At 34.3% G+C, this 67,626-nt stretch overlaps 4 protein-coding genes across 6 annotated transcripts; 1 reads left to right on the plus strand and 3 right to left on the minus strand.

Moving 5' to 3' along the window:
• Positions 1 to 17,301: 17,301 nt before the first annotated feature.
• LOC140806847 (uncharacterized) lies at positions 17,302 to 17,928 on the minus strand. The gene has a single exon (XM_073163367.1). The coding sequence runs from the start codon at positions 17,926 to 17,928 to the stop codon at positions 17,302 to 17,304; it is 627 nt and encodes a 208-aa protein (XP_073019468.1).
• A 3,687-nt stretch (positions 17,929 to 21,615) lies between these two features.
• Positions 21,616 to 25,921, minus strand: LOC140807955 (G-type lectin S-receptor-like serine/threonine-protein kinase At1g11330). 2 transcript variants are annotated; one of them, XM_073164917.1, is made up of 7 exons: positions 25,193 to 25,921; positions 24,436 to 24,543; positions 24,166 to 24,350; positions 23,798 to 24,008; positions 23,432 to 23,666; positions 23,136 to 23,286; positions 21,616 to 22,112 (listed from the first exon to the last, which is right to left on the minus strand). In XM_073164917.1, the coding sequence occupies exons 1-7, from the start codon at positions 25,719 to 25,721 to the stop codon at positions 21,789 to 21,791; spliced, it is 1,743 nt and encodes a 580-aa protein (XP_073021018.1). In that variant the 5' UTR covers positions 25,722 to 25,921; the 3' UTR covers positions 21,616 to 21,788. The 2 variants fall into 2 exon arrangements, with proteins under 2 accessions (XP_073021018.1, XP_073021017.1); XM_073164916.1 differs by having other exon boundaries at positions 21,618 to 22,112; positions 24,166 to 24,356; positions 25,193 to 25,918.
• Positions 25,922 to 30,033: 4,112 nt separating this feature from the next.
• On the minus strand, positions 30,034 to 52,718 carry LOC140807255 (uncharacterized protein At3g06530). Its single transcript, XM_073164033.1, is given in 40 exon segments — positions 30,034 to 30,632; positions 31,143 to 31,307; positions 33,095 to 33,341; positions 33,968 to 34,377; positions 34,474 to 35,145; positions 35,456 to 35,671; positions 36,339 to 36,690; positions 36,762 to 36,829; positions 36,936 to 37,031; positions 37,248 to 37,427; positions 37,518 to 37,728; positions 37,858 to 38,066; positions 39,609 to 39,698; positions 41,060 to 41,158; positions 41,246 to 41,311; positions 41,395 to 41,565; positions 41,724 to 41,799; positions 42,574 to 42,736; positions 42,822 to 42,891; positions 43,040 to 43,173; positions 43,569 to 43,722; positions 43,805 to 43,957; positions 44,062 to 44,124; positions 44,126 to 44,157; positions 45,155 to 45,332; positions 46,192 to 46,284; positions 46,612 to 46,751; positions 47,769 to 47,937; positions 48,685 to 48,759; positions 49,688 to 49,801; positions 49,880 to 49,962; positions 50,121 to 50,266; positions 50,451 to 50,540; positions 50,653 to 50,708; positions 50,998 to 51,168; positions 51,247 to 51,417; positions 51,500 to 51,617; positions 51,812 to 51,907; positions 52,064 to 52,277; positions 52,367 to 52,718. Coding segments are annotated over 40 exon segments (6,414 nt in total). The 5' UTR covers positions 52,539 to 52,718; the 3' UTR covers positions 30,034 to 30,401.
• A 747-nt stretch (positions 52,719 to 53,465) lies between these two features.
• LOC140807040 (ATP-dependent 6-phosphofructokinase 4, chloroplastic) lies at positions 53,466 to 59,958 on the plus strand. Of its 2 annotated transcripts, none has more exons than XR_012112616.1 (14): positions 53,466 to 53,923; positions 54,019 to 54,062; positions 54,192 to 54,231; positions 54,323 to 54,385; positions 54,495 to 54,632; positions 55,088 to 55,246; positions 55,322 to 55,375; positions 55,454 to 55,522; positions 56,197 to 56,326; positions 56,431 to 56,471; positions 56,837 to 57,061; positions 57,625 to 57,673; positions 58,963 to 59,235; positions 59,396 to 59,531. XR_012112616.1 is itself a non-coding variant. In XM_073163695.1 (14 exons), exons 1-14 carry the CDS (start codon positions 53,639 to 53,641, stop codon positions 59,561 to 59,563), a joined length of 1,620 nt encoding a protein of 539 aa, XP_073019796.1. In that variant the 5' UTR covers positions 53,467 to 53,638; the 3' UTR covers positions 59,564 to 59,958. The 2 variants fall into 2 exon arrangements, 1 of the variants encoding a protein (XP_073019796.1); XM_073163695.1 differs by having other exon boundaries at positions 53,467 to 53,923; positions 58,963 to 59,117; positions 59,396 to 59,958.
• The last annotated feature ends 7,668 nt before the right edge of the window (positions 59,959 to 67,626 follow it).

A 67,626-nucleotide genomic window follows, 5' to 3' on the forward strand; every position in this document is an offset into this window, starting at 1 on the left:
TTTGATTTAGCTAATTATAATTTAGTATACAAGAAAATAAGTCTCTATACATAATAAATTTAATATCTAATTTGATTCTTGAAACCCGATATATAACTTGAGTAGATAACTTAATTGGATTTCACCTTCTAAGATAGCAATTCATAAAATTATTTAAATAAATATATTAACCCACACAATTATGTTCCAACAAATATCTATATCTATATACATACATAAAAATTGAGTTTTTGTCTAAAATAGTAAGTCCCGCTAAAATGATAATTTTATACGATTTTTATTGTGAATATCGGTAGGTTGACCCGTCTCACAGATGAAGATTCATGAGACTGTCTCACAAAAGACTTACTCATAAATTAGATATAAGCCAACCTACAAGATCAATTTGTTTTCTCTAGATCTTGATTAGGAGTGTAAACGAACCGAATCAAGCTAAATATGACGAAAATTTGAAGGCTCAAACTAAGCACGAATTAGTTCTATTCAATTTCGAGCTCGATTCAAAGATCGAAAATTTTAAAACTTTTTGCTCGAATCTGTTTCGAAAGATTCGAAAATGTTCGTGAACTATTTTTTAATTATTGTTCGAAAATAAAAGCTGGAAAGGCTCAAATTTATTTACTTAATATATAATTATATTACATTAATAAAATACTAAAGATCGCCAGCGGCTCGTGAACTATCGAACAAAATAATTTGTGCTCGAGTTCGGCTCGAAAAGAGCTCGAACATGTTCAAATTTGACTCGAATTCGACAAACTCAAATACGAATCAAATATTTTTTCTGAGTCGCTTCGAAAAACTCGAAAACCAACTCGATTCATTTACACCTCTCATCTTGATCTACACATGGGATGAACTCCCATACAAATATAAATACCCCTCATTATCCAATCTTATGTGGAGATGAGGATGAAGATCTATCCACATTATGGCATTCGTAGTATCTGCCTATTGTCGTTGTATTATCAAGAAATTCAGCATCCCTATCCTAAACAACTCCATACAACACAGAAATGTCGATTGGATTTATCATCGACAACGTGACTAATAATAATTACGCGAAATTTCATGTTTTTTATAAAAAAAAACTTGGTATAATGCTTTTTATTTTAATGATAATCGAAAGAAAATTGAAAAGATTTTAAATATATTTATAAAAATTTACTGTCACCTAATTATGTAATTGTACGCAATGTTTTGTTTGCATTCAAGATTCATTTACTTTGTTTCAGTCGTTACAATGATTTAAAATAATAGTTTCATATTATTAATTATGCACATACATTAATTTTTATTATATATAAGTCTGTACCTTTAAAATAATATTTACTTTTATATTATTAATTATGCACATAAATGAATGATTCTTATATATAGGCAAAAACTTGTGTGAGACGGTCTCACGGATCGTATTTTGCGAGAGGAATATCTTATTTGAGTTATCCATGAAAAAATATTAATTCTTATGCTAAAAAAATTAATTTTTACTGTGAATATCGCTAGAGTTGATCCGTATCATAGATAAGGATTCGTAAGACTTTATCACAAGAGACCTATTCTTATATATAAGTCAATCTAGTATTTTTTTTGCGATTGAATCGAAATTCAAATTCTGGCACCTCAACCAATAGATCTGCTCAATTTTTATTTTTTTTTTCCATTAATGAGATTTTTTTTTTCTAAATTTTGACTCTATATATACAAATATAAAAGATAATAATATATGTTCAAAATATTTATTTTATAATATAAAATACTCCGAATAATAACTTAAAATAGCAGTTGTTTTTGCGCCAAGAACATTACATAACCGAGATGTCAACTATTTTTCTTTTCAAATCAAATGATAAGATTGACAACTCATTTTATCTTTCTTGTGAAATAATTGACGGAGACAATTTTTCATAAAATTCAACTCAATATTTTTTTTTATATTTATTTGAAATCAATTGAATCTAAAATAATATTTTAATGAAATATTTAATCCTCATACCATAGATATTTCAATATATATGAAAACCATATAAATATGTTCATTCTTACATTGGATTAGGTGTGTAGACGAACATAATCGATCTAAACATAACAAAAAAAAATTAGAGTTTGAATTTGGCTCAAGTTAGATCTATTTGAGCTCGAGAATCGATTCGAAACTCGAATAATTTAAAATATTTTATTCGAATTCGATTCGAGCCAGAGCTCAATCCCTCTATTCTTCCCATCCTATCTTTTTCTGCGCTGGCTAAGCATTTTTTCAAGATACAGGAGAAAAAGACACGTCACCAAAATCATCAATTATCTATTAGTGAAACATTCAAGCTACCGAACTTTGACAAAATAATTTGAGATATAGTTTGGTTAAAAAAAATTCAAACATGATCAAATTTGAATAAAATTCGATACTTTCGAATATAAATTAAATATTTTTAATTCGACCCAATTTATAAAATATTTTCCGTATCCTTAGTGCAAGTAAAACAATAAATAAGGGAAAAAAAAGTAAGAAATACACATGGGAATATGATATTATAACTAGATTTCTTGCAACGTGATTACAAATAATAGATTATTTTTTTCCAATAAAAAAAAATTATATCCCTTTGGATCTCAAGCACATTTTTTCCGACCATAATGGATGAGGCCTGATTGAAATGTGAGTTGGCGTGGGGTCTAGGTCTATTTTAGCCACAATAAACAAATATTTTTCCCTTCTGCTCACAAAAATAACGTGTCATTATATATTTTTTTATTATGAAAATTCTGAAGATAATTGTTAGATATGAATTTTATTGTGGCGATATTAACTAAAACCAGTAGACCAGCAGACCAGAACAACAAGATAGCTTATCAGTAGCTGCTGCTCTAGTAAAACTAAACCAGTAGAAAAAAGGATAACTATACAAACCAGTAGAGAACACTTTCTAACGTTGCTATCTTAATTGTTACCGTTAAAGTGTTCCTAGTACCAGTATTAATTGCAGCATTAAATACTATACGGAGTCATTTAATGCATATTACCAAATTGAGTATAAAATAAGACTGATTGTTTTATAGTTTTTCTGCAGGAACCTATTTCGATAATAAAGCTGATTGTATCAGTTATCTGAAGACTTCTCTGATTATGAACGTTGAACTCAGTCGATTATATATACTTGGATCAAATCCTTGTTCGATACGACACTTCGCACAATATCATTTTCGAGGAACAAAGCTACTCTCTTATCAGAAAAATATCAGTCGTCCTTGAGCGTTGTTAAAAAATTCAACACAAAGAAAAGTAGCACACGCTTCATAGCTTATATCTGATCTTTTTAAAGATCATCTTGTGCTACTAATTCTTACACTCTTCACAATCTTTACTGCACCAATATTTTATCAGAAGAGTCTGTAATCTGAAAAGAGTCTTTTCAGAACTTTGTGTTTCGCATTTTTGTAAGTTGAGAAACTAAGAGTTTCAGTAGGCTGAGGTCTAAGTCCTTCTGAAGTGGGTGTGTACAAGTATTGTACTGTAATATCCAAAGTCTTTTAGTTATACCTTCTGGAAACAGAAGAAGGGGAGACGTAGAAGAGTTTATCTTCGAACTTCCATAAACAACTGCTGTCTACTGCTTTATTGTTTTTCAACTACTTCATCAGATTGTTTCCGCACGTTCTACTGTAATCAGGTGAAAGTATTCTCACAAGATCGACTACTATCCTTAACAGGATTCTAGTACCTCATCCATACGAAAAACGAGTAGAGTTTATTCACCCCCCCTCTAAACTCAACTTCGATCCTCAACAATTGGTATCAGAGCCAAGGTCACAGGTTCGATTCCCATTGATTGCAAGGAGTGCAATTATTGGGAGGGAGATTGTTGGGTGCAATAATTGTCCCTGCTTGGTAGAGCGATCGAACCGTGGTGCTTGAGTTGTTGTGCGGTTTAAAAGATTTGAGTTGCACCATTACCACTAGTTATAGCTATTGGTAAAGCGGTAAGCACTCGGTCCTACAATTGGTATCAGAGCAGGTTATTCTTGTTTGTGAAAAACTACAACAAATGGCACACTTCAGCAAGATCCCTATGTTCTCTAAGGAAGATTTTGACGACTGGAAGATAAGAATGCAATCTCATCTTGCAGCACAAGATGATGACATGTGGTACGTCATCACAGATGGTCCACTGAAAATCTTAAAGCCTAACACAGCTGTTGCTGTTACTGACGGTGCACCACAGATGGTCGAAAAATCAAGAAGTGAATGGACCAGTGAAGATAAAAAAAAAGCCAATCTTGATAATGTGGCGAAGGATATACTGTATAAAACTCTTGACAAGAACACTTTCAGCAAGATAAAAATGTGTTCTACTGCAAAGGATATTTGGGAAAAGCTCATCCAGATATGTGAAGGAAATGAGCAAACAAAAGAAAATAAACTGTCTGTAGCAATGCAGAAGTTTGAAAATCTGAAAATGAGATCTGGTGAAACTCTAAATGAGTTTGATGAAAGATTCAGTAGCTTGGTCAATGAGCTAGCTGCTCTGGGTAAAGAGCATAGCAACAGAGAAATAGCCCTCAAGGTGATGAGAGCCTTACCCAGAAAATGGGATGTTAAAACAATGGCTATGAGAGTATCCAAAGATTTGAACAAATTGGAACTGCACGACTTATTTGCAGATCTAAAGGCCTACGAATTCGAATTGGAAGTAAGAAGTGGAGAAGAGCCTTCAAACTTACCCACCAAGGCCCTTGCTGCTACTGCTTTTACTACTACTGCCTCTACCTCTTCTACTGCTGCTGCAGTTGTACCTCAGGCTTTACCTGCTGTGATCATTGATAATGCTATGGAGAAGACTGCTGAACAAATCAGTAGTGATGCTATGTCCTTATTTGTAAAGAAATTCTCCAGGTTCATGAAGAAGAACCATCGAACCTATCAGGGTCCCAATCGCAATTTCAAGAAAGATTCACCATCCGGTGATATGGGATGCTTCAACTGTGGAAAGATAGGTCACTTCATTGCTGATTGTCCTAAACCAAAGAAGGATGATCAAAAGAGAAAGGATTACAAGAGGAATGACAAAAAGTCTAGAAGAGATCGAAAAGCGATGATTGCCGAAGAAAGCAAATCTAAATGGGCGGACTCTAGTTCTGAGTCATCTGACTCAGAAAGTCATTCCAGTGACAGTGATGCAGAAGAAGTCAAATGTCTAATGGCAGACAATGACTCAACCTCGACATCTGAAGAGGTATTTGATTTTGACTCTAGTGAATTTACACGAAATGACTTGATTGATGCACTGCATGAAATGGTAAAAGAATATTCTAGACTTTCTCAATCGTTTGAAGAAGTTAAGATTGAAAATCAGAACTTAAAGAATAAGAACAGTAAGTTAACTTGCTTGCAAGTAGACAGCTGCAATGATTTACAAGTTAAGATGAGTAAATTAATAACTGAGAATGAAAGAGTCAAAGCAGATTACCAGAAGGTGCTTTCTGAAAACCAGAAGTTGTCGCTACTGGTAAATGCTTGGAACAAGTCTTCTGTTTCATTGGAAAGGATGCAAGAGTTACAAAAACAGTCAGGAGATAGGAGTGGTCTCGGTTTTTGTAATAATGAAAGCACTTCTGAAACGAATACTAAGCCAACACTGGATATGTGCAAAGCGAAATACATTCACTTTGTGAAATCCAGTGTGGTACAAGAACCAGAAGTACCTACTGCTTCAGTGGAAAGGAATGTAAATCTGACGAACAGAAGAATACACTACGGTCTGGGTTATGTTAAACCTAAGGAAAAAGTTGACCAGAGTTCTAGATTCAGAAAAGAATTCGACTCTGGAAGACAACATCCCATGAAGGTTAAGAACTACCAGTACTACAACTCTAAACCTGTTCAGAAGAGATACAGACTGGAAAACAGAAACAGAAGGGAAGAACAACATTTTGGTATGCATACTGTTAGAAATAACAGACCTTCTGTTGCACACACATCTTTGGATACCCGAAGTACAAAGTCACCAAGAATTGTACAAATGTGGGTTCCCAAAGGACTGATAAGGCTTGGACCCAAATAGATTTGGGTACCAGTTACTAAAATTTGTGTTTGCAGGAACAGCAGAAGGAAACAGAAATCAGTAACTCTACATGGTATCTGGACAGTGGTTGTTCCAGACACATGACTGGACAAAGAAACTTACTTTCCGAAATAGTGAGCTGTACTGGACCAAAGATAACTTTTGGAGATAACTCAAAAGGTAAAACCATGGGTAAGGGTAAGATTATCCATGGTAATATAATTATTAATGATGTGTTATTAGTTGACAATCTTTATTACAATCTTATCTGCATTAGCCAACTATGCGATAATGGGTAATCTGTGGCTTTTCAAAAGCATTCTTGCATAGTTAGAGATTCTGCCGGAACTACTGTGTTAACAGGAAAGAGAGAAGGCAATACTTACAGAGTCTCTTGGAACTCAAATCATGTCAATACTCCTACATGCTTAGTTGCTTCTCTTAGCAATAAACACTGGCTATGGCACAAGAAACTGAATCATCTGAATTTCAAGTCAATCAATTATCTCAAGAAGCAGAATATAGTCGATGGATTACCTGACATTAATTTTGTTAAAAATCACGTTTTTTCTGCTTGTCAGCTTGGGAAACAGATAAGATCCAGCTTCAAGACTAAAGATAGCAAATCAACTTCAAGATGTCTGGAACTACTGCATATGGATCTATTTGGTCCTATCCCCATTATGAGCTTAGGGGGAATGAAATATACTCTTGTTGTTATTGATGATTTTTCCAGATTCACTTGAGTAATATTTCTCGCAGGAAAAGATCAAACCGGTTGTCTCTTGATCAAGCTTCTGAAAAGGATTCAAAATGAAAAATCTACTACCATTATTAAAATCAAAAGTGATCGGGGCACTGAATTCACTAACAAGTATCTTGAGTTATATTTGAATGAGCAGGGGATTCATCATGAATATTCAGCTGCCAGAACTCCTCAACAAAACGGAGTAGCTGAGAGGAGAAATAGAACTCTAAAAGAAGCAGCTAGAACAATGCTAGCAGATGCAGATATTTCTCAGCGCTTCTGGGCTGAAGCTATCAATACTGCTTGTTACACGCAAAACAGATCTATGGTCAACAAAAGACACAACCAGACTCCATATGAAATATGGAAAGGGAAGAAGCCCAATGTATCTTATTTTCATGTGTTTGGTTGCAGATGTTTTGTGCTAAATAATGGGAAAAATCATTTGACTGCATTTGATTCTAAATCAGATGCTGGAATATTTCTTGGTTACTCTGCTGTAAGCAGAGCCTTTAGAATCTTCAACAATAGAACTCTTAATGTTGAAGAATCGATTCATGTTGTCTTCGATGAAGACAGCAATGCTGAAATTTCTAACACATCTGATTTAAGTAACAGGTTAGACAGGATTCACTTGGAAATTGACAGTGAAGATGATGTAGAAGCTAATGCCAAGGATCTTCAAAATCCAGAAGCAGATATTCCAATAGTGGAACCAGAACTTCAGACGTTGGATCTACCAATACCAGCAGAAGATGTTCAAGAACCTACTACTGGTTCTGTGGAAGACAATCTTAACATACCAAATCAGGAAGATGCTCTTTCCAATCCGTTTATCTGGAGAAAATCTCATCCTCCATCATTGGTTATTGGTAATCCAGCAGCGCCGTTGAGAACCAGAAGGCAAATGCTTAATGAATATATGCATGCTGCTTTTATATCTCAGGATGAACCAAAGAAGATTGAAGAAGCTCTTCTGGATCCCAGTTGGATTGAAGCCATGCAAGAAGAGCTGAATCAATTCAAACGTAATGATGTTTGGTTTCTAGTACCTAGACCATCTCATCAAGCTGTCATTGGAACTCGATGTGTATTTAGAAACAAACTCAATGAAGAAGGCACAGTGGTGAGAAATAAAGCTAGATTGGTAGCTCAAGGCTTCAGACAAGAAGAAGGAATAGACTTTGATGAGACTTACGCACCAGTAGCAAGGCTCGAAGCAATCAGAATATTCTCAGCCTTTGCTGCTTTCAAGAACTTTAAAGTATATCAGATGGATGTGAAAAGTGCTTTTCTAAATGGTCTCTTACAAGAAGAAGTTTATGTCGAACAACCTCCAGGTTTTATCGATCATTTCTCTCCGCATCATGTATTTAAATTGCACAAAGCATTATATGGTCTAAAACAGGCACCTAGAGCTTGGTATGACATTTTATCACAATTTCTTATTGATCATGGTTTTACCATCGGAGCAGTAGATAAAACTTTATTTACGTTAGTCAAGAATAAGCACACTCTCTTAGTACAGATCTATGTTGATGACATTATTTTTGGGTCAACTAACCCCAAATTATGTGCAAAGTTTGGAAAATTGATGCAGGATAAATTCGAAATGAGCATGATGGGAGAATTAACATTCTTCCTAGGATTGCAAATTAAGCAATCAGAAACAGGAATCTTTATAAATCAAGCCAAGTACACCAAGGAGCTTCTGAAAAAGTTTGGAATGGAAGCATGCTCTGCTGCTTCTACTCCAATTAGCTCATCTATTAAGCTTGATAAAGATGAAAGTGGTATTCCAGTAGAGGTAACTCAGTATCGAGGTCTTATTGGCTCTTTATTATATTTAACTGCCAGTAGACCAGATATCATGTTTGTTGTTTGCATTTGTGCTCGATTTCAATCTAACCCCAAACAATCTCATTATATTGCTGCTAAGCGTATTTTGAAGTACTTGAAAGGAACTCAAAACGTCGGCTTATGGTATCCCAATGATTCATCGTTAAATCTTATTGGATATTCAGATGCTGATTATGCAGGTTGCAAACTAGACCGAAAAAGCACAAGTGGTTTTTGTCAATTTCTTGGAGATAGGCTGATATCCTGGTTTAGCAAGAAACAGACGTCCATAGCCACATTTACTGCAGAAGCAGAATATCTGGCTGCTGGAAGCTGCTGCTCTCAGATACTGTGGATTCAACAACAGTTAAGAGATTATGGGATTCAAGCCTCCGAATCACCTATATTCTGTGACAATACCAGTGCAATTGCAATCACACAAAATCCAGTACTTCATTCCAGAACGAAGCACATAGACATCAGACATCACTTTATTAGAGATCATGTGCAGAAGAAGTACATTCGTCTGGAATATGTTTCTACTGATCAACAGACAGCAGATATCTTCACGAAACCCTTACCAGAAAATAAGTTTTCTTACTTTCGTAATTCTCTTGGTTTAATAGATTTAACTTAGTCATCCTCTGTTATTCTAGTTTAACTTCTTTTCGTACTTAATTGATTATTGCATTAAACTAACAGTAAGTTTTTGCAGAAAAGCAGAAGAGAAAAAGTCAGATAAGCAAAACTGGAATTTTATTAGAAACCATCTCAGTACTTTACACATTGCGTAATGAAAAACAGTAGATGTTCCTTGCTATTTAACCAGTAGCGTTACATGTAGTGCTTGTCTTCTGATAGAGGAACTTTCAGACATTTGCTTGCAAAGTACTTCAACAGGAAAAAGATGGTCTTCTTCGAAAGAGAAAGGCCTAGAAAGAATCTAGCAAGCTTAGGTCTTGCCAGCACTAATGTAATTTTTAGATGCCCTACAAGGCATCAGAGAGGATTTCAGCATCATCAATCCTCCAGCACTCTCTTATCGCATTAGCATGCTTCTGGAAGAAATCGATGCAATATTTCAAACTCAAACAAAGCAAAAGATCTGCATAACTGTGGAAACTACAACTCAAGGAGTGTATTTCAATGATCTTTACGACATTTTTGAAACCCTCAAACCTCTCTCTGAACACTTTTGTAATCTAGCTCTAACTCTCTTTTTACTTGAATTTTCATTGTTCTTGCTTACCTTCGTTCAAGATTTGCAGGTATTTATAGGGGGAACAAAGACTCTTGTGAATCACACGATTGCGACTGTTCATCTTCAACGGCTCAGATTGAGAGATGGCCAAGAGTCACTTGTCACAATTATGACTACTTATTAATTGCATTTACCGAGGGGGAACAGTATCTTAGTCACACTGAGAGTTTGACGCCTTTTCAGAAAACAGATAGGATATTTGTCTTCTCGATAAAACTACATGTCTGCTGGTTTTGACAAAGTGCTCGCTTACTTCAGCACTCTGAAACTTCCAGTAGACGTTATCATAAAATGACAAATCCTTTTCTGATTTCCTTTAGTAACCGCCAGGACAGCCCGCTCTTTTTCAAAATTTTCAAAATCATTCGTCTTTCTGACAATTTCTGCAAAACTTTTCAAACACTCAACCAAGAACATACTGACACGTGTCTTTGTGTTCATTTGACGGCTGCATATCTTTTTCATACTTCACATTTTCACCTTTACTGTTTCATAACTATCGTTATTCAGCTACTGCTTTCTCTATATCATAACTAACTACTGCAAAGTTTTCTGCTCTCGTCTGCATACAGAAATGGCTGGCGCATATACTCTCAATGCTTATCAAGTTAACTTTGCCTCTGTTCTCACCATTAAGGATGAAAATATTCTAAGAATGTTTCAGGACATTGAGAAATCAGGACTCCGAAAATTCCTGGAAGCACCAGCAATTATCTACAAAAATGCTCTCCTGGAATTTTACGCCAAAGCAACAGTCCATGAAGGAAGGATTGTTCATACCCAAGGAGATGCTTCTATCTCCATTGATGCCGCCCATCTAGGAGCAACCTTCCTCCTTCCACTTTCGGGTATTTCTGAACTCTCTGATATTTCAAAAACCGATATGTCTGTTGCTCTCACCTCTTTCTCCGCATCTGGAGAAGAAGTGTCTCCTTCCTGCCATAAGAAATTACTGAAGATAGAGTATCAGATTCTGGCCGATATTGTGGCCAAAGCTATTCTGATCAAGGCTGGCACATTCGATAAACTGACGAAGGAGAAAGTTCAGGTCATGACTGCCATCACCAAAGGGATTAAGGTGGATTGGAGTCACTTTATTTTTCGAGTTATGAAGGATATGGTCACTCGGAAGAGCTCTGGTTTCGCGGTTCAGATCAGTGTGTTGCTCAAGGATGCTGGTTTCCCATCTACCAGTGATCTCGATGCTACTTCTGTCACAATGATTGATGCAGCAAATGTTTTGGCTCTAAGGCCTAAGCCAACAGTGACGGAATTTGTTGCGATGAAAAAGGAAATTGGGGAAACTGCCTCTGAGGCTCCCAAACCTCACAAACAGATTTCAAAGAAACGATTGCTTATTTCGACAGATTCCGATAAAACAGCTTCAGAAGAATCTGCTGCTACTGCTCGACCAACAATACCGACCCCAGCAAAGAAGAAACAGCGCACCATCCTCAAGTTGAAAAAGACAGCAGCACTGTCTGAGATTGAGAAAGTACCTATTTGACAGGTCTTTCCAGAAGCGGTTCCTTCTGTTCGCTCGACTGTTTCTTCCACTGCACTCGCTACTGCGTCCATATCAGCACCCTCTTCTGTTTCTGCTTTTAAGCCATCATCTGGAGTTGTCATTCGGGAACCAGCAAGCGGGTCTTCTGCTTTCCGACCTATTGCGCCCATTCCATCTACTGACAAAGGAAAAGGGAAAATGGTTGCAGAACCACCTACTTTTGGTCACAAGACCACTGTTACTACAGGCGTTGACCTTCATCTAGCAGAGATTGAGACCTCTGCAAACGAGGAGATAAAATTTTTTGATGAATGACATGCTGTCCGATTGTTCCATTCTTTTGACTACTTCAAAACAAAAGGAAATTACAGCAAGATGATGACTGCCGAAAGGAGGACTTTTCAGCTGGCAAAAACGAAGAATGTTATCGAGGCCTTGGGCAGAAGGAACTTCATCCTCGATCAACTCAAGTGTCAGAAATTAGAATCAGTTTTGCAAGTTATTCAATCGAACTTTGATCCTGCCGCTCCTACTGCTGCTCAGGATCAACATGTTATTTTGATTCTTTCTGATAGACTTCAGCAAATGAATGAGCAACTTCTTGCTCAAGAACAAGGCTTTGGAGAGCCTACAGTTTATCACATTGGTCTTGTCCCGAGCTTTCAGCAAAATCAGACAGTTGAGGAAAGGACTACCGCCTCCCCAAAGGCTGCTGTTCTTAGTACTCCTACATCTCCGACTCGGCCCATTCAGTCCTCATCGCTTCTATCTGTGCATGAACTAGCTTCAGTTGAGGAAGTCATTGAATCTATTGTCCCTGCTGTCTCTACCACCTTGGAATTGCCGGCTTCTGGATCTCCTACCCCAGGACAACAAGTCGCAGAACCAGACACTACTTCTCTACTGCCGAACTTAGAATTGTTTTCTGCTGAACATCAAGCAGAAATGACCGTTCTTCTGGAACCACCCTCTGCACCCTCTATTGAAGCATCTTCAGTTACACAGACTGCAATTGTACCTATGGAAGAAGTTTTAGCTTCTGATTTGGCTATCCCTACTGAAGATGCTACTCCGCCTCTGGTTGCTGTTGAGTCTACTGTTTCTGCATTTCCAGCAGAAAGCACTATAGACCCTGTTCCTTCTACTGCTTTGTTAGATGCTCCTTTTGTTTCTACTGCGCTGACTGTCTCCCTCCCTGTTGTGACTGCGACGACTTCTCGTCTTTCTGAGATCAAACAACGCATTCTTGACCGAACTCCTTCCCCGGAATCAGATGTTTTCAATCTCGAAAAACAGATTCACTGCCTACAAAACGACCTCCTCAACATCTCTGAATTGGTGAAGCGTATGTCTTGTGAAAACCTTGTGGAATTCAGTGGTGCTCAATCTTTCCGAGAGCGCATGGGTAAACACATCTATCTCACTAAGGAGACAACGGACAAGATGTATGTTGAAGCCTCCATCTTCAGACAAGCTGTATCAAGAACTCACAACGCCCTCCTACTTGCTCAAACTGATATACTTACTCGAATCACTGAGCATGACGATCTTTTTCGATCGCTCTCTACTTCTGTGGAACTTTTGGATGACAAGATTGACTCTCAAAATCAATCTATTATTGCCTTAGATAATCGCATCTCCTCTCAGACTCCTTATCTGGAGATGCTAACCGATGGCATTCAAAATATTTCCGGCAGACTGAATGATCTCTTTACCCATGTGGTAGCCGCTGATGCCAAAAAGATGGAAGATAGAAGAGATCAAGAAGGAGTTAGGCAAATAGAAGATGAGGCTGAACCTTCCAACAGAAGAGATCAAGAACCTCAAAATGAAGAAATCATTTACAGGGACATTGGAACCGATTAATTTGTTTACCTTGATACGTTATTATCAATATCCGTTTATTTAAATGATAATCTGTTTATCTTCCTACTGTTTAGGTTTTGGCATCACCACAAAGGGGGAAATTGTTAGATATGAATTTTATTGTGGCGATGTTAACTAAAACCAGTAGACCAGCAGACCAGAACAACAAGATAGCTTATCAGTAGCTGCTGCTCTAGTAAAACTAAACCAGTAGAAAAAGGGATAACTATACAAACCAGTAGAGAACGCTTTCTAACGTTGCTATCTTAATTGTTACCGTTAAAGTGTTCCTAGTACCAGTATTAATTGCAGCATTAAATACTATACGGAGTCATTTAATGCATATTACCAAAATGAGTATAAAACAAGACTGATTGTTTTATAGCTTTTCTGCAGGAATCTATTTCGGTAATAAAGCTGATTGTATCAGTTATATGAAGACTTCTCTGATTATGAACGTTGAACTCAGTCGATTATATATACTTGGATCAAATCCTTGTTCGATACGACACTTCGCACAATATCATTTTCGAGGAACAAAGCTACTCTCTTATCAGAAAAATATCAGTCGTCCTTGAGCGTTGTTAAAAATTTCAACACAAAGAAAAGTAGCACACGCTTCATAGCTTATATCTGATCTTTTTAAAGATCATCTTGTGCTACTAATTCTTACACTCTTCACAATCTTTACTGCACCAATATTTTATCAGAAGAGTCTGTAATCTGAAAAGAATCTTTTCAGAACTTTGTGTTTCGCATTTTTGTAAGTTGAGAAACTAAGAGTTTCAGTAGGCTGAGGTGTAAGTCCTTCTGAAGTGGGTGTGTACAAGTGTTGTACTGTAATATCCAAAGTCTTTTAGTTATACCTTCTGGAAACAGAAGAAGGGGAGACGTAGAAGAGTTTATCTTCGAACTTCCATAAACAACTGCTGTCTACTGCTTTATTGTTTTTCAACTACTTCATCAGATTGTTTCCGCACGTTCTACTGTAATCAGGTGAAAGTATTCTCACAAGATCGACTTCTATCCTTAACAGGATTCTAGTACCTCATCCATACGAAAAACGAGTAGAGTTTATTCACCCCCCCTCTAAACTGAACTTCGATCCTCAACAATAATTATTATATATTAAATCAATCTCACTTTTGTATATTCACTTCTGTCGGGTATGCCGACATTAAATCAGAAATTCAAAATTATAGTTTTAAAATTCATTTTTAAAGGAAAAAAAAAGGTATTGAAAATTGTAAATTATTATATGATTAAAAAGTTACACAGTAAATCGAACTGTACGACCACAAAGCACAAAGGATATTATACACAAGAGAGGTATTACATTACATACATATGAACAATATAGACAAAAATTTGTGTGAGACGATCTCACGGGTCGTATTTGTGAGACGAATATCTTATTTGGGTCATCAATGAAAAAATATTACTTTTTATGCTAACAGTATTACTTTTTATTGTGAATATGAGTAGGGTTGACCCGTCTCACAGATTAAGATCCGTGAGACAGTCTCGCACAGGGGCGGAGCCAGGATTCAAAATTACCTGGGGCTGACTCCGTCCCATACTGTATTTAATAAATTAAATAATTAACTAAAAAATTTAAATTAAAAATATGTAAACATTGATTTCATGAAAACATAGAACAAAAATATTTAATATCTTCAAAACATGGAACTAAAACATTGTTCTTCGATTCTTTTTAGAATAAAAGTCATTAATTATTAATTCAGCTCGATAAGTTATTTGGGTTAAAATCGATATTTTGTTCAACCATAGACTGAATTGATGTATTGCCTTATCTTAATTCCAACAAAGATTTTTCAAATATTTTACTTTTAAGAATTATTGCGGTCAAAAGCCAAAGTTATTTCACATCATTTTTTGAAGCCCATGGTGAAAAAAAAAATGACATTGACAAACATCAAAGAATAATATAGACATTAATAGAAAATAAAAAGTTTGATACATCATTTAAGTCATTATGCACAAAATTTAAATCATTGATAAATCATATAATATCACATACTATGATTCACATGGAAATATACGTAATTTCTCAAAATCATTACTTTATTTTTCTCAAAATCAATTATTATAAACATATACTAGTTCATATTAAAAAATTAAAATTTTATAAAACTTTTAGTATTAATAAAAATTAAATAAAGATATAATAAAATATGTAGCAACTGCATAATTCTATTACCATATTAGCTAAATTTAATATATTTTTGTGTTATTGTAAATATAATCTAAAATTATATTTGAAATTTAAAGCTAATTTTAAAAATCAACTGACATCAAGTTCTTCAACCTTTTGAGCAAAATGCGAGAAAAAGTCAAATTTGATTATATATATTTGCATAAAATCATTTTAAAAAAGTACTCATGGTTAATTTTTTTCAAATTTGCATCAATAAAATAAAGAAAAAAACACTAAAACAAGATAAAAATAAAAAAATGTAGAAAAACTAAAAAAAAAATTATAAAATTTAGGTGGGGCTGGAGCCCACCCTAGCGCATGGGTGGCTCCGCCCCTGATCTCACGTGAGACTCACTCATGAACATATTGTTCTTCTATCTAATTCTTGGATTAATTGAATTTAAATTGATGTGAAATTCATTATCTACCAAGTATGTACTTATTATCATCGTTAATAATTATGACAGATTTCAAATACGAAATGATGTATATATCAAATCAAATATTTTCACGTAAACAAAGTACATCGACTGATGTTCTTTTTATGCAACACGTCCCCAACCTCGTCCCTATACTAACACCAGATTGATATGTTTACTCAAAGCTTAGGAGGCTTGAAAAGACCAAGTTCAGATTTTATTATACAATAGATGATCGACTCGACTCGACTCGACTCGAGAATATATTTTTTTTTTATTGTACTCGTTTACTGTGAGGATCATGCCTAGCGATTGTGTTGTTTGGACAAGTTGATCGGATATAGCTGTAAAGTTAGGAACGATTTTGCAATTAAGCAAATTGAAAATTGTATCATGTGGATGAGTCCAAATCCATCAGTCCTTTTCTGTAGGTAGCTATAAAATAATTTTTACAACTTTAATCTCAATAATGGGAGAAATATGATACTAAAAAAAATTAGAAGTACAATTAGCTTAAAATATGGAAAATATTAACTAAAAAAAATGACCAAATAGAGTAGATTTGAAAACAATAAACGAAGGGACGTGTCCTTTCCAAAACAAAAGAAAAAAGACAAAAACTTATGTGAGACGATATCACGAATCGTAGACAGATTTTTTATTTGGGTCATCCATAAAAAAATATTACTTTTTATGCTAATAGTATTACTTTTTATTATGACTATTAGTAAAATTAACTCGTCTCACAGATAAAGATTAATGAAATCGTCTCATAAAAAACTAAAAAAAAAAAAATGAAAGGAAGTGCATGGAAGGGTTGATCAAATTGGAGGGGTCGGCTTAAAAATATTAAATAAAATACGGTTCCCTAATCAATTGCTTGGCGGTTGACACCAACCGAGCTGGTTGAGATCGTTTTGTGATTTGAAATAAATATATTTAAATGAAAGTTATATTATAATTTGAATTGATGAAAAAAGAAAGACAAAAACTAAATCATGACACTAGTTTTTGTCTTTCTTGTAGATATTTTAAATAATAATATAATAAGATATATATAAAGTTTTTTATTTTTATATTTATAGGTTTTTATAATATGATAGAGATATGGGTAGCTATTGTCGAGTTATAAATTTTAAAAAATATATTTTTTGATCGATATCGAATAAAAATGAATTAATTTTTTAATTTGAGAGGAAAACTTTGGTACTTTAAAATATTTAATTTTATTGATATTGTTTTTATAAAGATTTCTCTGTTTTCTTTAAAAAAAAATTCAAATGTCAATTGAAGATATCTGAAAATTTAAATTTAAATTATTTTTTTTGAAGGTCACTGCTTGTACTTTATTGAAAATCTAAAATGTCATTTGTTACAAGACGAATCAACCAAATAAGAAAATTTCCAATCTCCCACACAAAATGAGAGGAGGAAGAAATAGAAAAAAATCGATCGAGTGTGCAACTACATTCGCCGATCGTCGAATATGGCTAAGTGAAGTGTTACTTAAGGAGTCCAGGAAAATTCTGATATCTGTAGTAATTGATCTTACGTAATTGAGATTCTCTTCCAACCTTGTGACTGCTTGCACGGCTAGTAGAGAATCTGAGGTAACTTGATGAAGCGATAGGTTTCGCATTTGATAGATCTTTAAGCCGCTTTCAATAGCCATAAGTTCAGCATATGTGATAGATCGAGGTTTGCTAATTTTCTTTCCAAATGCAAGAACTGGTTGCCCCTCATGGTTTCTGACCACCCCTCCAATTGCAAAACAATTTGATTCTTCATTATAGGCTGCATCAACATCCAATCTGAGTTTGTCTTTTGGTGGAGCAACCCATTTCCCAGATGAAGTACACTGGCGAGTTCCCAACAGAGGAGAGAGAGCTAGTCTCGAATGTTGGAAATCATGTAATAGAATCTCACTCCAATCAGTACTAATACCGCCAGAAAATTCTTTTTTCTTGTGAATTAAACTCAGTCGTTCCGTCCAGGTTGCCCAAGCTCGCATTGCAAACACTTCAAATTCTATTTTACTAATATTCTCTATCATCCACAGAAAAATATCAAACAAATTCAAATGCCTAACTTGTTTCAGGAACGACCAAAAGTAAGTCCTTTTCCGGCAAGATTTTATTACAGGACATGCGATTAAGGCATGGCTTGTCGAATCACACACGGATTGGCACAACGGGCACATACCAGAGACTGGGACATGGTGAGTTAATAAATATTTTTCTGTAGGTATTATGTCAAGCACTGCTCTCCAACAAAATATCCGGACTTTTGGAGGGACTGAGAGAGCCCAAAGGTATTGCCACCAACTTTTCAAGCGAGAACTCGAGGTAGAACCGGAGAGTCATAAAAGCCCATAGCTACCTTGTACCCATCTCGAACCGAGTATTTTCCTTTCGGATCAAAGATCCAATACCGGTAGTCCTCATGATGTGTCGAAGAGATAGGAATGGCTAGGATCTTTGCAACCAGGTAGTCCGGGAAGTGCTGGCGAACCACCGATTCATTCCATTTTCGATTCTCAATAAGATCTTTAACCAACATATTATTATTTTGCATCTCTGTAGGAATAGCACAACCCCAAGAGCTCGGTATCCATCTATCTCTATTCAATGCAATTCTGGCTCCATCTCCCACATGCCAACAAACTCCCTGTTCTAGTAAGGGTCTGCTCCACAGTATGGAGCGCCAGAGGTACGAAGGGTTATTACCAATGCCATCAGCCATGATGTCTTGGTGCTTGAAATAACGTGCTTTAAGAACACGAACTACCAGAGAGTTTGGATCCACAATGATATGCCATATCTGCTTAGCCAAAAGAGCCTTATTAAAGGTTTCCAGATGGCGGAAACCCAGTCCTCCCATGCATTTAGGCAGACAAAGAGCTTTCCAAGTTTTCCAATGCATCCGATTCTTCCTCGCATCAACACCCCACCGGAAATTTGAGCATCCACGCTCAATCTCTTCACAAACCGATTTAGGGATACGAAAACAAGACATAGCATATGTAGGGATAGCTTGTACCACCGATTTTATCAGAGTCTCTTTTCCACCTGCTGAGATTACTTTGTTGCCCCAACCTTGTATTCTCTGTACATCTTTTTCCACTAAATATCTAAATTGTAGCTTCTTGTTTTTGGTGGAGAACATTGGGAGTCCGAGATAGATATCATGACCTTGCACCATTGAAATAGCCAGCGTGCTTTAAAGTTCTCTACTAGTTGAGCGTCAGTGTTCGAGCTAAAAGACAGTGAGGACTTCTCAAAGTTAATAAGCTGCCCCAAGGCCCTTTCATAGGATAATAGACAATTTCTTATAGCCTCGCAATCTGCCATTGTTGCTCTGAAGAAAAGGAGGCTATCATCTGCAAAGAATAGGTGAGTAATAGCGGGGCATGAAGATGCAATACGAACTCCAGTTAATAAGCGATGCTCTTCCAGAGATAAAAGAGCACAAGAGAGTCCATGTGCACATAAAACAAATAAATAGGGAGAAAGAGGATCTCCCTGTCTTAAGCCTCTGCTCGGAATGACATTACCAATTATATCACCATTTAAAGAGAAAGAGTATCTGACAGTACAAACGCACCTCATGATCTTTTCCACCCATATTGGTGAAAAGCCCAGTCTTAACATCATACCTTCATGAAAGCTCCACTCCACTCTATCATAGGCTTTACTTATATCGAGTTTTAATGCTCCATATCCCTTCTGGCCTTGATTTTGGCTTCGGATCCAATGTAAAGCTTCGAACCCCAGGATAATATTATCAGATATAAGTCGACTCGGGATGAGGGCACTTTGGAACTCATTCACTGTTCTATTTAAAATAGGACTCAACCTGTTAGTCAAACAACAGGCGACTATTTTGTAGCAGACGTTGCAGACACTGATCGGGCGGAAATCCTTCATAGCCATATGATGCTGGATTTTCGGCACTAGTGTAACAATTGTGTCATTCCAGTCATCAATAGTCTCTCCCTAATTAAGTATTTTCAATATGGCCACTCTTACCTCATTTAAACTTCAATTATTGATTACATTAATTATATCAATTTTTTATTAGTTCAAATTTGAATTTAATTCAATTTCATATCAATTCAAATGTAATTCATAAATTATATGTTTTTTATTTTCTTTATTCAAATTGAAACTGAACTCCAATGAAAACATAATGTACTTATAAATGTTTGCATTGATTATATAATTCATTTAATTTGGGATATAAAAGAAAAAATTTATCATTATTAATATATTCACCTATGTATTAAATATTTAAAATAAATACGCAACTAAATGTGATTTTTTTCAATTTATTTTTTAAAATTCAAAATTAAAATTTGATGTTTCTTGAAAATATAAACTGTATTTATGCATCTGCATTGATTATATCGTTATATTTAATTTAGATTATAGTTTTGAGTTGTGTGTTACTGTTATATTTTGTTTTTCCTACTCTATAATATACTAAATAAAATATAAAATTTAATATAATATTAGGTTTTTCAAATTTTTTAGACGAGAGTCGTAAATTTTTGGTATATTAACTGCCCGTAAAATGTTGTTATTATTATATGTATCTTAATATAAATTTAATATAAATATTTTTAAAATGTCCATAAAATAATTTAATTTAAATCAAAATTTATTTATCTAATAAATGATTAAAAAAATTAAGTTTTTAAAAATGTTTATTTATTGTTTAAAATTTTGAAAACAAAATAAGATATGATTTTTTAAATTTTGTTCTATTTTTTTATTAATAACAATTTCACTTAAACAAGATAAATAAGTCAATTTAATGACAGAATATTATTATCATCATTTGAATGTTATCTCAAATAACATAAATATTTTGATATAATAATTTTTTATAATAATATTTATATTTAAATATATTTATTATATTATATCAATAATTATCAAAAATTATTCAAACACTAATACTTATTAATTTTAGTGATTAATTACATAAAATAACATTTCATGCATCACACAAGTGAAATACTAGTTGATATTATAATAATATAGTACGTTAGAGATTATTATTTTGGTGGAAAAATATGATATTGATTGATTACATATTTTTTTTCTTGAATATTTAACTCAGCTTCTACAAAATATTAGAGTTGTAAATTGTTCGGTTATCCATATTTTTGAGAAGTAGTAATTGTCCTTAGTAAGATACCGGAAGACACATGATGTTGGGGTTGTTGCACAGTTTTAAGTTACATAATTTTCAACAGTTATAATTTTAAAATGGAGTGACAAGAACTTGATCATATAATCAATATCATAGTCAATGTCACGTGTTCGATTATTGAAGCAAATTTCCCCAACTGAGAGTGCAATCGATAATTGGTGTTTGAGTTGTTGTACGCTCAGTTGCAAGGTTACCATCAACTATAATTTTTTATAAAGCTTCAAATACTTGATTCTACCCGTTGGATTAGCAACCGAAGTCGATTGTCAACCAGTTGGATGAAGCAGACAACTTCTGAAAATGTCTTCAAAGCACTGAAAAATTATTATAAAAAAATAAAATCTCAAACTAACAAAATATATTAAACTACACATTTTATAAAATTTTCTCCATTTAATTGTGTTTTTCCTTCACAAATTGAGAGACCTATTTATAAAATATCTTTGAAAAGAAACCAAATTACATTATTACATACATCATCAAATACTAATATTCAATATTTACGGCTCTTATTTTCAACAAAGATTTGTTTTTAAAAGAAGTTCGAAGGTCAATTCATTATGTCTTTCTTTCTTCTAACATTAAAAAAAATGTCTAACTACGTCCCTATTTGATTACATTTCATTTGTCACATGCTAAATAGATCATTACATATCAACGACCATGGACCATAGTCATGGTGACATTATTCAAAGAGCCAGTGCTCTTTTGGCTCTGCTGAGACGAACCCGTACCCATACCCGTGTCCGAGCTAGTCAATCTAATAGTAAATGCTGCCTGTTTAGGCTCGGAAAGCTCCACAATTTCACTACTCAGCATGGATAACACAGCTGAGATAGAAGGCCTGTCTTTAGGAAGTTCTTGGACACACAATAACCCGATTTGTATGCATCTCACTACTTCGGCCCGGTAACCTGGATCCGATATGGTCGGATCTATCAAAGCTACGACGTTGTGTTCCTTCCACAGTCTCCATACCTAGAGAGTTTCATGCCAAGTTCATCCAAAGAATCAAATAATCAAAATCAGCTAGGGGAATGTCAATTAACGTTGTCAGCGATTTTAAGGAAAAATTGCAATTTTAATAGTTTATGTTGTCGAATTTCAGTATTCAGTCCTATGTTTGCATGTGTATATGTCATACAAGCACTACAATGAAAAATGACTAAAATTACACAAAAAAATACCGAATTTGCCAAAAGATGATACTCGATTTTGACAATGCAACGAACCCAAATTGCGTATAAGTAAATATAGAGGGCGAAAAACACATTTTCATCAATTTTAATTATTCATTTATGTTAGTGTTACCATTATTCCAACAAAAATTTATTTAAGAATGAAGTTTTAAATTTTGTGAATTAATTAAAATATTCTAGAGTCTAATATGGACCAGAGTTGAGAGAATTTTAGAAAATTGTAATGGGAAAATCTTCAAATGAGTAACGAGAAAGGCCCAAATGGTCCAAATTTGGTTGGCAAAAACTTGTGTGAGACGGTCTCACGGGTCGTTTTTGTGAGACATATCTCTTATTTGGATCATCCATGAAAATATATTATTTTTTATGATAATAGTATTACTTTTTATTGTGAATTTCGATAGGGTTGACTCGTCTCACAAATTAAGATCCGTGAGACGGTCTCACATAAGACTCGCTCAATTTGGTTTTAGTCTTTTTATATAAATGTCATGAGATCAGATTTTAAATAAATTATATTAACAATACAAATTAGGTGACCGACTAATTAGGTGACAAATTAATTAAGAGAGAGTTGGGATTTTTTTTATTCCGTTGATTTTTTAAAATAATGAAAAAGAAATCAACCTATGTTTATTGATTCAAATGAAATCTTCTTTGATAACTCTTACCACCTATTTATATATTAATTAAAAAACAAAAACTAATCTAAATTTATGACTAATTTTATTAGAAAAACAAATCCTTCAAGAAAATACAGCATCACAAATTGTAAGTGAAAAAGGGATTTTAGTAGACTTACATGTCCCAAAAGGTTCAAAGATGTTTCATGATTGTAGAAGCTAGTGTTCCTTCTCCCACTGGTAATCTCTAGGATCATAACCCCAAAGCTAAACACATCGGATTTTTCCGAAAAACGTCCTTCGATCGCATACTCCGGCGCCATATATCCGCTGCAAAAATATATCATGAACCTATCAAATGTCTTTAGCATGATCAATTAACAGATAGAGGCGAAACACGAAAATTAATCAGAAGTTGTTCATATAAAATTTGATTTTTTTGGAGAGCAATAACAACTTTGTCTTATGTACTTACTATGTTCCTACTACTCTTACAGTTCTGACTTGATCTTGGCTACTTCCAAATATTCTTGCCATGCCAAAGTCTGAGATCTTTGGATTCCAATCATTATCCAGCAGTATGTTACTAGGCTTGAGGTCCCTGTGAATTATCTTGAATCTTGAATCCCTGTGGAGATAAAGGAGGCCTCTACAAATACCTTTGATGATGTCGAAACGCCTTCTCCAATCGAGGATTTCTAGCGATGAATCTATGCACGAGAAATATTCAGAGTGATTTAAACAGTTTGATTGAATATCAGTAATCAACGACAGACCCAAAAATTTAATTAAAACGACGATTTAATGAATATATTTGAAAATATAAGATTTTGAAACTGACCAAAAAGGAAGAAATCCAAGCTTTTATTCGACAAGTATTCATATACAAGCATTGTCTCTTTGTTCTCTAGACAACATCCCAATAGCTTTACTAGATTTCTATGTTGCAATTTAGAAATCAACACCACTTCATTGATACATTCTTGCACCCCTTGTCCAGAAGCTCTTGACAGCCTCTTAACCGCAACTTCTCTTCCATTCGCCAACTCGCCCTAGTGAATTTAAGGACGTTAAATTCAATGAAACATGGTAATGCCATGAGCCCATTGAACATGACTACATGAGGGTTGTCTCAGAACCAACGTCAAAGTCGTCGGATTCAGATATCGTGCTATGTAACATAAACTAGCTAGTGCCAAAATATTGTACCTTGTAAACAATGCCGAAGCCACCCTTCCCTAGCTTGTTAGCATCAGAGAAGTTATTTGTGGCGTCTGCAAGTGTATCGAACCGAAACAATGGTAGGTCTTGGAGATTAACTTGATTCAATGCATCTTGATGCGAGGAATCAACTGAATCTGATGTGCTTGGTTTTCCAAGTTCAGTTGTTCTTTCTTTGTCTGATTGACAAGGAAAAACACATTGTGAGTTTTAACTGCCTCATTCAGGGATTAAATAGTGAAAAGACATTTAATTTACCTCTTCGCTTGGCAATCCATTTCCATGAAAAATACATAAAAATGGAGATAAATATAAATCCCATGATAACCAAGAGGATCATGATTTTCTTGAAGTGTTTCTTGTGACCTGTGATGTCCAAACAACCAGCAAATCATTTCAAGATAAACGTAAATCTAAAGCATATGTTATTATGAGAAATTCATCAAAATTAACAATCCATTAACTTGAAATCGAACTAGACATCAGTGTGTTTAAGCTAGCTCTCACGTCGAATAAGGCCTCATTATAGAGGCCTAAAACTGGTATCGAAAGCAAGTCTCTGCCCGACTTACTATCAGCAACCAGAGTCATATGCGACCTGTTTTTCCCTGCCCAATTTATTGTAGAAATTTTCGAATCCCAGGCCGAATCAACTTTGAATTTGATGAATATCAATTATTCGCTTCATTTTCAATTAGGCCTGGAGATCCTTGATACTGTGTCCAATCCCGTTTTTATTCAGTGGACGTGGTTATTGGCGAGGAATCCTCTTTTCGACTCCGACTCTCCCACTCCGATCGTTGCTTTTCTTTCTATTAACAGCGTTGTTGTGCCTGGGCTGGGTACTCAGAGTAGGTTGATAACCGACTGCGGAAAGTATTCTACCCAATAAGATCCATTTTTTGGGGTCTTAATAACTCATTTTCTCATAGAGTTTTTTTAAGGGATATCGAGATTTCAAGGATTATTGTATGCAATTAACAAAAAAGAAAAAGAAATTCAAAAATAAATTCACCTAGTTCAGTGTATGCAACACGATAATGAAGATCAGAGGCACCCGAGCCGGTCGGAAAATGCTGAATCCCAAACAAAGAACTGTTCCAAAACATGCAACCAAGATCAGAATCATGCGCATATGCGGTACAAGAGCAATTCCTCAAGCACAGCGCCGCACACTCGCGAAACGGCTGAAGCGAACGTTGTGAATATCCCGGAATCTTGATATTATGCAGCACCAAGAATCCGTCGTCTGTGTTCCTATTACCATCAGTGCTGTCATTTCTTTCGCACTTCATCTTCATTCGTCGCACGCAACCATTAGTCCAGTTTCCTAAACCCCATTCCTGCTTGTTCTCCGGCTCGAATCCTTGCAGACATGCACAGACTGCCAAGTGCTGCGAGTTGCAGCTCCCGAATGCTCCACAATTGCATGTCTCGCCGCTTGTCGTTGCGTTGTTCTGTGCTGTGGAGAGTTTTGGTGAAATGAAACATAGTGTGATTGTGGTTAAACAAAGAAGACAAGTTAGAGCCTTGGAAAAGTTCATGATTATGGTGAGAATTGGATGATATTGCGAATGAAGAAAACCATTTTTGGTGAAATGATATTGGTATTCAAAGATGTTTATCGCTAATGGTTCATTACATTTGAAAAGATTTTACCCCAATTCTTTTCTTATATTTCGAATGGCAGAGTGTATCTGAATTATGGAACATAATCGGATTTGAAAGATGGGAATTTTTTTGTTGCGATACATCAGTTTCAGCTGCAAGCCCATCGAATTAGACTAATTGGTGTCTTTTTTTGGTGGACTCCTCCAGTCATGGGTACATCTCAATTATCTTTTGAATTGTGTTTGGCCGCTACTCAAGTGGATTTTGACTCAAAATTAGAAGTATATTATTAAAATATTCATTTTAAACAGCTTTTCATATATATATATATATATATATATATATATATATATATATATATATATATATATATATACATACTATAAATATGGGAGTTTGAATTGTGAATTTACTTAGTTACCCTTTCACCCACCATTATTCTATTAATGTTTTATTTATTTAGGTGAGATATGAGTTTGAATTGTTAATTTATTTATTTATCATTTCACTCACCATTTCTTCATTAATGTTTTATTTATTTATGTGACTTTTCAATTTTCTGATCTAAAGATTGATATTCAAAATAAAAAATAACTTTATTTCATTATTTTAGTTGAATGTGTGACAAATATTACAAAACATTAATATGATACTTTATTTTATTTTTAATTTCATAAATTGTGATATTTAATTAATTTCTTAATACACATATCAAACTTCATAAAATGTCATTCTCTGTGGTACTTTTATAATGAAAATGGACATTTAAACCATGTAGATTATATATGCTCTTTTGTAAATTTTTCTTATATTATTTTTCGTATAATTTGATTAGTTCGATTTATTTCAACTAGACATGGAAATTAAAGATAAATTAAAAAGATCGAAAATTACTTTCTAATTTTGTATTAAATTTATGAGATAATCCTTATAATTTTTTTAATTAAGATAATCCTTATAATAAATATGAATTATAGTACTAATTTATTATCGTTTTTTATAAATTAAATTTTTTATATTTGATATTTTTAAATCGAATGTTACGTATATGTGTTTTAGTATACATATTTATTTGATTGATATTATTTTAAAATTTTATTCCACATGAAATTATTTATCATCAATATTAATTTTCAAATGATCTATTATGATATAAATAAACTATGCATAATATATATTTTTAAAAAAGAGAAAGTTAAACGAAATTCGCAAGGAGTTAAAAGTTTGCAAAAACAAAATTGATATTTAACTTAATAACAAGCTTAGGAGTTTTATTTTAACATCATTATGATAATGTAGTTAATTAACAGAATTTTATAATTTTTATTTGACAATCGATATATGGACTTCATTTAAAAATATTATGATTTTGGTTTTAGCAATATTCTTTATTCTATTAATTTTATTTTCATTGTTTTTTATTGTGAATAATATTTGGATGAAAAATATTTTTTTCAATTTGATAGAGCTATCATTATGTTATAATCACACGAATTGAAAAATGTTATATAAATAAATGAATATATTTGATTTATTGTCATAATATATTTTTATTTATTGTGTTTTGATATATTTAGATTAATAAATACTTATAAACAAGATGTTATTCAAAAGATTTTAAAAATTATCTAAGTTTTTTTTTAATTATTAATTAGTCACCTACGTGCATCGCACGTGATTATTCCTAGTATATATATATATATCACGGTTTGATAACTATACGTCTAAATAGAGTTAGTCCTGCACACCTACCGTGAACACTTTTGTGAGCACCGATGAGGTGTCACTCACACATTGGATGCACAATTTTTCTATATTTCATCACATCCAATAGGTGAGTGACACATCATCGATGCTCACATAGGTGTGCACGAAATCAAAACTATATATAAATATATATATATATATATATACTTCTATACTATATTATTAAGTGTGAGAACATAATAATAACTACCTAAAGAGGACATCATCTTTTTCTTCCAATTTTACCCTTATATATACTAATATTACATTTTTGTTTTTTATTTTTTTTTCCAATTTCAACACATAATCTTCCAATTTTACTTTTATATGATACTAATATAACACTTTTTTTTTTGTTTTTTTTCAATTACAACACACACTTTTATTTTTAATTTTTTTATTTCAATAATTCAAATATCAATTTAGTCCCTCCATAATTTGTTAAATTTCACTTTAGTTCACAGATAATGATAAAAAAGATTGTACACACGTGCATATCATGTGCAGAGTAGCTAGTATATATAATTTGAGAAGGATTTTACTTGATCTTAAACTCGAGATCTTGTCTCGACTCTCATGTGTGGCTTGAATAACTAAACTTTACTGCCTAACTTTTAAGTAGTTTAAGAACAGAACTATATTGTGGGATGGTTGAATTATAAAAAAAGAAAAGAAAGATATAATATGTGCGATAGTTAAACACTTAAACCAATCGTTTAACAAAAATATTAAAATATTTAATTCTGATTAAAAGAAAAAAAAATAGGGAATTAAAATTTAGTTTATATTATTGTTTCGGCATATAAAATGTGTCGGTAAGATGGTGGAAAAAATTGAATCCATATATGTACTTTAATTCATATTTTTGTTTTGAAAATATGAACTAAATTTGAAGAAAAAACTATTGTTAAAATGTAATTATTAAAATAAATAAAATAAAATTATAAATTAATTTTAATAATAGTTTAAATATTTACTTATTTAAAATAGGAGTGGAATTTAAAGTGATGGGGTAGTTTTGTTTTGTTTTGTTTTTATTTGTTGGGACGAGAAGTTTGTTATAATTGAATCTTGAGACTTTGATACTATATCAGACATAATAAATTGACGGTAATAGGTAATTTTATGTTTTTTAAAAAAAGTTTCACTAAGCATACTTCCTCTAACCATAGTTAGTAGTCATGGATTGATCCAATAATTTAATTATATAATTTAAGGTGTCTGTGTATTAAAAGTTCTTAAAATTTAAAATTAATTTACAATTTTTGTGGTTATCACTTCAGCATTTCGTCCCTTTACAGAAGTTTCCTAGTGGAAAAAAGAAAGCATGCGAGAGAAGACCGAGGTTGACCAAAGACCATAATTTTCAATATTGGTCTATTATTATATTTAATGATATGTATAGAACTCACTTGGTTCCAACATAAAATTTGTTTGTATATGTAATCTTAATACTATATAATATAAAAATACATTGTATCAACTCCATATATTCTAATCATGTTATATATATTATCTGTATTATCTTATAAAGAGGAAACACCTTAAAATAATTACAAAATTTCATGTATATAGGTATTGGTATGACCTTTTCAAAATAACAACCACCACCCTTATTTTTAATTTATTTACTAATTATTTATTTGACAACTTATCCAACAAAATAGAAACGGTTCACAAAAGCAGACAATATTTTTAAAATGAAATAAATATTTTTATTTAAATATCCCGAATAACTTGAGAAAAAAAAAGTAGAAAAAAAATACAAGAAGCCGAGAGCTCCTATTAAACAAGGAACAATAAAAATAAAAATACAAATAAAAAATTATGTCAAATTCAGAATCCCCAATAAAAAAACATTACACATAAAAAACCGATTATATAAGTAAGGTGTGTCCTTGATCGAGTTGTGTACTTATATAATCGTTTTTTATGTTTAATCTTTACTGGCAGATTTGAACCTCATTTGGCAGAACTCTTTGCCCTTAAGCAAGGTGTTATGAAGCCATCCACTCCGGCTGGGAGAATTGGGTAGTGGAGTCGGATGCTTTGAAAGCGTTCCAAGCTATTAGTCCGAATAATCCATTCTCTCCGAAGAACCTGTTGCTGCGCATATTCAAAGCCTTTTCTCAAATCATCCAGTAGCTACTCCAACACTCATGTCGAAGATAACCAACCAAGTGGCTAACTAGTGGCTCGCCAAAGTTTGCAATCTCACGGCAATATTTTGTTTTTGGATGCTTCTCTTTGTTCTTAAACAAGGTTGTATTGACAGACTTGTTTGTTAAAATGAAATCTCGTTCTCATGCTAGGGAAAAAAACTAAAATTGGGAAAAAAAACCACAACATTTATTTTCATATTGATTTATGTAATATTCAACTCTATTTCAACTGAGAGCATAAAGCGAAAATCGCTATTTTGATTCCTTGTTACTACTGGCAATACAATTGAAATTTGCCAACATCAGCAAGACTGATAAACTAATATCGGAGTGAATATTATGTGCTACTGAATATATTATATTATATCCAAAATTTCTTGGTTTCCAGACGCCCCAACTACAAGATTCCTCAAAGTAGATTACAAATAAGACTAATGGAAAAACAAAACTCACTATCTTTGTACGCAGATATCCTCACTTGCATCATCTACACAAAACGCAAGGCCCTGGGGTGGGAGAGCCTTGTCTCGGGGTTGTTCACTGCTGCTCACACAAGGAGAAAATCTCCTAATGTAGCATAATCTCGTATGGGAGCCATTGACATCTGTAGCTCACTTTTGTGCGACTCCAGGCATGACTGGTTGTTTCTCAAATTGTTTTGAGTTCAAACAGGAGTCCATCTCGAAAACTTAACAGAATATATCATCACAGATACTCCTTAAGGCTTTCACCGCTCATTGTCTCCATTTCTCTGAGGATTTCTTGCGTAAGAGACTTCACAGGTAGCTCAACGTCCTCGAGCAATTCACCAAGGAAGGGAATAGTTTCGGGCAAAAATACCAAGTATTCCTCTTTCAATTTCTCAACTAGATACCTTACTATTCTCAGACCCAAGATGCGAGCACGTACCTTTTCACTACGAGTTTGCATCAACACCTACATTTGAAGAATACAATAACAAGAATAAAACCGGAGTCAGATTTTGATTTCTTCCAGGTTATAAAAACTCAGAAGCAGAGCCCATAAAATGACACATCGCAGTAATCTGCGTAATCCTGTAAACTGATTATGAAGCACCGAAATCATCGATGCATGATCCCAGAGTTAAAGATTCGCATCAGCTCCTAAAAGTACATTCTAACGACAATTAGATGCAACAAGAAAAATAATTTAACAAGTCATACAAGCTGGCTAAATTGTACTCTTTCAATGGTTTGACATACGACTCTTTCCAACTAGTCCAGCAGCTGGCAATGTAGTCAGATGCTGGATGTGAGACAAACACGGAGGAAATAAACCATGTATAGTTTTCCTAAATTGCCTATATATTTCTACCAATTTTTATTTATCATTCAATGGAATTCAAAACGTATTTAAAAGTTATATACATATGTAAACCAGTGTGTAAAATAGAGAATGCTAATGGAATAACTCATTTCAAGTCACCTCGTGATTTAGAGGCTTCCAGAGAAGATCTGAGCCAGCAGCAACAGCCATCTGACCAACACAGGCAACCAACAAATCATCCACTTCTTTTACAGATGGTGTACATAGGTGATTCTCAACTGGGGGATCCATGGTAAGCTGTATCACAATGGGTTTCAGAAGAACCTGCAACAGCCATGGAAGTAAGCAAAAGAAAAACGAGAAGAGAGAGTCTATATCTGAAGTGGTCCATCACGGTGCCAAGCTAGAAAAGCAAAATTAGGCAATATCACTGAGCTTTTCAAGTCATAAAATTTCAGTAACAATGAGGTTTTGTTCAACTATCAATAAAATGTCTCTGTATTCCATTATGGATAACTCTTCAAACTACAGCCATGCATGGCACCACACAGGTAACACATGCATTTCAAGGGAACAGCCAGGAAACTGCAATTTGGGTTCACAAATGTTAAACAACCCATAGTCTGTAGCATTAGACAGGCCATTCAATCATTTCAAGGGAACAACCAGGAAACTCCAATTTAAGTTCACAATAGGTTTATTTGGCCTAGTTTCTTACTGCATTGCATGACATTGATGGGTCTTCACTTGTAATCGCCTTCTTCCTTTCCTTTTCATAAAACCCCATTACCTCACAAATTTTAACATACACATGCATGTTGTTTTTGTTTTTATTTTTTTGCTTAAGAAACTCAGTCACGCCTGTTGATGCCACTTCACTTTCTTACATGTAAAAGATGTACTTAAACACAGCAGGTACTTAAAATCATAATAGACACAGCAGGACGTACTTAATTAATCTAGTTTGAACAGACACACAGGAAAGCTCTATAGTGAATGCATGAATAACTATGTAGCACGGATACCCTAATTTTTTTTTTGAAGTATCGGATACGGAGACGACACGCGGATACGCATGTCGGATACCTCAAAATCCGTATCGTTGACTTTGTTTAGGGTTGACCAGGCGGATACGTTTTGGACACGGCGAGAACACGCCATACGTTTTTCGGATACGTTTGGGCAAAATTGCAAATATTTAAAAATTTTAGGAGTTAATTAAAAAAACCTAAAATTTCTAGGGACTAAAAGAAAAATAACTTAAAATAAATTGGGCTGGGCTTTTAAATCCCTAAATACATTTGTCCATCTCTTTCATTCCATTTATGCTCAAGCGTCTCTCAATTCAACCGATATGGATGTTTGATTTCTTTTTAATTGCTTAAGATGGATTTTGCATTTAATATTTTGTACTTAAGATATTATGATTAATGAAATATTACATCTATCTCTATAATTTTTATTTTTCGATACTAAATTTATATAAATATAAATATATATACTATTTATATATATTTTAACGATTGTCTTATCCTAGTCGTATCGTGTCTTATATTTTCAAAATTTAACGTGTCGTCGTATCCATATCGTATTCGATACGATACTCGTACCCGTATCCATGCAACATAGATGAATAACTATGTTCAACAAAAAATATCACAAGCTTCCAGGGCAACCATAAATCATAGCATTATTTATAAAACTATAAAGGCTCCATATAAAGATTTGTATATACCTAACAATATTTCTGAAAAGTGGTCCAAAATCATATGGGAAATTGATGGGTTCACAATTTTCTTGGCTAAAAGTCACCAATGAACGGCAATTTTGGGGCACATAGAAAAAGGATGCATTCACATGATTGAACTCTAGCACATTCTTAAAAAGATGGCAAATATATTCCATCAAAATATGAGAATGGAAGATATGAGAGGAGTTAAACTGATCGGATTCTGGATCCTTGAAGAGACAGATTAAAAATATGATAAAGTCTAGATCTCTCACTTATATGCACCAATTTTTGAGAACATGATGCCCATAATTTTAAGTCTATAGTGGGGGACTGAAGCCAGAGGATATCTCATGAATAGTGAAGTGAGAAATTTGCTTGCCTGAAAATTTGAAGAATCAAGAAACTTCGTGTTCCCAGTATCATAGAGAAAACACTTGTGTAGTGCTGACAAAATCAAAGCCCGCAGATGCCACAGTTGAAGATATGATGCACGATCCACGTCTTTTTTGTCACAGATGAGCTTAGCCTTCTTCTTCTTAGTTGGACCGGTTTTGACATCTTCAGAATCAGCAAGATGTTGAACACAGCCATCAAGAAGGTACTTGAAGTATGGGACAAACAGTGACCTGGAGTAAAATAGACAACCATGAATTGGGCAAATGATAAAACGATGGATATGCAAAGTAAATCGGTTCATGTTACAAAAAGAAGTAGCATTACAAACATAACTGAAGAGGAAAATTGTGGTTGTAATTGATGCTTAAACTTATGAACACAATTGAACCTCAGTAGCAACAAAAGTAAATGGAGAACAGAGACAAGATCTAAACACTTCAAGAAGAATAAGAGTCTCTGATCCAGACAACTAACCATGAGCGAACCTCCGAAAAATGCCCCAGAGTAGACAGTTTCACATTCATATTCCTAATTATCATTGTCCAAGTTCTAGTAGCTAACCCACACATAATTAGACAGGATAATCACAATGTAATCCGGTTACTTCCAACCAAATATAACAGTATATCTCAACAGATGATACCCAGTAACATGAAACTGCTCATGATACTGATAGATCCTCCAAGATTCCCATTTTCATGCCAATGGTGAGTAACAACGAGGTTTTACGAGAAGACAAGCAGCAGCCTCTGACCTCAAACAAAGCGCTGACTATGAATTTCTAGCTTCTTCTTTTAGATGGGATATGAGATATTAAATAATTGAAATACCTGAATTTCTAATATAGTAAACTCACCGATGGCTTTCTGCAAGTTTGTTCACCAATCCATAGAATGAAACAGCACGACTCATGGTTCTCTCCTGCGCATTCTCACTATCTACCATGTTGGAACCTGACCATTCAACAGTCCTGATGAAAAGAGGCCTGAACATTGTTTCTGTAAGTTTCATAGTCAGGGCAACAACAGCATTGATGGCATTATGTTCTACAACATCAATTTCGATAACTGAAGCAGGGCTCTGACGGCGAAGATCAAGAGCTAGCAGGCACAAGTCAAAAATTTTGGCATGATAGGCACCAATTGATGATTTATCCATTGAATTAACCAAATTCCCTAGCATTTCAAAAAGTATTGATAAACTTGACTCCCCAGATTTAACAGCATCATAGTACATACTCAAGAGAGGTGGAAGCAGAAGTCGAACCTAGTAAAGTAAACTAAAGTCAGTGGCAAGTTAAAATCAATAATTCTGCATCGCAGGCGAATAAAAAATGAAAGATTAAGTAGTGAAGATACTCACAGGAATTTTATCAGTAATAAGCTTTCGCACAGTATTAGCTTTAGACTTCAACTTTAGCTCTGAGATAGATAAAGACAGCGGATGAAGCATGACCAGTTTTAAAATGTCTCCTAGATAAGGATTCAGAAATCCACCAAGATTGTTGATTACTGCCTCCAAAGTCAGTAAAATAGACATGAGGAAGTCTACTGAGTTTGATGATCCAGTAGCACCGTAAATGACTGCCTTTTTTTCTGCAGTTACGGAGTAAACATCACTAGACTTCATCAGCATAGAATCCATAATACCAGGGAGTTCAGGTAGTGCCTTCGGTCCAAGTGCACTAATTAAAGCACCCGCAGCCCGAAGACAATGACAGGAAAGAGAAGAATTGTCCACACGGATTCTTTTACATACAGATCCAAGGCACGTGGTAAAGACAGAATCATGTGAAGTTAGCCTGCTGGCTAAAACTTCCAATGTTGATACTGCTGCTAGTTTCAGTGAAGTACTCGAGACATCATCAGAGGCATCAAGTAAATTCAACAATTCCAAGCATAAGTTCTCAAATGATTTCAGAGAAACCTCATTGAGATGAATCCATAAGTTTCTGTGGCCCGAAATTAAACCCTTCTTCTCAAGAGTTGCATGCATGTCGAATTCCTTCACAGTTCCACTCAAAAGCCCAAGAGCCTGTTCAACAGGGTGTGTGAACTCAACAATAAGAAAAATTTAAAACTAACTAAATTCAAATAATGGAAATAAAAAAAAGAAAAAGAGAGCAAATTTGAGTCACTAAACAGACAGAATATCAATATGTCATGCCAGAAACCTGGCGAGCAAGCCAGAACATCTAATTCAAAACTGAAGCCTCATCTACACATGGTTTATTGCAAAAAACAATCATTTGCTTGCAACTTCTGCAATGGCATAATAATCATAATCTTAATGACGATGACGACGATCATAACAATATTAATCACTGATAAAAGGAACACCTTACCTTCTTCTTCACATTATCATCCGCATGACCAATCAACTTAATTATGACATTAAAGTAGGTAGACGGTAAAAGGCCCTTTGTAACAGTTTTCAAAATAGTGTGGATATATTGCTTCAGTTCCTTCATGATAACAGCGGGAACATCAACATGCTTATACTTTAAGTCAACCAGTTGCAGATGAAAGACAACTTGCTCCATAAGCTGACCAAATACATTCTGCAGGATCAAATTTCAGTTAAACTAAACTTCGAAGGTATACAAATACACACACAGCAACTTCTGCCTGAAGATTATCTCCGTAAGTGCAGATTATTTCGACTCACCAAAATAAATAACAGTTTACACAACATAAATGATCTCAAATTATCAAAATTTTCTTCGACTCATAGATAAACAAATTAAATCCATTATCATCAAAATTTTCTTCGACTCATGGATAAACAAATTACATCCATTGAATTTATTAAATAATGAATGTCAAATAAAAGTTTTTTGCGAGTATAACTAGTAATTGTGAAACCTGTTAACTGCTGTAGCCTTTAATAAAAAAATAGCAAGAGCATGATTCTCTTCCCACTCAAGTTAGTTACAACATAAAGCTATAAAACTCATAGTTGATATTCCAAAATTCTTGAGTATCAAGATCATGAGGTTCTCTCAAGCAAACGAGCCTCCAACTGTTGAAAAGTAAACAGGTAGAAAGTGGAGGAAAACACCAAAACCCACGGCCAACACAAGCGATCGAGAAAACCCGTAAATAGTCCCATTATTCGATCCATTTCTACGCATCATTACAAGCTTAGACCACTAGCTACTAAAGAAAACTTCATAACCGTTTTCAACTGAGTAGAATTTTCAACAGAACATGAAAATATAATTGTACCTGAATTTTATCGACATCTTCTCCAGTCTCAAGCCTGTAAGACATTTCAGGATCTCGCAGCTTTTCTGCAACAAACTGAATGGCAACCAGTGTTTCCATGAATGTTACTTCATTCAAATCATTGCTTCTGATTTTCTGAAGTGTTACGTTGATCGAAGGAAGCCACACAGTACAAGAGTACTGCTGGCATAGCTGTAAGGCAAATCCATACTCCCATTGCTCAATAATGAGAATAGTGATGCTACGCAAAGAAAGCTCATCAGCATCGAGGCTATATAAGCTCTTCCTTGAGATTATAGAACGGAAGAGGAGGAAGAGCAGCGAACCCAAGCTGCCAGCCTCTCCTAGAGTACTGCAAGAGAAACTTGTTAGGAAAAGCTAAATGACAAAAACCATGATAATAAAACTCACAGCTTATAGTACCTCAATATGTGTACAATAATGGAGAGCCTCCTACTTTCTGCAACTTGTGGCAATAAGTTGACGAAAATCTAAGAGAATTTAAGCGTCAGAATCATGGATGGTGCAACGAAAAGTCAATGAATACACTAGACTAATGAAGAAAAGTATGGCTCACCCATATCAATAAAATATTACCTGAAGTAAATCGTCTGTATTGTCGGTCCGAGATAACCAGCATGGTACAACTGCTGATATCAGCCCTTCAAACACACTTTGTGAATAGCTATCACCCTAAAGTTGAATAAGAGAACATTTGTTATCTCTGGTTTCAAAGACATAATTCAAATTTAGATTGATATATTAGTGCTTGTGAGTAGGCAATAGAAGGTATTACAATCTAAGTTCACCATGTTTCAAGAACGGGATTTAAACTCCTTCACCATAATGGAATAACAACAGGGGTAAACCATCACAGATGAGATTCATATATGCATCATAACAACCAACCTGTATGACAGTAGATTCCCCAATGGCTGTGAGAATATCCAAAATTTGGTGCAAGACTCTGTCAGGTACGATTTTTGCAAGAGTAGTAATTAGCAAGAAGACATGATTACGAGTAACCGCATCACTTGAACAACGAGCACAATTAACCAACAATTGCAAGTCAATATTAGAATCAAATTCCTGCCATGAAACAAAAGTCAATTGTGATCAGAAAGGAGAGAACAAGCTTAAAGCGAGAATGCGAGAAAATAGAGGCAGGAGCGCAAAAACCTTCAGTGGAATATCATTTAAAAGGGAAGCACAGATATCTTCCAAAGTTATCAGTAGTGTCTGCTGAATATAAGCTATAGTATCAGAAACAGTCTGAGGAGCACCAGAAGAAAATGTACTTGCTTTATCCTGGTAAGCGACCTTAAGCGTCCAGTCATCATTCACAAATATTAGGCGGAGGAGCTCAAACAAAGGACCAACAAGTGAAGTTCTACAAAATTTAGTAGAAATCATTAGCCTGGATAATAGGGCTGTTGCAATATTATCAAAACAGTCAATCGAAACATGCAAACCACAACTATGCTCAAGCATTAATGTCCGTATAGAGAGTAAAACGGACCTGTTCTCAATGTTTTTCTTCATAAGCAATACATCAAGAAAAGAGCTCATAAAAGATAAAGTATTTTCTCTATCCTGGGGTGCATCATTATATATGTGTGTCTGCCTTTTGACTGACTTCCTTCTCTTCTTCCCTTGAGCTGAACCAATTGAACAACCTTTCTGATCCAAGATGGAAGCAAGAACCCGTCCAACAACTGAACAACTTACCTGGAAGGTTTCACGGCATCATTGATTGCACATAAAACAAAACATAACAAGAAAAAAAAAATCTTGAACATTTAGGCATATTATTTCATTAATTAAAAAGAAAGGTAACAACATGATGCATGAACAGCAACTCATAAAAACCTAATCATGTATACGGAAGGATTTAATCCCTCTACTAAGCACTCAATACACTTGAAGGCAGGAAGAAAAGGGGTCAACATACGGATGGGACACACTTAAACAACTTAGTCATTCCAAACTTAATAATACTGACTTAAAACGAACGGTCCGGCGATAATGACCCATCTTGTCGATGGTCAAGAAGGCCGACTTCGTAGAGGTCGCTTGAATCAAATAAATAAACACCAAGTAATGGACATCCTGATCTGTCTTGTGATAATGGGTTCTACGACCCCTCGACATTTTATTGTAGATTTTCTCATTTAACTTCTCCATAATGCCACCCCTTAGAAAGCATTCATGTTTCCATTTCAGATCAGAAAGTTTGTGTCACATACCATGAAGGCGACATGTCATGCCACATCTACAAAGTACAAGTCACACACCACAAAAACTGGGACCGCATTGTTTTTGTGATATGCTTGGCAGTACTTTCCTACTGATACTCGATAAATTTATGAGGCATGCAAGGTATTCTCTTTGCCTGTTTATCTATATTATTGTTAATTTATCATTCTATGTTTAGAAAAAAAACATAAAATCTTTTACCTAAAGGCTGACCAAAGACATCTGCTTATATAACAGATAAAGTAAATAATCCTGACTTTACCACACAGGACCATTACACATTGTCTTCAGAATTCTTACAGCTACAAATTTCATGGGAGATGGCAACCAAGCAATGACTAAATTCTTGGCAATTTTCAGCAAATCCTGTTCAGCATCTATTATAATGACTGAATGTAGTAAAGCCAATAAAAGAATCACAGCCTTATTCGTTTTTTGTTTCCGGAGAATAGAGTTCCATTTCCCAAAATAAAAATAAATGCCAGTAACTAAATTTGTTCACATTCTCAAAAATATGTTTTCCATTCTTTTCGCATCTATGTTATTATAACTAAAAATATAACAATTTAAAATCTCAAAATAATTTTATCAAAAAAATCAAACATAACTTTATATTTACAATAACCATTCTATATTCTATTCTAAAAAGTAAAAACATGACCAAACACACATTAAATCTTCGTAACATTTCACGAAAATACTTCCCTACCTCCAAAACTCCCAAATAGACCAAGTCCCATGAAACTACACATTAATTCGAGACAAATGACTCTAGCAAGATTTAACAATCACTGCTTCGGTAAATATATGTAAAATGTAAACAGTATTTCCACAAGCAAAACAGTTGGAAAAAAACTAATATCTGCAAAAGTTAAGAGTTTAATATGTGGGAAGGCTCATTAGCAGATTCACATAGATTCACAGACAATATGAAACAAACAAAACGACACATGAAACCAACTGCAAAAGTACTAAAAAAGAAAAGAAAATACAAACAGAGAAGAAGGAACGTACATTAATTCGCAGCATAGTCTCCCTAGTTGCGTTATGTATGTCACAATTTGTGTTTCTTAACAATATCAAAAGATTTCGGAAGATAAGTTCCTGCAACGTGTTGAATGAAAAAATTAAAATTTGAACAATGGTGGATAACAGCAACGTGGTAATGCCCTACTTGGACACTTATCTGCATAACCAAAAGCAAGCAAAGTAGGCGAAAAAACGACAACTATTCTAATTAACCAGTGTTCTAAATGACGGTCGAGGCGGCCGCCTAGGCACTGGTAGGCGGCCCTCGACCGCACCGCCTATGCATGAGGCGGGTGTCAAGGCGGGTCAAGGCGGGTCGAGGCGGCGAAAAGGCGGGGCGAGGCGGCGAGCAGGCGGGCGAGACGGCGAGCAGGCGGGCGAGGAAGTAGTCAACAATTTTAAAAACCTAGTCAACAATTTTAAAAACCAGGTCAAAGTCAACTAATTTTTTAAATATTAAAACCCTAACACACCTCTTTCTTTATTTTATTTTATGTTTTCACTCTCAACCACCACAGTCCACACACAATATGCCGCCGCCCACCGCCGCCGATGATGAGAGGATCATGGATGTAGTAGATGGTGCATATGTAGATGATTTTGAAGATTAGTTATGTTTTGTCTACTACTTGTTCTAATGATGGATAATTGATTGAAACTTTGAAATTTTAAACTTAGTTTTTTGGTAAAAAAAATTATATTACTTCGTTAGCATAATAACATTAATATGATGATGAATCTTTATTAATTGCACATTATCTAGATGATATTATATTTTGTGCTTAAACATTATTTAATTGCACATTTTACATAAAAATGATTATATTGCATGATTATCTATAAAAAAAATTACTTAAAAAAATTTAACCGCCTGGGCACCGCCGAGGCGGCCGAGGCGGTAGGCGGTCACTGACCGCCCTGCCACCGCCTCCCGCCTCCCGCCATTTACAACCTTGTAATTAACATCTAAGGTCACAATGTGAAAGGATATATCGGCTCTTCCAACTAAACATCAATCAATTTCAGGAACCACAGTACAAAGTAAATAGAAGGTTCCACATATGTTACTGGAACTCAGGTACAAACATCAAGGCCAGCTAAACCTCTGAACCTGAGATTCCTGGATCCAGCCAAAATCTTATAATTTCTATAATTATTTATCGTAGAACTAGAAAATCCATTTAAGATAATTATTCCGCCACAGACTAAAACTTTAATGGCTTCAATTTTTTAATTTTACTGAACTTCAGGGCATTCTGACTAGTAACGGCCTTGTTTTCACGTCATCCTAGGCAATTAATTACAGATGGAACAATAAACAGATTGATGCATTTTAATCGTATCAGTATCTTCCCTCCATTAAACTAAATGAAAACGAACACTTTAAACCTAATTGTTCAATCCTTTTCAATGGGCAAGATTGAAAATACACACACCTGAGTTTCAGTCTTCATACATTCATAAACCGAGCTGCTCAGATTGCTCAGCACTGTTAAACATGGCTCCACAACCATAGAATCCTCAGCACCATTTAACTGAAAGTAGTGACGGTATAAAACTTCAACACAGATCATCAGAATCACACGAATTTAAAAACGAAGTAATCAAAACAAATTTATGACCTGCAAAGCTTTAGCTATGGAATCCCCAAAGTCTTGAACTTCAGATGAAGTAGACCTAACACAACTCTGGAAAACGTAAAATCATTCATTATGTAGTATTCTCAACTTTGGGACAAATGTGTTATTCCAAAATAAATTGAAAAACTTACCTCCAACAAAATGCACAACATTTCAACTTCATTTTTTAACAACTTGTGATACAAGCCGTCACTCTGAATAAACCGATGGTGGTTTTCCAAAAGTTCATTTAAAAATAACTTCGCTCCATCAACATACATTAGTTTACCTCCCAAACCTTTGAGCAACCTAAGAATTTTCAGCTGCCACAAAGATCACAAAGAAAATTGAAACTCTTTCAACTAATCCATTTATTTAAATGAGAACTACATATGGAAATGGTGAAGGAAAATTCTCCCACAGCCATTGTGTTAATCTTGAAAAATAAACTGAAAATTGAAGATCATGCATGGAGGCAAACCTTTGCCTGGGAAGAAGCTTTAAGAGCGTGGCCCAGGATGAAATCCAATATCTCTTTTTTGGTAGATGAGTTGAATCTGAAAATTAATGGTGAAAGCATTAGTCAAAATAATGTTTAATAACTTGAGTGTGTTTGGATAGAGAACTCAGATTAGATGTTTTAGAAAACCATGTTTGAATAAATAAAAGAAATATGTCATAAAAAAAGCATTAAATACAACCAGAACTAAGAAAATATGATTTTTAGAGCTTCGGATTCAATTTTCTATTAAAAATGGAAGGAACTCTTTTATCCAACCATAAAACTGCTTTCATTTATTTTCTAAGTAAAAGCTCTATTTGAAAAACTAACTTATTAAGCCAAGTTTTCTAGATACAAACTGGCCATTATGCTGAAGCACGGATGCTTCAACAGAAAATCACATTGACAAGCTAAAAACATGTAAACAAAAGAAATGGAATTCTTCAAGCAGAAAAAGGCATCACAACAGCACAACAATATAAATAACAGTGGGACAACACATAATTCACTGTGTACTAGTAAATAAACAGGACGAAAAAAAAAACAAACTTTTTCATTCATTTGCATTTTCTTTCTCCAAAATAATTTTTTTTTCATATTCCCAAAACCACTTCATTATTCCATCATATTCTAACACAAATATAATATTTTAAATTCCAAATTTAATTTATCAAACAATTTTTAACATGACTTGACATCTGCATTATTTATTCTACTTCACCAAAACAAAATCAAGCATGCAATCTATTTCCACAACATGTTTTCCCAAAAATATTTCTTCGAAACTTTTCTTACAAACTCCCAAAATAAAACCAGACGAGCCCTTAACCTATTTCCGGTAGCCGGATGCAGCAGTAGACTGCGAGAAGATGAACTGAGTATGGAAGTGAAGAAAGAGGCAAGGACATTTTTGTCCGATAACATCATCTTCTTCTGCTGGATAATTAAAAGCAGCAATTCTCCAAGAAAATGCAACCCAAGTTCTTCTTTAGCTGAAATATTTCTAGATTAGAATACCGATATGAAATACAGAGGAACTTAGGTCATATTTAGAAGTACATCTAAGGAGAGCAATACCTTTTTTACTAATATGGGAGCATACTTCAAAAAGACCTTCAATGCAGCTCATGGATGCCATTCTTACATCCTATACAAGAATAATAATGGTTTCACAAAATTGACATACTTCAAAGAATTAAGATAATCAAAGCAACCCGTTCAGGTTATAAATCTAAAAGTAAAAAGGATAGGTTAAGAAGAAGAAAAGAATTATAATGAGCTCGAATGTTCCAAACCTTGTTATCACTTGATAATGGAACTAGAATACAAGGGAATTCCACAAGGAGTTGAAGGCCTAAACCATTGTCTAATTGAGAAGAAAGATGAGAGAACCAACGAAGACTCTGAACTTGAACGGGGTAGGGAACACCTGAAAAATTAAAAACACCCAAACACAGGAAAAAAGCGAAAAATAATTAACGAAAAGACCAAGGAAGATTTAACAACAGATAAAATTTAAAAGGAAACATGTGAGCTAAAAACAGCCGACAAAAGGGGTCATACAATTTGTAAAACAACACGCAAATGGCCACATCTACAAGTCATAAATTCAAAGCTTAAAATACAATGAGTTAAAACCATACTTCCACAATCAAAGAAGATTAGTTAACTACTCTGTATCTTTCCATTGCATGGCAACAATAACAAAACCTCTTCACGGTAATAATTCAAGAAATGAATAGATTCTCCTAAATGAATTCAGAAATTTCCTAACCACTTGAAACAACTTTCAATCCTGTCATTGAAGTCTTCATCTGACCATACCTTCTTCTGTAAGGAATTTCAATATTATTTCCTTCGGATAAATCTTGCACTTCTTCACAAGGTGTTCCAGATGGATCTTGAAAACATCATTGGAATGGGATGTAAAGAATAAAAATAAATCCTCAACTATGCAGACAAACTTCCCCTTCACATCCTACAACAGATAAAATTTTAAAGGCACCAAAATGTCTATAAAACAACTAGTAAACAACATATATCACTAACGAGTCACCAACCAAAGACAAATTTTCAGGCGCTGTCATGTTAAACGCTTGCAATAACCCCAAAAAAAGGCAGGAAAGAAGCTCAACATTGAGGTCTTTGGTGTTAATGTCAACAAGATCTTCCAAGATTCTTTTACAGTCGCAATCCAGCATTCTCTTCTTGGACTGTTGGCCATAGAATTAATGCCAGAACCACAAAAATGATATGAGGTGATCATTCGACCAAAATATACACAGCACAAAAACAGTAGGGAAAAAAATCAGGTCACCTGCTCTGCTGAAATCCCCATAGACTCGAGCTTTTCCCACTCACTTTTTAAGAATGGGAAGCAACTGATCAAAAAATTCGGGAAATTGACCATGATCTGACAAAGTATGAGGTGACAATTACATCCATAACATTACACTAAGAAACACATGTTTCAAACTGGAATGGATAAAATGCCTCAAGAAAATAATAAAATCCCGACATCAAGCCTTCCTCCAACAGAATCATGCTGTAAAGTTCCAACATAACAATACTACAAAAGCAGATTTATAACTGAAAAAAACTCTCTGCATAATAGCGCCTTGAATGAAAAAAAGACGGAGAACAAACAGCGAAATAACCCAACCAAAAAAATTCAGCAACTAAGCTTACAAGATATTTTACCATATTCTCTTAAAGAGTATATAAATTAATATATAAGGGGCTGACATGCCCATCTTGCCAGTAAAAGTCTAGAACACTGAGCAATCCCACAAGGTTATTCAAAAACATTTCCTACATCACAGTAACTTGTTGCAAGACACCGGTTTATTAAAATTCTCCAAATGTTTTAGCAAACAACCAACCACAATAAATGGCCACAAATGAAGTTTTTCATATAATGCACCAGCATGAGACAAAAACATATAAACTTCTTTCGGGAAAAAACTGTTGTGCAGGCAACCAATGTGATGGCAATAGGCTTTCATCTATTGCAAATCAAGCAGATAAACCACCCCCTCGAATTTACAAAAGTACAACTTGAATATCAATCTAACGATAAAGCACACTAATAGTTATTTTTTATAGGAAATATTATATCAAATAATTAAAAGCTGGTAGCTACAAGAAGTGAACAAGAAACCCGCGACGTGAAAAATGAAGAACAAAATCATGGATCATATCAACAACAAATAAAACTTCAATCCCTCACTAAATCTAAAACCGATAAATTCTTAAACTCTAAATGCTTCTCAATCCAGTCAGATGCCCTAATCTCAAAGGCATTCATTAACAGTTTTATAATATAAAAGGAATCAATATTTATCCCAAGGGCATTCATTAGTGCAGATAACAAATGAAGTGTTTTATGCATGAAGGAGAGGCATATTTACCCATTGTTAACATCTTCAGGGTCTGCAATAGCACCAGAAAGAATAATGCATTCGATTCCTGAGAATTGCAGCATTTAACAAGCCACGGCATATACTCATCGGGGCTTAAAGAGAATGTCTCGGCTAATCTACATATGTTCTCCATATTAATAGCAGATATGTGTCCGAATTCAAATTTCTGCAATTATTTATGATACTATTAGAAACCCACGGATAGGGAAATATGCTAAATTAAGCTTAACCACAGTTGTTTATCTTATATATTTGTAGAGGAAAAAATAACTTTATTGGTAAGGAATTTTTGTCATCCATTTCCCATAGATACACCATGCGTGAGTGGTGTGTGTGAAGATTTCCTATATAGGAATAACTCGCACAAATATTTTATGCTGGGGAGAATTCAAGCAATGCGAAAATTTCATGCTGAAATTATTTCAGTATCCAGAATAATGTGGAATTTAAAGGTGAGCCATGAAAACCAAAAACAAAACTGAAACAATGTTGCCGGCCCAAATAAAATGGGCCTAAAAGGCCAGTATAAATTCTCGCAATTGTCAAGAATATACTGCAAGGGGAAGGGGAAGAGAATTAATGAGGCCAGAGTTAAGAGGTACAATCGAAGCACATTTTCAGTTATCGCTAGCTTGTGCTAAGGCAGAAGTACGATTTTCTTTTCTCTCGTAAAATGTATAGTTTCAGCCAAGTATCACAACTAAGAAGTTTCCTTGTTCAATCAACATGCTTTTAATCAGCATATTGTCGCTAAAATTCTGATTCCTTGTTTATTTCTTGTTGATTTGACTTGTATTTGAGTTGCTGAAGAATAGTTCATAACACACAACAAAGATCAAGAACAGATAATTTATAATCTCCCACACCCACTTGTGACAATTTAAATACAAAAAGTTACCATCCGGAAACCACTTCTTTTTCTCGTCAATTATTTATGAAATTGTTGATAAGGGATTATAAACTTACTACGTAAGCACTGCAGCAATACATCTAATATTGTCTCTCCGCTTTCAAAATAAATTTACCTTCTCTGGCCCAGAAGGGTTGACGAGGTTCTCATAAAAAGGCCACTTAAACTCTTTAACCAATTCCAATGCCTTCAAATTTAATCTCTGGGCCTGGTTCACACAATAAGAACACAAAATTAGAAGGTGACATAAATAATTTTTTACAGATTGCTTCAAACTACAGCTTTTTCTTTTATAAGAAACGATATTTTATTAATAATATGGTAAGAGGAATTACATTAGTGGACTAGATTGCTGCAAACTACGATTTTTTTTTTTGATAAGAAACATAATATATTAAAGATTATAATAATTAGTTACAAACAGCGGATAAGTAATCCACTAATTCTACTTAGTAGTTTCAACATTTAACATCAATCGAATACAAAATTCCAATTAGCCAAGCAATCATACAATTCATAACAAAAAAAAGGAAACCTTAGGACGAATGAGAACTAATGGGAAAATCATAGTTGCTAATGTCATTGCATATTTTTCTTGATCTTTGAAACTTGTTATAACTTGTTGAAGGCACGATATAGCTGCATCTTCATGCAAAACTGGATTTGTTGATGAACCTGCATTTTGAGCAGCATTGGAGAACAAATTGAATTAAATATGTTCAGTACACGAAAATTTAAATATGTTGAATACAGGCGCGGGAGGAACAATCAACAAGTTCTAGTGGGCCCACAGATAAATCCAACCAAAATTCTCGCTTCTATTCCTTGATTTGATATAAAGAGTTGCGTAGTATTGCTGTGAGTGCAATTATTTGCAAAAGGTTCCAAAGTACAATGATAAGCACAGAAATCACATGAAAAAAGCAATCATCCATTACTAACACAACAAATTGGCATAACCCATTTATTATCTACTTCCACGTGTTAGCTTTTGTCAATCTTCAACCGCAAACATGTGAACTTTTTCCAAACTACGGTAATTAGGTTGTTCTTTACAATCATGCCCACCTTTCACCAGGTAGAGCAAAATCGTATGAGCATTATATGTAAAAAGCAAGAAAGGCAGGTGTAAAACACAATTATTTTTTGAAGCATGGAACGCAAATATCTTAAAGATGATTACATGCATTCAACCACTTAATTTTGAGTTAAGTTGGATTCCTGCCATGAGTTTACATACTTGCACACTACTCAAACACCTTTTAGAATACAATAATTACTCTCTCATCCTTTTTCTATATTCTTCCTAAAAAATAAAAAACATAAATCTGACAAAAACATCACAAATTATTTATCACATCAATTTGCTCCTGCATAATCAAAAGGAGTTACGGCAAGCAGTCTTTCTGATAAGATCATTTAAATCCATGCCCATCCATCTCAAAAACTCAATAAAACAATGAGAAAAAGGTGACAGCCCTTTCAAATGCCACTTAAGTTCCAGCTTTGTATTTGAATGATTGGTTATGAGCAATCATTCAGAGTTTAACCTATTTTTAATAGGTCAAAATCATTGGTCATATGAATCCACAGCATTCGAACTTGTTCTAATCCAACCACTTTACTCTTCAATTTTTGTGAAAGAATAGGAGCTAAACGAAACTAGAAGACTCAAATTAACAGCATACTCACTTGACAATAAACTATCAATACATCTTTGAAGCACAGATTGTAGCGCTTCAATAAGAAGAGGCAAACTTATTATTTCAGATAAGTTCTTCAAATTCAGAGCTGCAAGGACAACACTTATGTCATCATCAGAAAGTCGGTGCAGTATTGCTTCTTGAATGGCATCAAACTTCTGGACAGATAGAAGAAAGAAAGTATAAAAAATATGCAAAAAGAAAATAAGGTGATAGAGAATTGACCAAAGCATCGGTTAACCAAAGTACCGGAATCCAACACAGTAATAATAAAATCATATTACATAACTAAATATGAAGAATCTAATAAAGCTTTCCAATCTGAACCTCACTTACAATGATATCAAGAACACCGTGTGATTGATCAGAAGATTGAATTCTTAAAAAGGGTAACTTGTTTGTAAAAAACTCAGGAATAGAATTATCGACAAGTGACGCGACTACTTGGAGTAAAATCAAATCACAAATGTATAAAACCAATACTCATCAACTGGATGAGCTTGTGAATATTTAATTTCTGGAAAGTAGACCAGCTATGATTTGGTTGAGGAGAATTAGATGAGATCTAGAGATCAGTGAAAACTGAAACTCAAACACATTGCACAGGTAATGATAATTTGAAATCCAAACTCAAGTCGTGCAAAAAGGCCAAAATCAACAAAGATGTACGAAATCAATGCCTCTAGAAAATAAACAAACAAAATATGTACTACATCAATAATGCTAGAAAACAAAGACAATCAACACAAGGAGAAGTTCTCTGATTTGTTAAGTCAAAAGTATCGACAAGTGAAGTATCAGTGCCTAAGCATCTCTCAGGAATGCATTCCATTTTGCTCAATAAATAATTCCAAGAAAATGCAGTCAACATGGTCATTTTCAAAGAAAAAACAAAACAGTAATACCTTTAAACCAGCAGCTTTATCCTGCAAAATGCTAACTACGTCCAAGCCCAAGATTGCTGACCGTCGTATCTCAGCCTGTAATATTCCAATGGAATGACAGAAATAATATTTCATTCCAATATTCCAAACATAAGTTGAGAGAAATGCATACAAGCAAGAAATAAGTTACAAGGATTAACAAAATTAAATAACCAGAGACACTGCACTTCTATATTTTAATCTGAATACAAGCTACAGACCCGACCTCACTGAGTTCATGAAGGGGTAAGTAAACACAGTTTTACTAGAACAAGGAGACACGGGAGCTGTATATCCCATCGCATGACTCTGAAAGAGTATTATTTATCTCTTCAAGAATTTAAAGAGGTATAGAGACCATTACAGGGAAAGGACAAAAAAAAGTCCTTGGTCCCGGAAAGACAATGTCAAAACCTCATGGACAACGCTAACATTGCAACCTGTTGTACTGTCATGGGCCGAAAACACAATCCCAAACAAACAAGAAATAATGCATAGGAGCCCATTGTTTATCAAAGATACACACACAGCAAATTCAAGAATCAATAGTCCAAGGAATAGAAGACCTCCAGATTGCATTTTTTTCCTTCTGTTATCATAGGATCTTTGGTTATTAATAAAGGAACTTATCCCATGTGCATGACAACATGAGATAAGGATGGGCTAGTTGGATCTTTATTTTTTCCAGATTTTGTGGTTATCTTTTTTTTTTCAAGGACTTTTGTGGTTATCTTTTGTTGGGGAAACTTAGCATAAATTTGCATGCGGATTATAAATCAAGTTAAAATTTCATCTCCAAATTCAAGTACGAGATCGCGAGGTTCTCTCATTTATCAAGCCTCCAACTCACTTTCACAATAGCTCAATAGGGCCGCAAATCCTCTAAACCAAAACACATCACAGACTTAAATGATCAACCTGTTAATAGACCCATATCTCGATCCCAAAGGGCGGCACATAAGGAGTACATATAAAAGAATCCTACCTCCACATGTTCCAGAGCAAAAAATATCCTCGGGTCAGGCATTTCAGTTGAGAACTTCCAATCTTCACCCAATATCTGGCATAGTATTTCATGGCTTGGAGCAACTCTCCTTGACTGCATGTTAGCATCCTATTTAATCCATAGGAAGAACTGAGAAAGAATAACATTCATGATAAGGAGAGGATAACAAACCTTTAAGAAATTATAAAAGGCTACACGTGATTCGTTTGGGTACTTCTCACATAAAGTAACCAGAATGCGTTTACCATGGAGCCCTGATAAGTATATCAAACCAGCAAAATCAGACAAGCCATGATGACTCTGAAAGAGCAATACTCACCCAAAAGCATGCATAGAAGCATATTAAAAGTATATAAGTTAAAGCAACAACAGCAGCCGAGATGAAAAGCTCAGTTCCAGGTAAAACAACAACCTGATTCAGATGACACCAAATTCTTTTCTCGTGATTTATTCATGATCGAAGTAAGAACTTTAGAGATGATGCGATTAATGAAAGCTTCCATGGGAACAATCTCCATGATTGATAATAAAGTGCTACGGCAAAGATCATCTGAAGGACTGCAAAATTTTCAAGCATGAAGTGAGAACTTAAGAAACGATGAGATTAACACATGCTTCCATGGGTACAGTCACTATCATTGATGATAAAGTTATATGGCATGGATCATCTGAAAGACTGACCTTAAGTTTTTAAAGACAATATAAGTATATAGTTCTAAAGGAAAAGAGAATATCAACCAACCTATATTCAAGTAAGGACTTAACCAACACGGCCAAGAATTTCTCAATGTTGAACTCCTTGTTCAACCCAGAAAGGATGCCGGAAATATCCCTTCAAAAGCAATTGAAATATAAAAAACACACTTTTGAATTTTTGAAATATAATGGTTGAAAGGGCATCAGTATGTGCTAATGAAAACAGATGTATGGATGTCTGATACTACCTGATATCATTTATGACTTCTAAAGTCTTCTTGGGGATTAATTCCACATTTTGAAGCTATACAAAGAACGTGATATCAACAATCAGTAGAGGTAACTCTTAATGGAGTCCTGAACTAGTGGTTGCTAAAGGTTAGACAGTCATTTCAGAGTCTCAGACCTCAAAAAACAGAATGGGATACTACAAGATAAAAACAAGGAGAGGGAACAGAATATGAACACACAATGCAACATGGCCTTGTCACTGCCCAAGGGGGAAGCTATCAAGCATTTGATAGAAGTTGGGGTCATCTTGAATCTTGATTGTCATAAGTGTTTTTCCTCAAAAGTCATAACAAATGGAGTACCTGAACAATATTTATTAGTGCCATAAACGACATGCGAAACCACTGGAAATTGGCTGTTTCCTTTGCATCTACCCTGGCTATGTCAGCAACTGACCGCATCAAGCTTTTGACAACATTAGGTTCCAGAGAAGCCCTTTGGACTAGTAGAGTAACAATCATTAATGCACCAGCCTGTATACATTAAAAAAAGGTCACCCAATAGGAACCAAAATTGTATTTAGTCAACATGGTAGAATGGTAGAAACTGACCTTCTGGTCCAGTCCTCTGGCATTGGGTTTAAGCCCTGAACTAACATACATAAGAATCCTCTTCACGATGTCACTCTCAATAGTGACGGCAAGACCCAGAACTTCAAAAACAACTGCTGTGCAGAATGCAGTCATTTGCAGTGATGGCTCTCTCTTTTTTATGGTTACAGCCTAGAATTTTTAACGCATATAAGAATTCACGATTGGAGAGTCGAATTTAACAGAAGAACAGAAGTCAATAATGAATTCCTACATGATAACATATAGCCTCCAAAATGCCCTTATCTTGAATACACTGCTTCACAATAACTTCCCTAGGCAATCGTGCACCTGATACTTTAACTCCGTCTAGAAACTTCCACTTACTGTTACTGCACGACCAAGATCAGACAATTAAGGTAAATTTACATGCTGAAGCACATCATGTACTAGTACGAATTCGCATAAGTTTCATCTTCGTAATATGGGACAATTGCATTATGAAAATAAATGAAAAAAACAGTTAGTACTTAAAATGTCAAACAAGAAAATTGGAATGCATAAAATAATGTGGTAAAGGGCATACCCTGTGTCAATCAATTGCATTATTTGAACAAATACATGTGTGTCATGGTAAGGCAATGCACATAAAATCAGCTCTTCCACATTGTATACATGAATCCTACAACCCCGGGTGAAAAAAAAAAGTGTCAAGCTTTCTAAACATTACAAAAAAATATGAAACCTGCAGACATTGAGAAAAATAGTGCTTGCAAGAAACTCAAGCTAGCAGAAATAGGCAAACATAAGTAGTTGAAAAGAATGGGAAAAAAATTACTTGTATCGACGAATTAAATACTCTAGAGTCTTCAAAGCTGAATAAGACTCAAGATATCCCGACAATAATTGTAAATACGAGTAAATAGATGCATTAATTCGGGTATTTTCTTCAACGCCCACCAGCTCCCTATCAAACTCCCTGCTCTGATGACTAAACAAATCATTCCTATACTTCCTAAACCTCTCCTCCATACTTATCAAAACCTCCAAACCTGTATCGCAACAAAAAGATAAAATCAATGAAACTAAATAAGCCACGAGAGTAATTAACTCATAGAAGGTACATGCGAGAAGTAAGTACCTGAGATGGCGATGTCGAAGATGGCGTCGAGGTCGATGTCAGCGGCCGCTTTGGCATCGAAAAGAATTGAAGGCCGAGTTATCGGGCGTCCCCTACCCGGTTCAGGATCCGTGGAGACCTTTAAGATGGTTTTAATTGCCTGCAGCTGAGATGAGATAGAGGTTCCCGCCATTCTGTGGTTGAGTTCTTCTGAAACTTTTCAGGTTCTTAGACAGTTAATAGTTTCCGAATAACCTGATGTGGCGGAGGGGCGGTGGCGGAGGAATGAGCTAAATTACAGACGTAGCAAGAGGTCGACTGAGGGTTTAGGGTTTTGTGCTCTGCGGCTGCGCCAAACCCAAACGATTAGTAGTTATCAGGCAAATTCGTCATATTATTATTATTATTTTTATTTTTATTATTATTTATTATTCATTATTCTTGCTAAATTATGTACAAATGATCAGCCTGAAACTAAATTAGTCAAAACGAGTAGGGCTCCTTTTGCCATATAAAATTGATACCTTACATTTGACAATTTCTTAACTCAGTCTGCCAACTCACATCGGAAAACGATAAATTTCCAAATTACATACAAAACCAATTCGGACGTAAACTAAAATAAAATAAGTAGGTTGGATTGATAGTTTCTCAAACCAGTCATCTCACCTCACTACGCCTAATGACAGTTTGCAGCAGATTAAGTCATCTCAGTCTCACTACGCTTAATGACAGTTTGCAGCGGATTAAATGTCAGTCTGCACACCAACTAAAATAAGTAGCTTGGATTGATAATTTCTCAAACTACTCACCTCACCACGTCTAATGACAGATTGCGACGGATTAAATATCAGCATATACTATTGTCCGTTGTTTTATATCGATGAGTAAAATGAGAATTTTCCTGGTATTCATGCAACAAAGAATCATATGTTATATTTGATTTTTTAAATTGTGTTATACTTTACTCGAACAACCTTTTTTACACGAATTATTAAAAATCAAATACATCAAACATTATGTACAAATAAAATACAATATTTTTTATGTGATTTATTATATTTTGTTGATATATAAAAATTAATTTTTTTTTATATTTAGTCTCGTGTTCGAGAACGAGCAAGTGTAATTATATGGTTTGAAAGGGAGCTGGAGCACAAGTTCATAACACCGTGCGATTTACGATGTCTTCGTCCCGCTGTACAATCTAGACTTCCGTTGGCCGCCAAGGTTGATAATACCACCAAAGTCCCTTAACCTGGTGCTGTTCGATTCTTGAATTCAAATTTAGCCATGGAGATAGCTCGCAGTTCGAGAACTCGACCATATTCTCTCACGAGCTATTCGATTCCATCAAGCTTTCATTGGAATAATTTCGATTCTGTTTATATTGCGAACATATCGAAATTTACGTGCAGGAAGAAAATTGTTCTCAAAAGGCCGTTGAATTCGAGGCGGGAATGCTTGATCAGAGCAAATTTATCCGGTGATGGCGGTATTGCCGTTGATAAGGAGGGAAATGATGATTTTATTCTTGAAGACATCCCGCACCTAACTGATCACCTTCCCAATTTGCTGGTATTTTTTTATGTTAATATTGTCTATGCTCTTATTTTTTTATTCAGTATTATTGTATATTGAGGTGTTCATTTTTGGAATTTTCCATCGATTAGTGGTACACCAATCCTTTGAAGAACAGCCAAGCTTATGCCATCAAGTAAGTCGTCATTTTACTCCTGAGCGTGATGAGTATTTGCAATGTTTTTGAGATTGTTGTATTTGCAATTTTTTGGAAATAGCCACGGTATTGTAATAAGAGGAATCATTTATCATTTTTCTGTGGCAGGAAGACATTTGTCGGCCCTGATGATGTGGTGGCGCAGAGGGTAAAAACTTTTTCACTCTTAATGTTGGCTGATAAAGTTATGCACATTTATAGAAATTTTTGATACTTGGAAGGTTACTTTTTGGGTTTAGATAGTTGTTCAGAAGGACAGTCCAAGGGGAATACATTTTCGTCGAGCAGGACCTCGAGAAAAGGCATGCAAACTATCTAAAATAATTATCTTGACATTGTTGGTAATTTGTGAGAAAGGGAAAAGTGATGTTCCAGAGAATGCTGTCTAAATATTTGTTTTTCTAAATTTAGGTTTACTTTACACCAGAGGAAACTCGTGCGTGCGTTGTGACTTGTGGTGGTTTATGCCCGGGAATTAATACAGTTATACGTGAGATTGTATGCGGTTTGAATTATATGTATGGCGTTGATGATATTCTAGGAATTCAGGTAATCTTCTTTTTACTCTTTGATTTCATTGTCTCGGCCTTGGAAGTTCTGAAATAGCTCCATATTAATTTCTTTACCTTTTTTACCTAAGTTGGTGATAGAGCTCTTGTTTCTTTCTAATAATTCCTCAATCCGTGCTGCCCGTTATTGTTGGATAGCATTTCACATGCCCTGTTAATGTTATCACTGCTTAAACAACTGGATATCCTTTAATGTTAGTTTGGACACTGTAAATGAGGATGATGGTTTCTGCTTTATGGCTTCGTGTACATAAAAGATTAATAATAACCAATCATTTCTTCAATCTTTGACGTCACTTTGTTACCATGCCTGAGTTTTCATATGCGGCCTGTTCGATCTCCTTAGGCTAGATGTCTTTAAGTAAATTCAATATCGTTTTATCACGCGGATAGTTCATCTCACCTGACTCGATTAATGGTGATGACAACTTTCAGGGAGGATATAGAGGGTTCTATTCAAAAAATACCATTCAATTGACACCGAAATCTGTAAACGATATCCACAAGCGTGGTGGAACTTTATTGCAAACTTCCCGAGGAGGTCATGATACCAGCAAGATAGTTGATAATATTCAGGACCGGAAAATAAACCAGGTGTTTATATTTATATATTTACCACAAAGCTGTTTTACTAATTTTGGAACTGCTGAAAATATTTAAGGAATCCAGGTATACATAATTGGAGGCGATGGGACTCAAAAAGGGGCAGCTTCAATATTTAAGGTGTTGATTAAAATTGTGTTTTGATTTTAACCTATTTTCCAAATACTTCTGTGGAATGCTGATATGTATGTCTTGTAGGAAGTGGAGAGGCGCGGACTTAAAGTGGCAGTAGCTGGAATTCCTAAAACAATTGATAATGATATAGCTGTAAGTTCTATGGTTCTGATCTTTTTGGTCTTTCCAGGCTCCAGCTAAGCCCAGTATTTGTTATTTTTTATGTTCCTTATAAATTATGTTCCCATTGTTGTCAATATGTTTATGATTGGATTGTAAACCTTATTGTAAACCTTAAAAAGGGCATGAAAACCCATGCAAACATCAAGATCTTGTCAAAGTGGGATGTCATCATCTCTCCAATGCACTCACAAATGAATAAGATGGTAATAGTGCTTATTGTAAATGTAAATATTAGGGTATCTTGAATTGGGTAGACCTGTTAAGGCTGAGGATTTTGACTTAATGTGCGTGTGTGTGTGCGTGTGTATATATATATATATATATATATATCCTCCCTCCTGTCATTTTAGCAATTGATAATACTCATGTGTCATTATGAAACTTTGTCTTAGCTCATGGAAGTACTTAATTTTGCATCATAGGCAAACGATTGTTTTGACCCTGTTGAGCTAAGGTGCCATATGCGGAAAGCGAATTCTCTTTACTCTTGAATGGAACCAGCCACTTAGACATAAGTTCTTTTAGGTTCTAGATTCTCGTTTGACTGTGATTATCTAGATTATGTTTAACTCAATTTATGTGAGACTATGTGTTCTGTATATTTTTTCAGTCTCTTGTGTTTCTTCCTGTAATGAAATGCACAGGTGATAGACAAATCATTTGGATTTGATACCGCTGTAGAGGAGGCTCAGAGAGCAATAAATGCGGCACACGTGGAAGTTGAGAGCATCGAAAATGGGGTCGGAATTGTGAAACTAATGGGTCGATACAGTGGTAAGGGGATTGAATGCTGTGTGAAAGTAGCAGATGGTATCTTGGTGCAAAATTTGACCATCAATGTTTTTTGTACTTTCCGTGATTGTTTAATCATTCCGCAGGATTCATTGCCATGCACGCCACTTTGGCCAGTCGAGACGTGGTAAGAAAACCTCGAATCCATCCATCAGTTGCCCTCATTGTACTCTTTTCTGTTTTATTCATCTCAGTCATGGAAAAATTCTGTATCATGTCATACTGGTTTGTTTATGATTTTTTTGGGTCGACCGTGTGATGTTCGTCTATCTTTAGACTCTTGCAATAATATTATCGACACTGATTTGAAATGTTGCAACTAAGGTAGTTTGCTAAGGAAAATCTCAAAATGCACCAAACATTATAATACAATTATTAACGACTAATGTCACAGAAGGTGATTACATGTTATTTATGAATATGTCAAATGGGCGTGACTGCACTATAGTTTTAACATTTTTAGGTCTGCTTATAGGTTTTAATTCATGGCAGGATTGTTGCTTAATTCCAGAATCCCCATTCTATTTGGAAGGCCGAGGTGGGCTCTTTGAATATGTTGAGCAAAGGCTCAAAGAAAATAAGCATATGGTGATTGTGTTGGCTGAAGGAGCGGGACAGGAATACGTTGCTCCGAGTTTGCATGCTGTTGGTGAAAAAGATGCATCAGGGAACAGGCTATTATTGGATATTGGCCTTTGGTTAACACAAAAGATTAAGGTATCCTGGAGATATTATCATATGCATATGCACACATCTTTAGTCAGTTCAATTTGTTTAATAAAAAATAAATTTAATTAGATGTGCTAACTTCTTGGGGTCTTTATTGCTACTTTCTTATCATAATCATGGTCCTTGAACTTCAATCTTTCACTGTAAATCATTGTGATTTGTTTACTCATTTTTGTCCGCTTCTTAAGCAGTCTCTCTTTCCATATTAAAAGTCTTTGTCACATGCATTTATATCAAGTAAATTTCAGATGGTTGTTAGACCTTCTGTCACAATAACATGTATGGATATTCTTTGAATCTGAATTTGAATAGTTCTCCATTCCTTGTCAGGATCATCTGGTAAACATACTTATGTTGTCATTGCTGACGCATAGGGGCTATGTCCTGAACTCCTTATAATCTGCAATTAATTGCCTTGCATGTGTACATAATATGTTATATATCAGGGACTTGATGTATGAAAGGGGGAATAATTTTTCCTTTTATTTTCTGTTTGAGTTACAAGTAATTATCAGTGCATCTAAATTTCTGTTTCTCATTTTGTTTCCCAGGATCACTTTACAAATGTCCGGAAGATGGAAATAAATATGAAATATATAGGTAATAAAAGTTCTGCATGATCTTTCCTAAACCTTGGCTGATTTGCTTTCATTTGGTCACTGTAGGATGTAATATTTTCTATATGGTATTCATATTTGTCTTGTAACAGTCCTAAAAAATCTTCCGCCTTTTCAAATTTTGACTTGTCCATGAATGGTTAGTGAAATTGTTCTTGATTGTGTTTGCTGGTTTGTATTTGATACAATTGTTGATTAGTAGTTCAGGTTAGAATAGGCATTTGTTTATAGAATGAAGAGCAACTTGGTTTCAAGAGCTCCAGCCAACCAGTTGACAAAAAACTATTTGTTTGTACCTTTTAAGTTTGAAAGCTTTTTAACATCTTTTAACTCGTGTCTATCCAGTAAGCCATAGCGGACTTACTGAATTTCTTTATAAATTATGCTCTTCTATAATTATATTGTTGGGATTAAAATATAATTTTGATTTATCGAGCATGGTTCATCAAAGGACATGCTTGGCATTTTGTCTTACACCTAAATGTTGCCTTCTTACTATATACCTTCCAGTTCTCTTTCTTTTTGACAATTAAGTTTCTCATAGTCAATTCTATCTCGACTATTTGATTATCAAATTTATATACCTCGACTTTGGTCGATATCAAGTGTTTATTAAGAGGATAGGACACTGGAGTATCCCATTTTCACTCGTCAGTAAAATGTCGTGAAGTTTTGAGGAAAATAGACTAAATCTCCTTCGTTTGATTAATTGATGTTGCACCCCTACAATGGAGATTTTGGCTGTGAGATTTTCATTTTGTGTTTTTTCAATTGTTAACTCTTGCATGATAGTATTTATATTTTAAAACGTAATCGAGTGAGTAGAGATGGCTTAAATAATGGTTCGAAATGTTACGACTTCAATTCAATCACAATATCTCGTGTAGATAGCTCAAGTGACTGATCATTTCTGGAAGCTTTGGCAATATGTATTAGGTTGCCGCCTACACTAATGTATATTGATGTTTCAACTCGAGAAGATTCGATGTTTTTGTTGATCCTTTCGCAGACACACCAACTTTTTAAATGCAGCAATAACTGCATCTTTTTTTCGTTGTGTATTTTTTTGCCCTATATTAATTGCATTAGTGAACTGTCATCTTCTGCATTTTGTTAGGTCTTAGTTCTATCTCACCAAGTCGGAAACTATTTCTTACTGTCAGTGATCTTCATCCTCAAAAATCTCATGACAGTGGATGAGTTTATCCTTGACTATGCGATTGTCATTCTAACTTTAAATTTTGCTTCTGAATGTGCATAATACTTTTGCAGATCCTACATACATGATTCGAGCTGTTCCAAGTAACGCATCGGATAATATCTACTGTACACTTCTTGCACATAGTGCTGTGCATGGAGCCATGGCTGGATACACTGGATTCACTGTTGGGCCTGTAAACAGCAGACATTCTTATATTCCTATCAGTGTAAGCCCCTTTTACAAATAATAATATTAAATATTTTTTAGTACGTGTTATCACCTCTATAGGCAGGCAGACTTGGATTGAAAGTGATAAGATAGACAAAGTTTTCAGAATTGTGTGCGTAAGTCATGGATTCATTGCCTTTTGCTCAGTTTTATGTATAAGAAAGCAAATGATTTTGGATGTAATACCTGATTAAATTATTTGTTTGGGTCATTTGACTATGCTTTTCTGATTAAGCCACACGGAGTTATTACAACTACGTGCCATCTATGTTTCAGCGAGTTACAGAGGCCCAAAACACCGTAAAGCTGACTGACAGGATGTGGGCTCGGCTTCTCACTTCAACAAATCAACCTAATTTTCTGGGAAATCCTGAGGTTCTGCTGGATGGAGTTAACAAGCAGGTCATCGATGATATCAACAACTTGAAGATTACTTCGTCTTAAAATTAACCTATCCATCCTTGATAATTCGCTCCCTCTAAATGTGCACATTGCACAAACAAATTCTTCATTGCCTCTTGTTCTCTTGCCGAGTGCCTCGATGCTCATTGCTATCGTGGTTAATTGAGCAAAGCCTACATTATTCTTCCTGTACCCTTTAAGAACCAGGGCATTAGTTCAATTCGATTAATAAACATCGTAGGTTTTTGTATCTTTTTTGCATCACGGTTAGTAGTCGCGGGTATACACTATGCAGTCCTGTTTTTGTTCAAGTATTTCGAGTTGAGGTGTTGAATTTTTTTTTCTTAGAGATACTGTGAATCAACCCATGTATTATTGTGATATGTTCTGAGAAATGGGCGAAGATTCTGTGGATATTGAGAGTATATGTTTTCTCTTCTAATCAATTAGTATAACTCATATGTCTACATTTACACAATATACACAACCAAATATGCATATTAATACTTGAAAAGCTTGAGTTGGTAGGGAAACACAAATTGATTCTTAGAAAATCTGATGTAGTTTGACAAGCATGCGCTAATTTGAGCAGCTTGAAGTTGAAAGAACAAGTGTGATCAGGATTTTGTAATACAAATTGGAAATATTTAATGTTCTCTCTTGATTATTGTTTTTGTTCTGTTGTTTCTTAACTTTAGAATTTGCATATTTACACTTGAAAAGCTCAAAACGGTTGGAAATATTTTCAACGATCTTCTGTACTAACTGTCGACGTAATAGTATTATCAACTTCTCTTCTTCGTATTTTGCATTAAATGCTCATTTGATGATTCTTTGCTTTATGCAGTTTCAAATATTAGCTTTTGAAAAGTTGATTGACTCTTCGACATTTTTAAAATATTCTGTCAATCAGGAGTTGGTAGGATATTGTGTTGTCACTTTACCTGATGGTCATTGAACGATTTGAATTTGAGTATACATCTTGATATTTAAACACATGACCCGTTAGAGTTGAACGACTAGATTTCAAGTGAATATAAAATAGAACGGTTTGACTTGAAATGGATATAAATGAAGATTTTTTGTCTGCACCTTGAGCTTGTGAAAATATGTTGAGAGGTCTGAGTTCATCCTACGGTCGGAAATCTTGAAAATACCAAGAAAATAGCAGTTAGACTTCTAAAACAATTAAATACTGTTATTTATCATTACCAAAACGTAGATATAATATTTTTAAAATTTTAAAGCAAATATAATCAAAACATGATAACGTATTTAAATACAATAAAATGATTAAAAATGTCCATTTAATATATTGTATTAAAGTTAACGGGGCTTTTGAATGAGTAAACATTACACTTTTATATATTTAATAATATTTTATAAATATGTTTAAAATAAAAAAAATATTTTCAGCTTCAGCAAAAATATCGAGAATACGAGAATTTGTTAGGTCGATCTTAAAGTTAAATTTTTTTCAATAATTATTTTTTTTGAAAACCCATTTTTTCACATTTCAAAAACTTGATAAAGATTTTTCTCATGTCTTATATATAGTCATCAATATTCTGTTTATAGGTGAACTAATTTTTTTTTAATGAAATTACTTCCATTATGTGTAAAAAGTGTTACAATACAATACACTGAGCATCTCCAGGAGATAAAGAAGTTTGAAACACATCAATACAAAACCAAATACATCACGAAATCAATAAATATATGCCAATACACGAAACACTTCAATCGAAGTCAGGAATACTCCTGAAGACGTAAATCTAAATCTTCCTAGTTACTGCAATAACATTGGGCTTCTCATTTTCAAATATAAGCTTCTTCCTTGCATTCCATATATAGTATAATGTAGCTGCAAGTGATGTACAATGTATCTTATCTAGTGCGGAGTTGCCCCTATAAACGCTTCGAAACGCCCTGAGTACTGCTTCCGGTTGTGCCATGTTTCTCTTCATTTCAGTCATTCTCTGATCGCATTCCATTTGGTACTGGAGGTAGAACACTCGACAGATTCACTCCCATCATTACATAGTACACAAGATTTGTCTGTTAAATGAACAAGTTTGTCCCGAGTAAAGAGTTTCCCATGTGCTAATAACCACAACGTAAAGGTGCTTAGGGAGAATGCATGGTTTCCTGAAGAAAGGTTGCCATGGCCATCTTCCCTTTTTGTTGACAAAGAAATCATATGCAAGAGATAGGCCACCATTTGCATTGAACCAGCTCCCTAATTGAAGCACTGTCGCATCCATTGAACCGAGCCTACTTATCAATACATCATGTAAAGAAATTATTTTCTTTATAAGTGGTGATTCTTCTTTGTGAACTTCTCAATTCCATACGCATGTAAATCTGTTATAAATTTGATTCACACATTTAATCCACAAACTGTCTTTCTTTATATGTATTTTCCATAAAGTCTTTGCCAACAACGCATTGTTCCAAGCTTTCAAATCCCTCAATCCCATTCCCCCATCCTTCATCAGCTTACAAAGTGTGTCCTAAGCAATTGGTGGGTGTTTTGTTGCCCAAACAAATTTACGACAAAGCGAATAAATCCTATCAATGACACATTTTGGTATAAGAAGTATAGATAACCAAAAACGGTTAACTCGACCCTACCCCTGCTGGCAGTGCCCGCAAGGGTCGATCCAACGGCTCGGATTTTTCCGAGTCAATTTTTTTTTTTTCATGGAGGATGGCCCGGATCACTCATGTGGAGTGATCCGGGCGGTTCATTGCCCATGCAGACACTACCTACACAGGCAGGGTGAAATAATCCACCAAAAACATTCCACCCCTTGGACCACATGCCTAATCAGCTCAATTTTCCTAGCATAAGACAGTGATTGATGTGGCCAAGCATTTATCTTTGCAGTAATGACATCAATGAGAAGACTATAGTCTGAAGATCTTTATTGTCTCGATGGAAGTGAAACCCCTAAATAATGAAAGGGTAGAATCTCAGGATAGAAACTAGTAACTTCGAGTATAACATTTCGGACCTCGGGCTTGATTTTTATATGTTAGACAAAACTCTAACTGAGATTGGTGATCTCGTGAATGGTTCTCGTGCGTCAACCTATTGATATTCCGTCGCTTGATCTCGTTGGCTAAGTGGGTCGTAAAATAGTTCTGTCAGATCTTAACGTGTAATCTTGTTTTTGTTAGGGACGTGATTGACGGCAAGAAAAAGGTACAAGTGATCTACAAGTAATACGAGACAAGACCAGCAGATAGACAGCACCTCCTCTGACTCATGACCTAACAGCATAACTCATTAGCACCCAAGTACATGCACTATGTGCTGCTACAAGTATAAGAAAATAAATTTTTTCTTTGGCTAACATTTATAACTTTTGACTCAATGATAAGTGTTTAATCATAATAGTTTACTTAACTAATGTAGTTTGCAGACTATTATGTTAGTAAGGTTTACTCAGTGCACCAAAGGATATCGGAAGTGTGTTATCATGTCATTAATAATAATAATAATAATAATAATAATAATAATAATATTTCATATTATGGAATGTATGACAAATTATATCTAAATCGGAAACTCTAAGTTTTGTAACTATTTTTTATAACTCTAATTTTTATGGTATTAATTGACTTAAAAAATTTAAAGTATTTTTGGTCAATTTTTGCAGGCTCGGTTGCCATAAAACTGGCATATGTCTAGCTCGTTCAACTTATTTTTAGATAATTTATTTTTAGACCATATATATATATATATATATATATATATATATATATATTGGTACTTATCGACTAAGATTGTCTTTCATAATCTTTTTCTCGTTAAAATTACATTCAAATATACTCTTGTCCACGTTTTATTATACTAATATTCACATATTTTTATAACTAAAAAAAATCATTTTCACTCCCCTAAATTGATTTTCTAGCCACTTTCCGGACCCCGTGGAGCATTTAAAAGCCATTAAAAAAGATCGGTGAACAACAATGTCACAAACCAATTAAGTCACGTAACACTTGGTCTTTTCTCAATTTTTTTGGGGTCAAATTTCGTGATATAGATTGTATTCAGAGCTTGTAACTGAAGTATCATATTAAATATGTCTTGGATAGATCTTTCGTAAAAATGGCACAAACCAATGCGTCTTTATCTATCCTTTTAAAAAAAAAAATTATAAGGATGATAATTTTCTCCATGGGGTCGGGGCTTCGCAGAAAAAATTTGAAACGGCCCAAACCCATAATAATAATAATAATTTTAAATTTTGAAATTTATATAATACCGAAATCGCGAAAATCAAGCATACCAAAACTGTAAAACAAATTACACAAATTGGAAAGAAAACAAAGATAACGGACCAAAAGTATATTTTGATTACTTAAAAAATTAAAATCTCAATGAGATGAATATAAAGATTAAATATGAAAAATTCTTAACAAAATAATACATTAAGCATTAAAATTTACGGATAAATTTTATTTTTTAAATATCTTTTGAAAATAAAAAAAAATTGAAAAATAAGGTTAAAGAGGAAGAATTTCAAAAGTAGCGAAAAACATGTGTAGATTTGAAAACACAACACAATAAAGTCTTCTGCTCTCGTTTTTTTTGTCATCCTAAAATGAATAACATAAACAATAAGTTAGTATGACAAAGTTACAAAAATTAATAACAATTTATATAACAAAAAATGTTATACATATATTTTTTTTATTTGACTAATAGTATAATTCATAATAATAATATGTTAAGATCAAGACTTATCATTAGGTCAAAAATATATTTGTTAGTTAAGATGCAACTTTATTTCCTTGTACTTGTGACAGCGCATACAATATTACCTACTAAGATTTGAGTTACTTTTTTATGATCCACCTAGCTAACCAGATCAAACGGTGCAACGTCAACAGCTTGAGGTATGAGAACTTCTAAAGAGATCACTTGTCCCAGTACTAATCTCATTCATACATACTTAACTCAACATCCCCAAGAAGTATAAATGTTTCTTGGGAGAGTTGAACTCATGACCACGCTATGATAATAATTCTTAGGATCAAATGTTTACCACTAGACCAAAAGCGGTAGCTGTTAGTCAAGGCATAACTTTATTTCCTTGTGCAGCCCAGAGTGTACATTCTTGGGTGCTAATGAGTCGGGATTTTAGGCTCATGAATCTGGGGAGATGCGTATCTGTTTGCTAATATTATCTCATATCCCTTCGAGATCAATTGTCTTACCATTTCTCTGTCGTCGACCATGTCCTCATCAAAGACAGTATTATCCTTTAAGATATGACATCACTCTTTTATGACCCTACCTAGTCAATCAGAACAAGTGGCACAAGATCAGCAGCTTGACTTACGAGAACTTCTCAGGAGGTCACTCATCTCAGTATTACTTTCATTCATGCACTCTTAACCTAACATAATAATATGATAAACTAAACAAGAATAATAAGATAATAAAAAATTAATACATATCAATAGTTGATTACAAAACATAAAAACAAATAAATAGACGTGATCCCAATATGGTTTGAGAAGTTTTCTATAAAACTCAAACCGAGTTGCCATATAGGGTCATATTTTAAAGATTTTTACATATCGCGGTTTTAAGTAACATTTAATGTAGAGTTTCATGCTGTTAATTTTTTTAAAAAAAAAGCACGAGAAGTGGAATGAAATAATAATGAATCCAATTTTTAACAAAATTATATAGTATGATGTAAATAAAAAATAAGGCACATTTTAATTTTATAAAAGCAAATATATAAAAAACAATTGTCCAAAAACTAACAATTGATTATCATTAAAAAAAATTGAATGTCAAAATATAATCATGGCAGAATACTTGCTAGAATATTTTTATTACCTTGAGTTTTGGTGATCAACAAATAATAGAATCGAACTGTTTTAGATCCAGCCTACTTCAAGCAGTTCAAACAGAACATCAACATTCAAGCCGTTTAGAATCAAGCTGCAAATTATATGAACTCGAGCTGCAAGATATCATCTGACAAATTGTTTCAAATTGTTGAAACTCTAACCACTACAACTGGTCAAACTTGAGCAATTTAAAAATTGATATTTAAAGTCAAGTCGTTCAACAACAGATATTTTTATAATGATTACACACATTCTACCAACTCTCGAATGACAGAAAGCTACATATTTCGTTCACAGTATGTCAGCTTTTTGAAAAGCAAAGAGCCTAAAGTCACAAAAGTACAAAAAACATTAATAAGCATTTAATAATATGTACGACGACTGAAAACGACATGTCTATTGTGTCGGGTAATGGTACATATGATCGTTTATAAATGAAATCCGATCGTTGGAGCTCTTCAACTATAAATATGAAGACTCAAGAACTTCATACAGATCTTTTTTGAATTCTCGTGCATATGCCTATACGTTTTCTGAAAAGATTTATGAATACACTTAAGCTAACATAATTTCAAGCTGCTCCAAGTACACACCTATAAGATATATCAAATCTCCAAGGAACATTATGTGCTACATCACCAACTGAAGCCTTCAAGTTGACTATTGGGTTATTTTGTATTGTTTTCTGGTGATCGAGGTTTCTTAAACATTCAGGTCTTGTAAAGTGATCATTAAGAATTTTGACTTAGGCGGTGATAAGTTCTAACTGAAGTGGGTAAGATATTTTAAAACCAAAGTCTTTTAGTTGAATACTTCTTAAGTGGAAGGGTGACGCAAAAGTGTTATCTCTAAACATCCATAAAAATATGTCGTATTCATTTATGCACTTTACATTATTGCATATTATATTCAAGTTGTTTCGTATTAACTATTGAATGCAATATTTAGTTCATCAATAATCTATCCAGACCATTTTCATACTTATTCACTCTTCGGAGGTCCAACAAAATCTAGTCGTTCGAGAATATATATATTTTTAACAGCCTTAAAGCTGTTAAGAGCGGTTCAGTTTGAAGAAATTTTTTAAAAGAGTTTATTCACCCCAGTCTAAACTCTAATATGATCCTAACAAGTAATATCGAAAAGGGATTTTCTCAAACTCTGATAGCTATATTTTACGATCGAATCTTTTAAAAAGATTTCAATGTTCTCCAAAAAAGATTACGACGATTGAAAAATACACATACATGTGCACATTTATCAGCTAAAGATGACGACATATGATATGTCATCACTAACGTTCCAATGAAAATCTTGAAAGATAATACAACAGTAGCAATATATGATGACGCTCAACATATGGTAAAAAACACCGATCTGAATGGATGGATGATGATAAAAATATGACCAACCTTGACAAGATGGCAAAAGAAATTTTGTACAAAATCCTTGACAAGAACATATTTAACAAGATAAAGACCCGTACAATAACCAAAGAAGTCTTGGAGAAGCCGACCCAGTCTCTAAAGGAAACGATAAAAGCTAATAAAACAAACTAAATATTGCAATCCATAAATTTGTAAATGGAAAAATGAAGCCCGACGAAACTCTTAATGAGTTTGATGAACGGAAATGATTTAGTATTATTGTTAATTAACTAACATCTCTTGGTAAAGAATACTCCATGAAATTACGTTGAAGGTTATGAGATCATTGCCCAAATAATGGGATGTAAAGACAACGATTATGAGGGAGTCCAAGGATCTCAACAAACTCGAGTTGCGCGAGTTGTTCGTTGATCTTAAAGCCTGTAAGTTTGAACTGAGAACCTGGACAGAAGAAGAGCCATACACTTCTCAACCAACTAAAGCTCTAGTTTCCACAACCATAATTTCAACCGTCAATGATGAAACTTCCAACCAAAAATCTGTTGACCATATAAGCAACGATTCTATGTCCGTATTTGTTAAAACATTTTGAAATTTTATGAAGAAAAATAGTCTAAATTCAATTTTTATCGTAAAAAAGCAAGGTCAATTTATTTCAGATTTAACCAGGCCAAAGAAAGACGATAAGAAGTCATTCTAAAAGAGATGGTCAAAGATGAAAAAAGATCATTTAATGAAAAAAGAGATAAAATAGTACTTGTTGAGGAAACAAAAAACAAATGGCCAAGTCGGACTCAAATCAATCTAATTCAAAGATATCCTCAAGTGAAAGTGGTG

The sequence above is a fragment of the Primulina eburnea genome, chromosome 12 (genome assembly GCF_022965805.1).
Source record: "Primulina eburnea isolate SZY01 chromosome 12, ASM2296580v1, whole genome shotgun sequence".
Classification (NCBI taxonomy): domain Eukaryota; kingdom Viridiplantae; phylum Streptophyta; class Magnoliopsida; order Lamiales; family Gesneriaceae; genus Primulina; species Primulina eburnea.

Coding starts and splice junctions, on each gene's coding strand:
- LOC140806847 (XM_073163367.1), bottom strand. CDS start 17,928: ATGCGAGCTTGGGCAACCTGGACGGAACGACTGAGTTTAATTCACAAG.
- LOC140807955 (XM_073164916.1), bottom strand. CDS start 25,721: ATGAACTTTTCCAAGGCTCTAACTTGTCTTCTTTGTTTAACCACAATC. Junction 23,667..23,797: donor CTTGGATTTCTTCCTTTTTG/GTCAGTTTCAAA, acceptor TCTCGTGCATAG/ATTCATCGCTAGAAATCCTC. Junction 23,287..23,431: donor GTAAGAGTAGTAGGAACATA/GTAAGTACATAA, acceptor ATATTTTTGCAG/CGGATATATGGCGCCGGAGT.
- LOC140807040 (XM_073163695.1), top strand. CDS start 53,639: ATGGAGATAGCTCGCAGTTCGAGAACTCGACCATATTCTCTCACGAGC. Junction 53,924..54,018: donor ATCACCTTCCCAATTTGCTG/GTATTTTTTTAT, acceptor TCCATCGATTAG/TGGTACACCAATCCTTTGAA. Junction 56,327..56,430: donor ACTAATGGGTCGATACAGTG/GTAAGGGGATTG, acceptor ATCATTCCGCAG/GATTCATTGCCATGCACGCC.